The 72,089-nt window shown below is 25.5% G+C and overlaps 2 protein-coding genes across 2 annotated transcripts; both read left to right on the top strand.

Moving 5' to 3' along the window:
• The first annotated feature begins 11,306 nt into the window (after positions 1–11,306).
• Positions 11,307–12,499, top strand: LOC112592924. Its single transcript, XM_025337085.1, has 3 exons — positions 11,307–11,422; positions 11,854–12,221; positions 12,333–12,499. The coding sequence occupies exons 1-3, from the start codon at positions 11,307–11,309 to the stop codon at positions 12,497–12,499; spliced, it is 651 nt and encodes a 216-aa protein (XP_025192870.1).
• Positions 12,500–27,303: 14,804 nt separating this feature from the next.
• On the top strand, positions 27,304–62,622 carry LOC112593019 (neuroglobin-like). The gene is made up of 3 exons (XM_025337233.1): positions 27,304–28,195; positions 51,558–51,789; positions 62,229–62,622. The coding sequence occupies exons 1-3, from the start codon at positions 27,987–27,989 to the stop codon at positions 62,370–62,372; spliced, it is 585 nt and encodes a 194-aa protein (XP_025193018.1). The 5' UTR covers positions 27,304–27,986; the 3' UTR covers positions 62,373–62,622.
• The last annotated feature ends 9,467 nt before the right edge of the window (positions 62,623–72,089 follow it).

Below are 72,089 nucleotides of genomic sequence, written 5' to 3'. Positions count from 1 at the left end.
TTCATTTATTTATTTTTTTTCAATAAAATAATAATCAAAAATAAATTTGATCTTTTTTCCCGACACCACTAAACAGTACTAATCGCATAGTGTACAAATGATAAGTTACGTGTAATCTATGGGGGGAAAAAACGCTTAATCATCGTATCCGAACGACTAATAGCTATAAAATAATAGCTAAAAGTTTGATAGAGATTTCCATTGTCAATAACGAGTATGGAGGAATCTAAACATTACCGTGTTACTGCTGTGACATTTCTATTGGAACAATTTATAAGTTACAAAGAACATTGTATAATCAAAAAAAAAAAAAAAAAACAAACAAACCAAACAAACAAATTTTCAAATTTCAAATTTCTATTATAAATAGCTTAAAATTAAATTAAATATTTTGAAAGTTTAACTATACAATGAAATTAATATATATATTGGTCGAATATTTTATGTTTTTATAATAAATACATTTTTAACATTTTTAATTTATTTTCATAAAAATAAATTTTACTTTAGGTCAAACATTTTTTGTATTCCAAAGCGAACAATCAGAGAAATCATGTTTTTTTTTTTGTTTTTAAGCCTCAAGTTTTAAATTAAAAAAATTATTTCAAAATCTTCATAATTTCAACAAAAAAATTAAAAAGTTGAAAATGTTTAATGCCTAAAAATAATACAAAAGAGGCAAAGTATTTTTAAAATAAAAACCATGCCTAAATAAAAAATCAATATTAATTTCAAAAATTGATGTGTAAATATTTCTATTTTTTCATATTTTATTTTATTTTTCTGATTATTTGGAAAATAATAAACTAGAAAGTTTTTACTTAAACCTTCCCTTAGCCTACTTTTAAAAAGTGTTTTCAGACTTAAAAAAAAAAAATACCAACACATCATTAAATAACCAATACCAAATACTTTTATCGTTACATACAGAATCTATAAATATGTAATATGTATATAATTTTAGAAACTATATTATACTAAGAATAAAATAATTATAAATTAGATTTAACTTTTGCCATTTTTCAATAAATCCACAAAGTATTTAATTGGTATATAGTTTAAGAAATTAAAAACTGTAAAAGATAATTAATATAGAAATTTATTTTTAAAACTTTTTATACATAGGTTTATGTAATATTTTATTCATTCAACAAGTGCACAACTTTTTCTATTAAATATTTTCTTACAATAATAGAATTTAATTACTTTAAGGTAACTGCTAAAAAGTTCTTTTAGTATACTTATTATTAAATAATTGCTTTATAATACATTTGAACATTTTACATTAATGGTATACTTTATAGTTGTTCACATTAGTATAATTGCAATTTTATTTCTGTAAAAAAATTATCATATGATTAACTTATATATTACAATATTTGATATCATTATAATTTATATAGACACGTAATTGTAATTCATTTTGTAGGAACGTCTTGGTTAAAAATATACTCGAACAGTTATTATAGTAATCTTATATTTAATGTTACTTTGTAAATAATTATGTACTAAATATTAAGATAAATTGTTAATTCTACATTCGAATGCTTAACTGTACATTTAAAAATTAAACTGTGTTGAATATTGATGTATTCTCTGCCAATTAATTTTTAAATATATTAATTATTAAAACATATAATGACAAAATATATATTATAAAATATATTATTATATAAATATTATAGATTTAAACATAATATAAATTAACAAAATCTGTCAGATTTAATATAAAACACACAAGTTTAATTGTTTGTTAACAAAAAAAAAAAGAAAAATAATTATAATAGTAATACAATTGTATATCATTGCTTTCAAAATGTCGACAGCTAACAGAAAATTGTTAAACGCATTGCCAGTTAATTTAAATTGGACTACACTTTACTTGATACGCCAAATGACTTATTGTAATTTAAGAACAACCATGAGTAATACACTTACTATTCGGTAGGAAATTGGTAATACTTTGCACGCAGGCTTATTACACTTGTTATTTGATTCATCACTTTATGAAAAATATTTTCTAAACATCGTAAAAATAATTTAAAATTTTCATTTATAATTTTAAGTGGTCTCAGACCACCAAAATTTAAGGTAAGTAATCATATTTTGTGATATAATTTCCATGTATCCTTTTATAGTTGTTATATTATAATCGTATTACGTTTATAAATACATAACATAATAACATATACATAATTTTTAGTATTATATTTTTTGAATGTTATAAGCAGTGTATATTAATACATATTTTCTAACTTCAGAACTACAACTTTTTGTTTTAGTGGTCAAGAGTCACATGAGACAATAGTTCTATTGTTCGTAAAACTCAAAAATCCATACAAAAAGTATAAGATATTTACTTAAGTAACTTACTTTAAAGCGTGTATATAAAAAGTATGATGACTGGGCATTTCAAGGTACTTTACTCAATGAATATCTAAAAATGTATAAAATTCCATGTTTAAGTATTTTTTTTTTTTTTTTGTTCCACACGATTCTGGATTATTGTCTGTAGGGCTTTATATTAAATTATTTATACGTAAGCAATTCAGAGAGAAAAATATGTATATAAATATTGTATACCTAGGTAACTATGTTAGTGAGTTTAACTTAAAATTTTACAATTTTTTACTATAAACACCATGCTTTAATAATGTTTTTTAATTAGTTACCTACGTGTATTTCAAAAGTAGAGCAAAAACTGCAAACTGAGATATTAGCTTTTAGCTGACAATATTTAATACGATGATTGACTTTAACAGCAATAGGAATTTTAAAACTAAAATGTGTTACTGATTTTCAACTTAAAATGCAATATGTATTGTACAAAAAGTAAAGTGAGTATAAGATTTGCTGGAAATATATTTTTAACTCTGGATTAATATTATAAAAAAACGTACTCTTCTTAACTATTAAATTCTACTTAAATATTTTTTGTGGTGGATAATATCATAATATTATACTTGTATACTATATTTGTATTAGTATGTATCATGATAAGTTTTACTGTAGAAATTATTAAGCAAAACATAATTTGTGTAACAATTATAGGAGTGCTATTTCAGTTTTAAAATAAAACTACCAAGTATTAACAAGTATTAAGATATATCAAACTTTTTAATACACGGTCACTAAAATCACAATGCAATTCACATTATCATTCCGATTTTTTAAATGGAAACAAAAAACATTTATTGAAACTATTTGCTTTGATCGAAACGCTAATTTTTTGTGTACGTCCATAGGTATTATGCCCACTAACTACAAAAAAAAAAAAAATTGCGATTGTAAAATTGCTCAATAATTTATAAAACATATTTTACTATTAATCAACTAATTCTATTGTATTAATATTACTTGCTTTTATCTTAGCTATGTCTGGAGCCAATATAAAATGAAGTAAAGCCAATATGTGATTTGGGTAATACATTAATGTAAGGTTATCAAAGTACCATATTCTGCGACACCCCAAATGGGGCCTCTGAATAACATTATTGTATATACAATATTCTGTTTAATGTTTGAATTAGGCTCGTTAACAAAATTTAATGCATGTAAACAGAGTGTAAAAAAATAACTTTTAATGCTATTATAATGGCATAATAACATAGACTTATCAATTGTGTATACAGCAAGTGTGTACATGAACTTTGTATCGCCATTTTTACATAAAAAAAACCAATTCTGGCATGCATTAATTCATTATGAAAATAGATGTGTATTACGCTTTAGTTTAATTTTGTTAATTTGTGTATGTTTAATAACAGTTGTTTGTGCAATAATTCAGCGAGTTCTAATGGCCGCTATTACCTATTGCAACTGTATTGTATATTGTCGCGACTTATTTTTGGCAAGAACTGAGAACTGAATGTTGATTTTATAAATTATTTAAATTCAATTTGATTAATATATTTCATTCATTTAAACATGTATGTTATATATTTTTAAAACATTAAATTAGTTCAAATATTTTCACGGCGCACTTAGTTATTACAAAAAGTAACGACAAGCAAAAACTGGTATGCTTTAAAATTACATTCGACCTAATTACTCAAGTCTAGATTTGTGTGTCTATAAATGTCCAATGTTTATGTATATACTCTATTTTGTTTAAACCTTACCACTTCCCCGTTTCCACTACTGAGACCATGTTTTTAATTTAATTTTATGTTACATTCATTTGTTTTAAGTGTTTAATCAATCTTTATATACTTAATATTATATCTCATAACTTATAACATTGTGGTTTATAATACGCGATAAAAAGCTTAAAGTTTAATGGGAACATTTTAAAGGTATTAATTATTTAATAAACGAATAATGGTACTAAATTGTTTAATTAAATAAATCATTTAACCGGTCCTAATCTAAAATTGTTTTTGTTGTCATAAACTGTTATGTTTTGATCTAGTCTAGTACGTTCGATTTGTAAATATGGCTCAGTAATTTGGTAACACGTCTGTTCATAAATATAAAATTGAGAAAATCCAACAAAAATTCTTACGCTTTCTCTCTTTTAAATGTTCCATATACAGAAAACCTCATTCCGTATATATTCCACTTTTAACGTTTCTATCCCTCGAAACTCTCGAACAACATTGTTCACGTTTAGCTATATATTTTGCGTATAAGCTCTTCGCAGGTAATTTTAATTTTCCTGTTTTCTTGAGCCGTTTCTCTTTCCACACTACTACTGGTAACACACGATCTAAAAAAACATTTTATTTAAACACAGAAGTAACTAATTATGCGAACAACAACCCCCTCCCCCCACAAAAAAGGAATTATGAAAACCATAAATGAATTAAAAATAGATCTGTTCATATTACCAAACTTTAACTTGTTTAAAATATATTGTGATTCCATACTTTGTAATACATAGCTATTAGTATTATAATTGTTATATTTGTTTTTTCATTAATTTTTCCTTTTATTTGTAAATTAATATTATATTAACGAACGATTGTTATATTTCTAATGTAATTAAGTCTGGCCATTTAAAATTTAAATAAATAATATCCTAATAATTAATAATTTATTTCTATTTCATTTATTTGATTTTATATAACTTTAAAGTTAAAAAATCCTTTTTAGTGTTAATGATAAATAATATAATATAATAACAACTTTTATTAAAAATAACAAATTATTGAACAAAATATATAAATTAAATTCACTTGAAAATTTGAAATGCAAGATTATATTATGTCTACATGCAGATGTATTAAAAAGTTTAATTTGTTTATTGTTAGGTATTATTTGCCAATATTGTATATGTATACCAGTAAGATACTTGAGATATTTGTTTTTAAACCATTATAGTTTAAAACAATTTCTATATAATATAGTTATGAAATATGACGTATTAAATTAGTTAATAAAAAATAATTAAAAATTGATATAGGTACCTAAACATTTTTTTAAATATTATTAGATACTTTGGTATTAGGTACTAGATGTTCTCATTTGACAAAAATTTCACTAATAATAATTTTACAATCCATTAAATAGATTTAATTCCATTTATATTTTTCATGCGTGTAACAAACTAAATCCCTAAGGTACAATTTATATTTTATTGTATCTGGGACATTTAGTCAATTTTCCGTCCCTCGTGTAGTTTACTGTGATTTTAATTGGTTGACATAAAATCAGAGTTATTAATGATACAAGGCCGATTGAACTTCAGAATTATTGTTGGATTTTGAATGTTGGACAAATAAATAGGTAGATTACAGTAAAATCAAACCCAACCTATGAATTGTTACACACAATTATATTATTATTATATAAATAATGTACAACCAAATACAAATAATAAATAGAAAAAAAATCATATTTAATTTAAATGGATACTATTTTAATTTTTAATACCTATGTATTATAATAATATACTATGGATACAATTAAAAATTAACTTACTGACTATGACTAATATATTTCTATTTTTATAAATAATATAAGAACATTATATGTATGATTCTAATAATATTGTTTTAATTTATTAGATAAAAAAGCAAATTAAATTATAATAAACAGAGAGAATAACAATTTCTTTAATTAATAAATGTTTAATTAAACTTATCTAGGTAATTCTTAAACTTTAAGCTCAAATGGTTCTTGATATAGCAAAAATTAATAGTACTTAGAGGCTAAAATACGATCGTCATCAATTTCATTAAAAATTCAGTATTTTCAGTACTAATTAATCGTATTAAATTTTTAAACGTTGAAATTATGATTAGAACAACACTTATCCAAATTGTAATAACACTAATAACTAATGCTAATTAATTACTAATAAATTTATTTTTCTCAGAAATATAAGTTTTAAATTAAAGAAAGTGGATCTTGATCTGTTGTACATTAGGTGTCTAGTGGATCATTTTAATGGATGTGTTCAATTTAAATTCAACAATATTATTGTATATTATTTATATAATTTTATATTTGTATACAAAAAACTAATCCGAGCAGAGTAGGCCGGTCTATCAGCATATATTACTTTGCACATTTCATGATATAGTTTTTGGTATTTTCATAAAGTAATTCATTTTATTGTTAGTATTACGGTTCATTGATTAAAATTTTTCCGAAAATATTTCATATATTTCATATATTATTTAAATTATTATTTTATTATTATTATTACAACATAAAATTATATGATTATACCATATTATACTGTTATTATTAACTTTTGAGTTAATACTCAATACCACCATACCATAAAACAATGTAAATAAGTACATGGTACAAAACTATAAATATGTAATAGGTTTGGATAGTAAATTAACCTAAATACTTTGAAAATATTATTATGTAAATAGAAAAATTATAGTATACATAAGAATTTCAAGTTCCCGCAAAAATATTTTTAAATGAAAACAAAATAATTAACATCGCTAATCATTGTTAAATAATATAATTTCGTTACTATTAGAGTTTTAAATTTCTGTGAAAATTGTGTTTATAAATTGCAATATTTTTTTTTTATTTAATTTAAACTACTTGTGATAAACTCAATATCAAAAGTAAAAAATTAAAAATGTTTAACTTTAAGGATGTTCGTCGATGAATCAACTAGACCAAATTTACTATTAGAAACCTCTCCGAAGTTGAAAACTGAAGCATTTTAAATGCTCGAAACGATGAAGACAAATAAAAAAACACACACGCACGCACACATCATTGTAAAATCAATACATTCATCGCTCCGCTCAAAATCTGAAACAATTCTTTTAAAGAAGATATTCATACATTTTAATAAAATATCCACTGTGGACATTCCAAATCTACGAGATTAACATTTTCTGATTTATAACAAAATAACAACATACTTCAAAACAATAATAAATTGTTGGTAGTTTTTCCTTAAACTTAAAATGACACTGCAGCCAGAGCTTATTATGCAAATCTAAGACTGTCGTCACCAATACAATTTATTTTATTTATTCGTATGGCCATTAAAATAACCATACTGTAAAGAACGTTATTATATTTAAACTAACTAATACTATATAAAATGTATACATTATCATTATTAAAATTTATTTTGCAAGTGACAAAAAAAATTTATCCAAATTATTGAATAATCACAAATATTTTAACATAAATACATCAATAAATGATAAATGTTTTTATTGAAGGACAGGAAATTTACAAATCTTGAATTTATTAATTTTACATTACGAGCTAGTTGATTTTTTGTCACTACATATTAATATCTTTTGTAAAATTTAATTTAATAATATATCTTTATCGTATATTGTGAATACGCTATTTCTAATTTTCTAGAGAGTTGTTATGAAAAACTCTTGGAGCAATCTATTTACTTTTTAAACCCAAATGTATGACCAAATATCAATAGCTAATAAACTAAAAATAAAAGCACGTTTCTGTTCTATTAAAAATCTAAAATATATAATAACACGTACGTCGTACTTACTAAAATTTAATTGATTAATACTTATATTAATTTATAGTTGGTACAGTTTAATAAAAACTTGTGTAAGTATTAATGTATAGTTACAAATATTTTTTCTATGTATACATCTTTAATTTAAATGAATCATTTTTAAAGACAAACAAATGCGATCCTTAGTTAGTAAAATCAACCAAGTTATGTATTTATTTAAATTTATACAAAACAATTCAGTATCAACATTTTTATGATTCTATTTTTGATAGTGGTGTTTAAACTTTTTTTTCTCAACTGTTTTTATTTAATATCATGAATTATATTCTAGTATTTCGGTAAAATTCCTTTTTACTTTTTATTTTTTTTTTAATTCAAGATGATAATAAATAAATGAGTTATTTTTTTTTTTTTTTTTTAATGTACACCCATCATTCATTATTGCTTAACGTTTTGAAGTTAGTAGTTGATTAATTTTCAGTGAAAAGAAAAACAGCACTAAAATTTATATTTTAATCTACCAAATACTAATCAAACAATAATACAGTTAATACGGGCCATGAAACGTCGCACTCAACTGTAAACTAATGCTTATTCCAACATTGTGATTTATTGTATGTCATATATTTTGTCACAATCCGAGTTTCCTAAAAGCTATTACATATACTATTTATGTATTGTTTTAAAATATTGAACATGAAATTTAGTTGGTATGCATTATATGATTTACCAAAATTATCACGGAGAACAAAATTATGTAAGATTCATTTCATATTATCAGTCACGCAAGCACTGTTTAGAATAATATAAAAGACTTTCAATCGTTTAGTTGCTGTACAACTTAAGTTTTAAAATTTTTCTTTAGTTTATAAATTATAAAATTTACATATACATTGGTGGATGGTGAGTAGGGGCATTAAAAAGATGATTAGGTTAAAATTAATATTAGTAAATCCTAAATTTTAATATACGTCTATTAAAAAATTATAAAGGAATTAAATTACCTTGGTGGAAAATCGAAATACTTATTTTTCCTTAAAGAATTTTGTCCATTTTCTATAGATTTTTGCATGAAGCAATTTGATGAAAAAAATCGTTTTGATTTATTTTCCATTATAGTGTTGGTCGTGTAATGCGTGGCTAGAAGAAAGAATAATTATTTGATATATATATATAATATATATATATATATATATATATTCTTGATGTTATTTAAAGTTTGATAATAATATAACAACACAATTTTTACTGTTTACTGTTAATTGTTTATATATAATTATTATTATTATTGATGTATTTACGGTTATTCCATCTAATTCCGCTGATTAAAGCTTGCGTAGTGCCGCTATCTAATCTAACATTCAAAACTCATATAATCAATAATAATATGCTACCTGATGCAGACAAATCGATAATATAAATAACATTTACTATTAATGTATAATATTACTGGAAGAGGTTTTGATGAGATCTAGTGCTTACTTATTATGAGAGCTAAGGAACATAATTTTTTATGAGCATAAAATACGTTTTATTCTTATGTTAATCTAAATTTTAGTGTAAAAAACGGTTACGTTGTTAAAAGGTTGAAATTAATTATGGTTTATGAAATAATACTGAAAATAGTTAACAAACAACGTGTGAATTGTTTAAATATTGCCGTGGTACCTTATGAGTAACTTCAAACTAAAAATATGAATAAATAACCCGTTCACATTATAATAACTAGTAAATTTATTTCTAATATCAGAATACTATTAATGAAAACGTGGTGATTTATCATTGCATTTAAATTATTACAATAATTAATATTATTAATATTTACACATGAACAATTAGTAGAGTTGAAACAAAAATTTCAATAATTTCAACTTAAATATAAAAAAGCCCATGTCTGTTGTTTTTAACATAATATGTGTACACACTGTATATAAATCATCATTATTTGTTCACATATTATTATCTACTAAATATTTATACGAAAATCGTTTTATGTCTTTTGTACGACGTTTAATATCCAAATTAAACGACATGTATAATAAATGGAGAATAATTTTTTTTACCGTAGTCTTGCTATTTTACAAAAGTGAAATGTTGTGTATTTTAACGTAATAACCTAAGGCATGTTAGTAACGCAATATTTTGTACTCTACCCTTGTTACAAACTACAATGTGTACATAATATTTTTCAAACGCAAAGCACAAATCTTTTTTTTTCATTTGGTTAGGTTCACAGTTATAGTTGTAAGCGCTGGACTTTATGCCTTGCTACAATATTTGACTTGATAACTTATTTATATTAGTATTGTAATAAAAAATTACCGGAAGTCGTAACTATAGATGTATGTACTATAAAATATCTACACTATTATATTAATATAAAAAAAAAAAAAATAAATAAAACGTGAATGTATAATAACAATAAAAATATAATTATCTAAGTATTATCGGTGCACATTTTTGCATTCATGTCCTTCAATTATTTATCAAAATAATTTATTTAATATTTTTTTAGGCGTTAATAACATTTTTAAACTGTTTTAATTTACGAGAAAATTGTTATTGTTATTTATTATTAGTAATAAAATTAATATGTTTATCAGTTGCATTTAATGACACTTCGGGTGAATGAGATAATCACATTATTTTAATATGTTCTAAATCATTCACAGAACACATTTAATTTATTTAAAACTATTTATATTTTATAAATGGATAGTGACAGTGTCGTTAACCGTTTTTTGGAAAATATAATATAGAAGACGGATGAGAGTCAAAGTTTGTAAATGAATGTTATTTGTATAATTTTATTCTAGGGAATTATTTTTAACGGGGGTGTTTACATACAAATACGCTATATGTTTACATTTGGTTTTTAGTGATTTTAAAAATAGCCAATAAATTTGTAATATCTATTATTCCTGATTGCATTTCCCAAGTAAACAATCATCACTTTAAGCCTGATTCACACTGTTACGGCATGGCACGGACCGTCACAGCACGTAACGGCCCGACAAATCGTCCAACTATTCACACTTGTCCGTCATCCACCGTCAAAATATGCGATCACTCATCAAAAACCACTAGCGTATCCGTGTAGGTACTTAAATATTGATTGTTATACGCAGCTAGGTAGTCGTTCTGTGCAGTTCAGTATTTAAAATATTGTAAAATGTTTCGAAATTTCTCAAAGTCAGATTTGGCTATTGTAGCAATTTTATTAGATGAAGAAAAAGAAAGCTATACGAAGAATGTTCGACAAAAGTTTGAACGAAAAAGAAAAATTTGGGTCCATGATATTTTGAAAAAAAGAAAAACTGAAGGTGAATTTGCAACCCTATGTCACCAACTCGAGGATCACGAAGATAAGTTTTTTAAGTACTTCCGAATGTCCAGATTTCAGTTTAATACTCTTTACCTAAAAATAAAAAATGAAATTTCCAAACAAAATACACAGTTTAGAGAGTCAATACCAACTAAAGAAAAACTAGGTGTATGTTTGAAGTAAGTGGTTTTATTATATTAAATAGAAATCGTTATTTAATTTTTATGTGAGTTCATGAGTAACATTTATAATAATTGTACCGTATGGGATTGTACCATATATTTGAATTAAGCTGTAGCTTTATGTTCGTCTTGTTATACCAATTTAAAAAAAACTATTCCTACTTTGAAGTATTTGATAACATTTTCAATAACTTTAGTTCTTTAAATTATCTTATTTCATGTAGGTATTATTAACTTTTTTAAGTTTAGAGAACATTAAATCATATATTATATAATTTAAATGTAAATCGGTTAGGATTTAAATTAGTTTTTAATAAATTAATTTAAAAAAAAAAAGAAATTATTATAATAATAAAATTAATATGGATACTATTAAATTAAATACTAAAAAAATATATATAAATTATAATATTCCATATTATTTTTAGGTTCTTGGCAACTGGAGATTCGTACCAGACGATAGCCTTCAGTTTTCGATTAGGTCATTCGATTGTGCAAGGAATCGTCATCGAAGTATGCAATGCAATCATTTTAAAACTAAAAAAAGAATGTATCAAAACTCCTCAAAAAGAAGATTGGGAGCGAATAGCAAATGAGTTCTGGGAAATTTGGAATTTTCCCAATTGCATTGGTGCTTTGGACGGAAAGCACGTTATGATTGAAGCCCCTCCAAACACTGGCTCGTTATATTTTAATTATAAAAAAGACTTTTCAATTGTTCTTCTAGTATTAGTTGACGCCCAATATAAATTTACTGTTGTCAATGTTGGTGCATTTGGAAAGAATAGTGATGGAGGTATTTTATCACATTCAAATTTTGGAAAAGCTCTTGAAAAAAATTAACTTAATATTCCAAATAATCGAGCATTACCGGGTACAAATGAAAAATTACCATACGTTATTATAGGTGACGAAACTTTTCCATTAAAGAACTATTTACTAAGACCATATCCAGGATCTCAAATGTACAATGATGTAAAAAAAAAAATATTTAATGAACGGCTATCAAGAGCTAGAAAAGTAGTTGAAGTTGCCTTTGGTCAATTGACAGCCAAATTTATTAAAGTTAAATAAAATTATCAAAGATAAACCACTGTAGTAGTATATTTATATTTGTTTTTAAATACAGATAGTTGCTAGGCATTGAACGATAAATTTAACTGGGACTAGTTTCGTAATATTGCTTAAAATACTGCTAATTTAAGTTGGTATGAAAAAAAAAATACGCCGGAAATAGCACTTGTCAGAAATTGCATACCATTCGTGTAGAGTTGAAAAATAAAAAAAGTTTTGGTATAAAATACAAAAGGAAATTAGAACTAATAAATTAAAATTCACCTAAACGCCAAGGACAATCGATTTAAGTTTCTAATATATTTTATGAAAAATGAAATTTTCTGCAGAATCTACGGTTACTTATCATAATTAATTTCAAAATTAAATATTTAATCAAACATTTTTAATTTTTAATTTACACTAACTCATACTAAAAATTTCGAAATTGTTTGATCATCTCCAAAAAGTAATTAAAATATATTCAAGGTTAAGTTTAGGTTAGATTATAATATAATATAAGATGGTTATAATTAGAATTTTAAAGAAATTAGATAATTTTCATAATTTTGATTATGACGTTTTTCCTTTAATGTTATAAATTATAAGTCCAAATTATTAGATTAGATTATAATTATTAATTATAATCTTTTGTGAAAAATAATTTGAATAATAATTATTAATTAAAAATTTTATTGAAAACCGTATAATTTACTAATACATATTTTATTTATTTACATATATAATATATATATATATAATTATTAAAAGGAATAAAATATCAAAAAAAAAAAGAAAAAAAAATTACCTTTAAGCAATATCTAAATATTACCTTTAAAAATATTTTTACAGAATATTTTCATCATTTCATCGTGTAATATACATTTTTAAAGAATATATACTACTCCCAGTTATAAATTATTACCTTATCATGAATAGTTTTGTCATTTTTTTATTATTTTACATTTTATTTATTGTTGACTTCCTACTAAAGGAGCATTTTCTTAAATGTTATTATTTGCACTTTATAAAACCATATATTTGAATAAAATACGGTTATAGAATATAATAATGAAAAATTTAACAACAATACAAAGGTACGTATATTATGTTTAAAATTTAAAAATAAGCACCATTCTGTTATTTGGAAACTAATATAATTATTATTTGATAACTACTGATAAATTAATTATATAATGATATACAATAAATCTATTTATATTTAATTTAAAAGAATACTATTACTTAAATAAAATAATACATATTATATATCATATTATGCAGATTAAAAAAATAATTAATTGGGAAAACGATTTACTATTGGAGAGCGCAACAAAAATTAGGTATTAATTTAAGTATTTTTATAACGCGAAGAACTCATGATAATCAATCAAATAGAAACCTTTTTAGATTTAAAATATTAAAAAATGCATTTGAATATATGATGTAGGTGTACTGAATAATCAAGCATCAGATTTCATCTGATAAGCACTAGCTGTTTATAACATAATGGAACCGTTAACTATTGCTGAAATTATAAGAAAATAACTCATAAATGGGTCATTTAAATACTACACAATTTATTTTGCCAATATTACAATAATTGGTCAATCAACTAAATATTGATAGTTGTTATAAAAAGTATACGAAATGTTTTAAAAACTAATATAGTCAATAACGTAACGGCAGGATTAAAAAAAAAAAAAATTATAAAAAACAAGCATTTATGACGAGTAATAATATAGACAACATAAAAAAATGGTTTGAATGGACAACAAAACATTTATAATAATATTAAAAATATTCCTAATGATATGCTCTAATACATTAAGTATTCGTTGTGTTTGAACAAGTGAATATTCATTACAATAAAAAAATAATAATTATCATCAATTTTTTATAGTATTTAAATCTTAAAAACATCACGTCGTACATAGATTACATAATATATTTGATTCATACTAGTTAAAGTAATTTGCGTGTTTATATTATCATAGTAATTATTCTTTGAAAACTGATACAATTGCAATGTCACTGTAATGTTGTAGGGCAATTATAACATTAAGATTTCTTAAAGCCTTGTATAAATGAGAGTTTAAAGAATATGTTGTTGTATAACATCAAATTTAATCAATAAGTAATATACAGTTTGTGTTTTTAGTTATGATGATGTGATGACAAGTGCATTAACAATTAACATTATGACAAATTTTATCGGAAAGTTAACAACTATTTATGTCTATATTATTATCAATTTACCAGCAAGACATAGATAGGATGGGTCACAATACAATCAATGAATTGTCAGGTTTTGTTTTTTAAGACATATGAACCATCGTAGGGGGAAGGTTGAAATACTTAATTCATTATATAAATTAGAAGTATAATACCTAGAGGGGATATCAAAAACTAATTTAACTAAAGAATTAAAAATAACTTCAAGATTCTTAAAATAAGTATGGTATAAGTTCCTTCCCAAAATGAAATTCCGTAAAAAATGTTTAGTCGTAAAAGAGTTTGGTACATCATTTTTTTTAAGTTTAAAATTTCAAATGTGTTCAAGTGATCTGTACGTATAACAAAAAATCAAGAGTAAATAATTTGTATTAAATTTTCATTAAAATTTGTTATTAAAATAAATCCTAGGTATTTTAATAAACGGACTCTATTTAAAATTTTACAATAGCGTATTTATCATTAACTCAGTAATAAGAATGAAAAAAATGTTGTGGTTTTCTAAAAGTAAATAGTTTCTTTTTCCAAATGAATATATTTATTTTTATCCGTGTTTATTTCTAATGAATTATTGTCCTATCAAGTTGTAACAATCAAAAAACTGTTTTTAGCTAGTTTATGCAATTAATTTAAGTAATGATTTCTCAATAAAATTACAATATATCAGCAAAACAAATTATTTTACCCAGAATATATTGGTTGAGAAATCCATTAATATATATATATATATATATATAATAAATAAAATCGGCCGTAGAACAGTCCCTTTTAATGTAACGCTAAGGAATTAATTACGACTTTTTCAATGAATATATACTATTAAGTTTTAATCTATGTACCTACTCTACCTTTTAAATACAAACTAATTAATTTGTGAGCAGTTCTCCTAATACTACGGAAATTAAATTTATTTAAAAGAATATCATTATCAACAGAATAAAATGTATTTTTGACATAATATATTAGAAAATTCCAAAAATATGTTGGTTATTATCAATATTTTCAATATTATACTGAAAATCTACATAGAAAAATGAAAATTAACGATTTGTATTTTAGATAATTTATAATATCTAAAGAAGAAAAAGATTAAATAAATGATATCATTTATGAAAATACTAATATTTGTTAAATATTTCAAAATTATTTTAATTGCAATTCTTTTTTAAAATTTAATTTTCAAAAAAATTTACTTTGCAATAATTATTTTTTTCAAATTATAATTCAAGGTAAATCGAATTATCAAATTCACTTTCACATACAATATAAATTAACTGAAATAGGTTAATTTTTCATTTCATTTACAAAAAACGATCATTTGTATAATTTTTTAAGTATCATTTATGTGTGGATATTTTAAAATGATGTATTCTGTATGATGATTAATTTGATAAATAAAAATTTACAAATTCATTTTATTTTTAAAACATTTTCGACATTTACTAATATTATAATACTTTAAACTTATGTTTCTTCTAAAAATATTATAGTAATAAAAAAAATTTTAGAAGCTCAAAATTTAAACGATTATTTAATATGCCTTTAGTGAAGTAAATATAATAATAAAAATAATATACAACCATAATAATACGACAAATAAAATACAATATGTGGTTCAAGACATCTGATAAATAAACAGTTAACGAGCAGTGGTTCTCATTGTTATATTTTCTTTTTAATGATCATCAGGACGTCACTTTAAATATTTTCTGAAAATAACTAATAAAAATAACCAGACGTATTTATACTTTATATTTGAAATATCTGTATTAAAAATAAGTTTAGTCAATATCAACTATGATATTATTATTAAGTAGTATAATGGTACGGACATTAAAATATAATTTCTACGAGAAGGTCGCAGGCAGTACCGTACCACTAATTTCTAAATAAATAAAATAAGACCTTTAAATTTTTTTTTTTTTTTATTATTTATATAATTTACAATCTGTTACAGAATAGAACAATGAGCAAAAGTGATGAGAGAATAATGGCAGTAAATATTTAATCAAATTATAAGAATTGTTTTAAAATTATTTTGTTGCTTTAAGTTGGTATGAAAATTAATGAAAATAAAACAATAAACATGTGACTTTTTTCTGAAATAGTAGTATAATATAATAAACGAATAAATAAAAGAAACCTTTTTAATCCCATAAAAATATGGTAAATAATAATAACATGATATGAATACACTTTTAAAATAAATTTTATAATTTATTGAACAATATATTACCCCACATAGTTGAAAGAAAAGTACTTACAATATTATTTTTTTAAATAATATAATTAAATAATCTACAATCTCTATACCATACGGAAATTATAACAGTTTCCATTTATATCAAACGAATAAATTATATGTATTGTCTATATTTAACTTCAAAATATCCAAAAAAAAAAAAAAAAAACATTTTTACGGTCGTATTATTTTTGGGTATTTGAACTGTAATTTGTTATGAACAAGGTTTATTGCTATCAATAACGATATTAACATAATATGACCGTCGTTGAAACTAAAACGTTGATGTTTTTATTTTTATTTATTTTTTGTTTATTGACTTATAGTGTTATAAAAACCTTATCATATGGTTTTTCCTCTTGTTTGAAACTATAACCCCCTCGCTTTCCACTGTTTAAACTAAACTAAAAGACTAAAACACACGATCAGCGTTTGCCGTATGGCGTATGAAATGTGTACGTTCAATTTAAGCTGCCATCTACATAAAACGCCCGTGAAGTTTCAAATTTTGAAAATTGCATTGCAAATTATAACAAATGAATTGTAGATGTTTGCAAGAGTCTGGAGTCTGTAACTTGATGTGGGGTAGGGGAAGGTAACTTCACACGCACATTTACAGAGCAAGAGTGGTCAAAAGGTCGATCTCGGATGATTTCAAAGTTGATCCCTTTTCATTAGAACTTATAATTAAAAATTTAGTAAATACAGTTACATGCCTACATCCTACATATTTCGGGTCAACGGTTCAATGTTAATTTATTTTTAATTAACTTAGAGATTTACTATGAAACACTAATTTATACAATACATTACATTTCAATTTTGTTATTTATACTATACGCATGTTTATTACTAATATTAGTAATTAAGAAATATAAAAAATAAATTAGTTTTTAACTTTAGAAATTAACTTTAATACAGTTTATTTTTACGTGAATCGATCTTCGAAGAAAAATTATGTTTCCAATAAATATTTCATATGCATGCGTTGAACTTTAACAATTATTAACACCTCCCAGGTATCTGACGTTATGTTAAGTGGTTGAATGCACTCGTCTACGATATTTGATATAATTCCATTTCTCTATATTGTTGAAACGCAAACATTGTAGCATATACAACATTTCACAAAATTGTTTTCGGATATCATGAAGGTGGTGAATATATTTTTACGACCGCACCTTTTATCACAAAATTTTGCACGAATATTTTACAGCGTCTTATAGTTAACTCGTATATAATAATTATATCTTGACTAAGAATTCCAAATATTAGAGAATAGATTTTTTTTTTTAAAAACAAGTTATATTATTTTAACAACTTAAAATAATAGTAATGTATAATGTTATCTTGTAGTAATTTAAATTATTAAAAATACTAGATTTTTTTTTTAAGTTTTTTCTCCATTAGATTGAAATTAATAAAAAAAAATTTGATTTTTTTTTTTGTTATAACGCCCTAGAGCTGATTTTATTTGTATACTTGTATACTAAAAAAATTATGAAAAGATTAGAAATTAGCTTCTTAAGTGAAAATAAAAATAAAATCTCTTATCAACTTATATGTACTAAGAAACTTTATAAGTAACTGCTTCTACTAGGTACCTACTTATATTAGAGTGAAAAAATATATAAAAGAAAATTTTATTAGAAAAAACTAACCAGAAAAACACACACAGCGCGTATCCCCGTGTGACTAATACTTTTCAACAACTAGTTTAGTCTAAAACTATTTGTTTAAAATTATTATTATTTTTGTAACTAATCTAATTCTAGTCCTAATATAATTTTATATGAGTTTTAAGGTTTTATTTCAAAGAATAACACCTACGAAATTATTATTTTATAATTTAAATAAGTAAATATCTTAACAGAATAAATTTGATTTGTATAATATAGATCGAAAATTTTTATGATTTCCAAAAATGATACAGAATTTAAGTATGATTGATTATGTGGTAATTGAGTAATTGGTATCTGTCGATTAAAACCAATACAATTAATGTTATTTTATAAAAATTAATCGAATAAGTATTTTGTATTTTGCTTGAGATTTAATTAACTAATAATATTATTTTATTTTATTTTTTATCTTTTTATCTCAAAAGTATATTAAGTCGTTTCATACGTGCGAAATTTATTTCTTCATATTACATAACAAATATCTCACGTAATTATTGCAGTTTTAGTTACACCATAGTGTATTAATTTAACCCTACACGTGGCACAGAAAATATGAAATGTGGAAAAATAAATTAATAGTTCTAATTAACCGCTTTTCGCCAATTATATTAATGTAATTTTATCGGTATGTTTATTGTGTATAATAATAACGATATTGCAATAAAGAGTTACTGTAGTAAAGGCACTGCGCCGTGAAACAGCAATCACTCGTTTTGAAATGTATATTTGATAGCGTACCCAAACACCTTCTAGGAAACTCACAGGAATATTTATGAATTGGATAAATATTTTATCGTCGACCATAATAATATTATTATCTTCTTATAACGCATTACCATGAATACAATGAAGTGTCAGCTAGCCGATCAATTCTCCATGGACCACGGACCGCATAACGTCATCATTTTATTGAAATATATCGGAATATAATATTATATCTGCGGAAGACCATATCTCGAATTTGACTTTTCCCAGATTACGATATGGTTTTTCCGACCAAGTGCGCACATTATTTTTTCGCATATTTATATCTATTTATACATTGTGCGCTGAAAATAGACGGTGTTTTATTTATAAGTGCAGGTTCTAGAACATCTGCTGTGTGGTAAACGTGTTTAAAAAATAATATGATAACTTATTTGTACAAAGAAAAAAAATGCGTTTAGCACAATATAAAAAGTGAACAATGATCGTGACCAATACAAAGCTTAGGTCTATATGTTATACTTGGTTATTATAAATTTGAAAGCAATTATTATTATAAATTACAGCGTTCAGAGACGGTTTTGGGCCTGGGGTGGTTTACCAAACTTCTATAAAACAGTAAAAAATTAATATCTTATATACGTTCTACCCAGTTTTTTGAAAATAAAGTTAAATAGTTGAGAAATTTGGTAAATTAATAATTATTGTCTAATGTCTAGATATTGGACTTTCAAAGTCACAAATTTTTTAAGACACAGCAAGCGATAGACATTTAAAAAAATTATACATACTGTATCCATATACTTCTAAAAAAAGTCAATTTATAATAAATACTAAAATAATTAATAAATATGTATTGATCTCTGTGGTTATTAGAAAATTAGATAGTAATGCAAAAATTTTTCCTTAAATAAAAGTTTGTCACGTTTTAAAGTCAAAGCAGTTATCCGGTAGTTTTCTTCAATTTTAAGGAAACTAATGAAAATCCCAAAAATTCCAAGAGAACGATATTCTAGTTAATAATTTTATTTAGAAACCGACAAATTGATAAATAATTATTTGATAGACAATTGTATACTGAATGATTGAGATGTCGTGTATGTTATACAGACGAGATGATTATGATCAACACCTAAAATTTACAGATTTATCCATTGTTCCTTATTATATAATATATATGAATATACTATTTTCTTTTTGAACTTATTATTATTAAATTGTTATTAACCTGTTAAAGTATAATGGGTAATAAATGAGTGTGTTATCTGTATAAAAAAACTAAAAGTCAATAAAAAGTCATTATGATTATTCTATTTATAGCTTAGCTTATAAATTAATACTACATAATGATCATTAATCAATATTACGCAATAATTAATAATTTTAATTTAGAAATATGAATATTAAATACATACAATATTACGTACAATCAAATTTTAGGGGAGGGAAGGAGGAGGTTAAATTAAAATTAACTTATTTTATTTTTCATTGGCAAATATTTGATTGAACAAAATATTGTTTATACTACTTGTGCCGATCAGTGAATGTGGTTATGATTATTATTTTTTTTAGTTGGTATGTCACTAAAAAAATATATGAGAATATAAAATTTATATATTTTCATATCAAAATACATTAATGTAGCTCAATATCGACGGAATTATTAATCTACATATGATTACTATATTCTGGGAGTATTGCACAAAAAATTGAATTTATTGTAGGCACGTCTTTTTGGAAACGGTAACCCGTATATTTTTATTTTTATTTATAACTATCGCAATAAAGCATAATATGTTAGTGTGTCCACCGTTATTGTCACAATACTTAGGTACTCAATAGTCAATAGTGTATTACCTATAATAATGATTAAAAATCAAACAACTCATTGAAATTATTTTTCTTTTTTTATTCAATTACTAAATGTTTTCACAGATTATCATTCATGTTTTAACGAATTTGAATGAAAGCAGCAAGAGCCAAAATGACGAGCTGGAACGGAAGCAAATAATAACACGATGAACCGGAACGCTGTTTCGGTGCGTTCCAGTCCATTCCGAACACTGGCTTTAACAAAATGTTTCGTAATCCAGAAGAATCTATTTACATTAATACATAATATTGTTTTGTGAAACAAAAATATAAATAATAATAACAATTATTCTTTATTTTTAATAGAAAATAAATTATTCAATCGCACTAAATTTTTTAAACTTATTTAATTTCAATAATATTATGCATTCTGAAAAGGTACACGGTTTTTTTTGTTCAATCTGATAGGATTATTTAAAAGTACCTAAGAAAGCAGTATTCCTCTATCACCCAATAAAGGTAAACAAAGCCTCATAAAAACAAACAACTTTTCTTTCTAATTAAAGTAAAATACAAATGTTTAATCATTTTAAGTTGTAGCGTTTTCATTATTACATAAACCTAACACTAATTCCATGCAAAGAATTTAGTATACGTTTCGCCATTATCCAGATTTTACTTAATTTAAGATTCAAAAACCAAGGAAGTAACTCTGCTATATAGTAAATTTTGAGTGCAACACATCGTTGAGTAAATAAATAAATTGGATGTGTTAAATTCAATTTTAATCTAGTGATAAATAATTGCATACGGTAATACGGTAGACGGTTCTGAGCGAAAATTATATACTCTACTACGGATATTTTATAAATCATTTGAAATAATAATTTCTATTTTTATTGGTCATACCGTATAAAAAACTAATTTTACCAATAAATGTTCAGTGTCAATACTGTATACCATGTAGAGCAATATGATCAGCTTAAAATTAGACCTTAAGATATTGTATAATTATTTTTTCTTAGTTTTACCTACCGGCTACCAATTATTTTACGTCCTAGCATTATTTTCTTTTAACACGAAAATCTCCTTTAAAGTTTATGATTAATGCATTCTCACTGTTACAAACGTTGAACACAATTTATAAGCATAAACTATTTATGTATTAGCATATACAAGTTATTTTTAATTTGGTTCCAGTTTTGGCTGCAACCGAAAAAAACGACAAATCAGACGATTATCTTCAGTGAAAAAAATCATGTTTTTAGTTTAGGTTCGTACAATTGGTAAATTTAGTTGATCTGTTAATATAACGTATTTATACATGTATATTATTGATGTACATCAATTTGAAATTTTATTTCCCTTATATTATTGTGATTTGCAGCAAATGATTGTGCATTACGCCACAGTTATTTCACGAACACGCAGCCGTCGAAAACAATATTAACGAAGACGAGGTCGTTTCGAAAAGTGATCAAAACAAAATAACTATTAATAATAATGTACCCTTCGTTAGTTCTGTGGTATTTTCTAATAATTGCGTAAAAAGAAAATCATTTGTATACAAAAACTATTATTTTACTATACTAGAGTGTCCATACATTTTTTTTTAAAATAAAAACAGGACGTTATTTTTATGATTTCCGATTAAGATTACTACGTTTGGTGCGCTTGCAGGCAATTGGCGCGTCTATTCAATTATATTATATTACATTTTTGTCGATGTCATTTCCTGTGCTTATCACTGCTTCGCCAGTCGAAAAAATATTAAACAATAATAGACATTACAGTCTATATTATGACATCGTTTATATAACGATATTTTTATCGGTACAAATAAAAATTTGAAAACATAACATTTTCACTAATTGAAAAAAATAATAACTATATACCTACCTAATATATTATTATTAATAAACAGTTATTTAATTACAGTGGAACTAAATTTTATTTTTGAATGGGCAAAAAATTTTCATAGTAACGAAGAAAAAATTTAAAAAAATTGAAATTGAAATCTGCAATACTATAAGAAAAAATGTGATCAGCGGGTCACTTCTCCCACATCTCATTTTTTCTTATTATTGTAATAGTTTAGTATCATTCGATAAATTAGACCTCCACACGTTATGAGTATAAATTTTATATATTTTCTGTTTTTTTCTTATAAAAATAAAACAAATCGGCACGTATTAATCAAGTGAGGACAATGTCATTAGGTTTCGACATACGATCACACAAGTCTATTTTGATCGTATTTGTCGTCGTCGGTGTCAGTGAACGAAACAATCCAATGGAAATTAAATAACTACCACAATAAAGGACTTAAACGAACCGTATACGATAAAAGAATTTAATGTAATAATATACACACATAATACACTTAAATAGACGTACACGTGTGTGAGTATGTACTTACAATATAGCCATAAAGGTGTGTGTAGATACGACGCTATGAGTAGCTCCTTTAATGTAATGTATCTCCGTCGTAAAGACCTGACAAAGATAAACCAACGGACATAATAATATATTACATTATTGTATAATATATTGTCATAAAGTAGTCTGCTAGCTTTTGGAATCCATGCGAGATAATTATTATAGTAATGCAGCCGAAAGAAATAAAAAAAAAGCCACATACAACAGCCCTCATGCTGTATATGATGTGAATAATAATTAGCTTTCCCAATCGGTTTTTACCGTAACTTTTTAATGTCACGAGCGAGGTTGTGAATTTCACACATTTTCTCTTGTTTTTAAATTTTTTTTTTTTTTTTTTACTACCGAGTTGAACAAATTATAATACATTGATAAAAATGTAGTTTACATCGCCACTGTATGGGCATAATATGCACATGATATTTGAAATTCTGATTAGAATATTTTGTCGTATTAAAATATTCTCATTTTACCACATTTTTCGCACTTCAATATAGGTTATTATATCTGAATCAAATCATTTAGTATTATTAACTTATGCAATTTGAAGTAATTTTTAGAAAACATATTTTTAACACTGAGATTCTTCTGCAGTCAACGTGAATTCAAAACTCGAGAGTTGCAAGTTATCAATTTAATTTTGTGACCCATAAAATGTATTTAAATAAATAAAATATTACATTTCGTCATTGAATAGTAACAAACATTTTAGCAGTTAATTTATTGTATTAATAACAAATTAAATATAAATAACACAAAACAATAGACTATTGTTAATGAAAATCAATGATATATTAATCATTAAAGATTAAAATCAAAATACACCGTTATTCAAAAGTTAACCAAGTAAATTTATGATAGAAATTTATTCAGTCCAAATCGTAAAAAAAAAAACACTTAGTGTGAAGGAATTTGATACCACAAATCTCTTCAACCCTTATAACTGGTAGTATTGTATGAACTGATTGAAGGCAGCGTCGTCTATGTACACAGGCTATTCGAGTGGCCAAACGACAGTGTATGAAACATTATAGTATGATATTAAAAGTTTATGATTATTGCGGTTACCAAATACCAGTAATGGTTCCATGTTAAAAGATTTTTTTGTGAATTTTTCTTTCATAATATGGTTTGAAATCGAATTCGATTACACAATATTATATGACATTAAACTAACTACGATCAATTTATTATATTCCTACGTTTAGTTTAAATCCCGTTTTGTAAGCACTTCTCTCCATTATGGTTTACAAACATCAAAGTAATTTTGGATTCCCTAATAGTCCTATAATAATTGTTATTAAATTCTTGGATCCGTAACACATTATGTAACATATAGCTGTTGCAATGGCCACAGACTTTCAATATTTCTTTACGGTTTTTACAAAGTATTTGTTATTTATTCGAAAAGGTGTTTTTGAAATTTATGTATAGTAATATTTTTTTAATTATACCAATTACACATTTTTTAAACAATTTTTATTATTATTATTATTATTATTATTATTTTATTAGCTCTGATATTAAAGTTCTGACTGTATGTAAACTAATATACAATTCGAAAAGAAAAATAAACTGTTATACGTATAAAATTTCGATATTTTCAATAATTTTTAAAATAAAATAATATAAGTAAAAAAGATAATTAAGTACTTACAAGAAAAATTAATTTTCAAACTATTTTCTAAAATATATTAAAATATCTTTTATTCATACGATAACAGATTAAGAGATTTTCCTTTTAATTTCAAAGTTTACGACTTTGCACACATTTCAAACTAATGACTAAAATTATAGTGAGTCTTAGATACGGATAATATACGGAGCAAGATACTTTTTTTATCTTATATTTTGCTTTTTATTTTTTTTAATAGTTAATAACTAGGTTCAAAATAAAGATAATGAAAAATATATATATATTTTTTTTTTACAACTACTACACAATCTGCTATCTAACCTATTTACATCTTGCATTAGATAAACGAACGAACATTACTAACATTTACTATTCAATGGACAAAAGAAGACATATTTTATAGGATGCGAAAAGATATTTTTTTGACAGTGACATATTTTATTTCTTATTTCCACCATCTATTTTCGCCACTCGTTCATAGCAACTGTGTGCAAGTTCTTGTTCAATTTACAGTGAAATTCAACCTTACTCCCTTAACACCATCCTTTTCTAAAAGTGACAATAGTACAACCAGTACCTACTGAGAAAGTTATTTAATTAATTGTAACTATGGTTATACAGTTGTCAGTTACAAATTACAATTGCTATACATCAACCATGGGCCATGAACTCGAAGATTTCAGCTCATTTAGGTAGTGACCAGTCACAACACTGTTATATCAAGAATTACATTTTAATTCATTACTTAAATAGAAATTTGAATGCAACGCTTGCATCAACTTAGTCGAAAAAATCATCCAAATATTATTTAAAGATTTATGGTAAAAAATTGCCATTGTCGTGGAAAAAAAGAGTTTGCATCGCCACAGGACACTCTTTTTTAACGGTAAAGAAATTCTGAGTATTTAAATTTTTGAATATAATAAAGACATCAAGTATACACTTAAAAATCCCAAATGTCAGAATTTGAATTAATGTTTAATTAATCATTGTTGTCTGTTAGTGAATCACTCCGGTGCATATTGTGTAGGTGAACGAATAGATGATGTATGAGCTTTGTATTATTACATATGATTTCCGACGTGGTACAGGTGCGTAAAGATAGTCACAATGAAAATAATAATAATAATAATAATAACAACAACAACGAGCATCGTTAAACGAGTAGGAAGTGCGCGTATACATATTATTATTATTATTATTTACGCGAAAGGCCGCGGCATAAGAGAAAGACGATACGATGGGAAAAAAAATAGTAATAATAATAATACGCTAACAATAACGGCGACGACGACGACAACAATAATAATAGTAATAATAATAATAATAATAATAACAATAAAGTCGTGGTGGATATCACACGTACTTATATATGTATATATAATACACCTTAAAAACCTATACACATACATAAATATATATATATATATACATGCTTGGCTCAGGTGTAATACGAGAGTATTTACACACACACTAACATATATATATATATATATAAAAAGCGACTGATCGAGAAACGTGTTGTATATTTTGTATACAATATACATATATATAATATATGTATATAAATAGTGTCGTAAGCGCCACACGGCTTGTCCGAGCGTTCTGTGCCACACAGAATAAATGGCTTTTCAGTATAAACGAATATATATGTTATTATTTATATATACATAAGGTTTTCCCTCTATATTTTTACTCTCACTCTATCTCTCTCTCTCTCTCTCTCTCTCTCTCTATTTTTTCACCGCCGCCGCGCGTCCTACCCACTAGTCTTAGCCTCTTCCCCGCAAAAACCGGCAGGGGTCGTAGCGATCCTTCCCGCGCGCCGGGGGCCGGGGAGGATTGTCTGCGTGGCGGCGGAGGGGAGGGTCGACTGCGGCGGGAGAGGCGGCCGGGAGTTTCGTACGTAGTGCGTGTGCGCGTAGGCGCATAAACGCGCGCGCGCGCGCTTGTGTGTGTGTGTAAGTGTGCGCTAGTGTGTGCGTGCGTGGTGTGCGTGTGTGCGTGTGTGCGTGTGTGTGTTCTGCGGCGGCGGCGGGCAACGGTCTCTATATCCTTTTGGTCGGGGAAAGCGGCGGCGGCGGCAGCGACAGTGCTGTGCGAGTGTTACGGCCGGATGAACGTGCAGGCGCTGCTGTAGCGGCTGTGTGTGTGAAAACTGCGCGCGGCACGGTCTGTGTGTGTCTCTACCCCGAGAGCTGAGTGCGCCAGGACGTTTTGACGAGCGCAGTCCGCGGTCGGATGTGCCCCCCGCTGCACGAATACAACCGAAACGGACTACATAGGTAATATCATATTATCGTATCCGTGTTTGCATACGTCGTCGTGTATATACCTACCGATAACTGTGACCACGGTTACTACGGTGGTTTTATGCATGTGCGCGACTTCGGGTCTTGCAGCCGGTCGTCGACGGGAAAAAGCGCACGGTAAACGGCCGCCGGGCGGCAGCGGATACGCGCGTGAAGCCCCGGAAGTGCGCCGATAACCCCGCGCGCGATATAATACACGGCAAAAAAGTCCCCCCTCCCAGTTGCAACGGCGGCTCACGGATAGTGTAAGAGCAGCAGCTGCAGTAGCGGCGCAGTAGGCTGTCAGGTGCAGGTACCGGTGTAGGCGACGGCGGCGGTGGCGACCACGGCAGCGACGGTGGTGGCGATAAAACCGTCGCAGTTGCAGTAGACGTCGTCGTCGCGGAAGAGCGGCTAGCGTTCGCGTGACGAGAGACGTCCCGGAGTGGGCTGTTATTGCGCGCGGATGGGCTGCGATCTGGGAAAACTGGCCAGCTCGGCCAAGTCCGGCGACGACCGCGGCGGCAGGCACAAGGACGCGTTGGAGGAACCGCCGAGCCCGGGCCCCCCGGACCCCCGGCTCCCGCTGACGGCCAAGCAGAAATACAGCATGATCGCATCGTGGAAGGGCATATCCAGGGCAATGGAGCCCACGGGGGTGTACATGTTCATCAAGTACGTACCGCAAGTATAATAATACACGCAATACTTACCTGCACATTACCGCACGCCGTCAGTTTTCGGGGGGCTATTCAAAACGATTCGTCCGATTTAAAATGCGTATCGTGTATTTTTGGTTTCCAGATTTAGCGTACGCTGTACCTACGCCGGGCTGTACGAAATAAAAGAATAACATTTCGACTTTATTTGAAGAGTACATGAAAATTATCTAAGTAGTGGCTTCCCTCGGTCGTAAAAATAACGTAAAGTCGGGTCTTAAATTCTTTCCTTACACGTTCGTACACGGTGTCTTAAGCTTATCCACAAAATAAATAGTCACATGGCGTAAGATCAGATGACCTATAGGAATTAGGAATCCAGTTGTAAAGCATCGTAGACATTTGTTTTAAATAATCTCGTATTACGTCGTTGAGCAAATTCACATTCCCCTGCGCCATTTATTCTTACTGTTTTTATTCGTAGATACTCGTAATTTATATATTTTTTCCCAAAAGACAAACAGTTCGCGCGTGGATGGATACGTCGTAATGTGGGTATATCTAAATAATGTCAATTAATTCACCCCTATACACTTTAAAAATACCATTTAGGGACGCTATTATTATTGTTACATTGTTATTATCGTAACGAAATTATTCGCGTCATATTTTATAATACATGTATAAAACGTGATCTTAGGTTTATGTTTATGTAAGTAAGATATATAATATTCCTACACGCGTAAATTAACATTGAAGATCAGCATCATTATTGTTGCAGGTGGAATATTATTAAGTCGGTGTGTGGATGATGAGACTGTAAGAATATTTTTTTAATATAAAATATTTTAATGAAAAAATAATTACCTACCGTTCAATATCTTACAACAACAGATCAAAGTTTCCAAATACAATTTTAGTACTTAATATGTTCCACTACATTGAACAAAAGTCTCACGTTTCATTGTCTCTGATAACCTGATATAACTACCTACCTAAAATCGTTAGATTAGTAATAACATTTATTTATTGGAGCTATAATCGCCTAATTGCTTAATTATTATTTAAATTGCATTATTTGTTTGTTTTATTTTTATTCTTGAAGAAGATGAATGGGCAACGTTTCACTCGAAACTTGTATCTGGGACTTAATAGCAGTGTGCAAATTTCCGGACTTGTATTGCCCAATAAAGTAAATTTCACTAGCGTCTTGGACCGGTTTCTAATATACAAATAAGTTATTAGTTGTTATAATAATATTGTAATTTGTAATAATACCAAAAAAATAGTTATATTTTTCGGCCGTTTTGGCAACTTAAAAGAATGTGCTGACTAGAACTTGCAACAATGAGCCACCCGCCACTAAGTGAGGTTTTTGAGACTGACCTCGACCGATTATAATAAAATGCACCACGTTAAGTTAGAATGATGTAGTGTAAAAGCTATTTGCACACGCCGCCGACGCCGAAGGGATATGATATATTATAAAGAATTCTCGGGCACTTTATATAACTACGACCGTGGTATATACATACATATATATGTGTATGGTGTCGATGGCGACGACGACGATGACGGGCAAATAACACTTGACTCTTCAAACGTGGTATTTGCGTCTAGTGAATTATAGTTTAGTTTTTTTTCTCAAGCACGCCCAAACAATGACAGCGTTTCCGGAAAAACAAAATTAGGTCGAAATGGAAAATATATACATCATAGTTTTTCCTAAAATAAAAAAAAAAAGATCTCTTATTACGTATACAATTATAATATTATACAAAAAAAAGTAATATTATTATTATTATTAACAATTTTTTATGCGTAGATAGTCTCTGCTTGATAATAGATAATATTATAATACACATAAATCTATTATCCGCGTGTGTTTGAATTTTTTACTCACACTGCTGATTATGCGAAAGGGCATAAATATATATATATATATGTATTATGTATATTATTTATAACTTGACTCACCCGACTTTAGGGTCTAACGTTTAAATCCAGCTGTATTACCCACTCAAAAATCTCGGTATAATAATGCGAAAACGGGATGCGATGACATAACTACATAATTCAACGGGTGCATCGATACAATATATGATACAATAATATGACACCGTGCCAACAAAATGCTTTCCGAATTCTATAGCCAGGCTTTTTTTTTGTATATTACACTGGGTAATTCTTTTATTGAACAACACTTATTATATCAACATCTATTAACGTGTTTGAAAATATTTTTGTACTTTATTTTCAGTTAAAATGATACAATATTTTCTAAAAAAAATCGTTTGAATTTTTTGATTTTCTATTTTTTTGAATGACAACTTACATTTTAAACTTTATTTTCGAAGTAAAATATTTTTCGGATTATTTTGATACATACAGATCGAAATTCAGACGAATAGTTTATGAGTTATTAATATTCAAAGTTTAGGTGAGCAGAGACGCGGAGTAGTAGACCAACATTTTACAAGTATAGTATCTCATACCAATCTACTCCGCTAACCCGACTTTAAATAATTGTAACTCAACTCATAAACTTCTTGTCTGAATTTAGATTCTTGTGTATTGTAATCCACTAAAAAATATTCTACTTCGGAATGTAAAATTAAAAATATATTTTTTCATTCAAAAAACATTCAAAGAAGTAAAAAGCTTTAAAAATATAAGTATTTAAAAAAAAAAAAAAAATTATTTCATTTTTGCTGAAAATTATATGAAAATGATATTTTCAAATATTTCAATAGATTTTGAAATAACGAGTGTTGAGCGTGATTCAATAAACAAATCATCCTATATATTTATGGATATGCAAGAAATGAAAATAATTTCCTGATACCGAAAATAAAACGGTAAAAATAATACTATACACGTTTATATATAATAATAATATTATTATTATGATTATTATGATTATTATTATAATACATCGAATCGAATCAATTCCTGGGCAAAGGGTCGAAAACGGAAATCGCAGCGATCGGCGGAGAACTCGCCTACATAAATATATAATATATATATATATATATATATATATATATATATATATATATATATACGTAAATAGAATGAATAATCGATGCACGGTACCTGTCGCAAAGATATATCACAATGATAATACTACTTTATGATTAATAATATTTAATAAGCAAATCGTAGCCGATGTGGCGAATGTGTTTTGTTTTGTTGATGATTTAAATTTTAATTAGACGTGTCAAACTACCTACGTGTTTCAAGTATGACGACCTAAAATAATAATAACAATAATGAATAAACGGATGTTCGTCAGTTATTATAGTACCTATATTGAATGAACGTGTGGAGGAGAATTGTAATTTTTTAAATTGTATTCCAATACCATTATATTGGATTAGCCACGCTGAAAAATGCAGTACGTGTTATTTCTATAGCATCATTAAGTTTAAGTTTCTCTTAGAACTTATACGCAAGTGCATACGATTCTTTGCACGTTTCAATTACTATTATAATAAATTCTTGAAACTTAAAAGTATAAATATAAGTATTACAAAATTTACAATTATTTCAATGTGCACGAGTTGTGTAATAAAACAGAAGAATAAAATATTTTTGTAAACAAATAAGAAAAAAAAAATTCATTAAATCGATTGGTTTTTTTAATTAATTTTTATCGCTTTTAGTTGTAATCAAAATATAGAAAAACTGAGTCATTCTTCGGCTTGCGCTATTATTGAATTGATACTTCATAAAAGTTACATACTTTTATGTTTTCATATATTCACTTCGTGTTTGGTAGATATCAAATGAATTTGAATTTTAGAATTTGTTTTTAAACTTTATAAAGTCGTTTCGAAATTGATTTCAAAGTATGAAACGTTCAATATATATATGGTAGAAATCTATATATATAACTTAGTACTATAATAATACTGTTCTTACAATAGTACATTGTATTCATTTTTTGTTATACACGATTATTTCATCTTGTTTCGGCCACTAGAATCAATGACATAATCATAACTTAATAACTCATACTTTTATATTAAATGTCAAATGTAAAAAAAAAAAAATCATAACCTCTTTTCAAGAGGATGAGCCATAATAAATAAAGTTTTCGTCAAGAGTTGTTGATAGAGTTTTTTTTTTTTTAATATAACTGCATTTGAAAATTCGGGTTGACTTAGTTTGCAATATAGATATGGTAAAAGTTTTATTTATTTTAAATAATGCAATAATACAATTTTATGAATAAAGAACTTATGAAAATATGCAACTTATACAAAATACCTATTATCAATACGAAATATTGTTTGCAAATGTTTTTAATTATTTATTATGTATAAGTGTTGACCTACTTTTTTCCTGGGTTTTATTGGATAGTATTTTATTTTTTTATTACTATTAATTTTGTCTGATAATACTCGTATAACTTTCAAGTTTATTATAACATTGTTATTATTTTTTTAAACACATTATAATTTAGAGCTTTTACAAAATACAAAATGTAGTTTAAATAATATAAAAAAAATAACAGTATAAACAATGTTAAAAGGAAAATCATTTTGGATATGAACAAATTGTAGTTGGGCGAATTTTGAAATGGAATTCAAGAGTGGTTAATTGTTAATGGCTATATGTCAATTTTAAATACAATTCAAAACGAATCGAATCGATCTTGTGGAAATTTAATAGTCATTCGTCGACGTTGGCAATGACTGCGTCATAAGTGTGCGTGGTCGTAGTGTGTTTCAATGACGAAATAATAGTTATTATCGTTGATTGAACTCACGGAAAATAGGTTTTTGTAGTGAATACAACAATAATTTGTGATTGGCTGGACGGGCACTATGACTATACGCGGGACGCAATTTGCTGGTGATTCACGTGGTTTAGTACAACCCTCGGTCGGGTGAACTTTAACGCATTTCAGTATTGTGAGGGGTGTGCGCACAACCTCTGTACAAATATAACCACTGCAATACCGGCACGACTTACAATGAGAAAGCTACAGGGAAAGGGGTGTAGGTTTGTTTTCAACAACAATAGTTGAGAGCAAGTAAGTTGCTTTGATTATATTACTATGATAACTATGATGGAAATCCGTGAAACTATATTTTGTGTATAGGTACTCAAAAAACGTGTTACCAAGCCATTCAACTCCTAACTTATAACCGTACTTTGCCAAGAGACATTTAAAAAGCATTCATGTTACAAATCAGTTTGTTCACAACAATTTAACAAAATTAATTAATTTTTTTTATATTCTTATTTTATCTAAGACTGTTATATGATTTACAGCTTAGTAATTGTAATTATTCGTATACGTAGATAATATATAATATCACCTTTGTTTTTGACAATATAATTTCATAAATAACACTAAATATTATTTTATTTACATTTTTATTTTTTAAATTGGCTGCAGATGTTATACAATAATATTCAACTTTAAAAACAAAACTGGCGCAAAGCCATTTTTATGAATACATTTTTATGTTATAATTTACTATCACATATGAATGTTTCTTCGTGACCAAAAAAATTATTATTTTTTATCATTCAATAGAACCTTTGATTTGATTTACGATTGAAATAAGCTTAATAAAAATATTAAAAATAATAAATTTTGTATTACTTGGTGATCACAGCAAATTTTAAATTTAATAACTAAAATATTATTTACAAAAAAAAAAAAAAATATATATATATATATATGTAAATCAATAATTTTAAATCCATAGTTGCTACAGGATAAATTTTATATCTACCTAGCAATAATATACGTTATTTAAATACGTATTTATGTTTTAATTACTTTCATTAGTGGATTCTGGCGGATGTTTAATGGTGTTGTTTTAAGTATAGACACTGAATATTGATTTAACTAAATGCTGAGAACTGGATGTAGTAACCTTTATTCATTGTTTTCTCTAGCAAAAACATGAACAAAATTAACGATGATCAAGCGTAAACATTAATGTTAGTAATAATAATAAAATAATACCACTAGTATACATATTTGTGTGAAGGGAGAAAACATTGAATTTGAAACTTTCCTCCGTATTTTTATAAACCCTTGTTTTGTTTAAACCAGAGTTCAGTAGAAAACAACACAATATAAACAGTTTTGGTCTCTCGCCATAACGATACCTGTTAAAAATAGGCCGGAGTTTAAATTTAGGTGTTATATATTATGTGTAATTCTGTTAATGGATGCACCCTGTTCGGCGAAGGGTAGTTTTGACTAGTAGACCTCCTAAGTCGGGGGGCTTAGACCTCTATTAGTTAGTATTAGAAGTATGTAATTTTTTTTTAAACTATTATTAGCACGACCCCCTCCGAAAACATTACATCGATGGACTTTGGGGTTTATAATGTTTTAAAATGGGTAAGAATAACAATGGCATTAATTATTTATATTACAATAACACTGAAATCGAAGGAGCTACTTATTTAGTTAATAAATTTACTTGGGCGTATTTCGGCGAGTGACGACTACATCAATATCATTGATATAGGTACATCTACAATGTCATCAAAATCGTGCGTGAAATAATTAAAAAAATTACGGTGGAATCGGCAATCTTATATCGGAGCGGCGTTAGGTAATATTACGCACCTTTCAGACACACCATGTATAATATTAATTTTAAATACTTTACGCGCCCTACACGGTAAAGTCGCTCGAACATCACTATTTACAATCACTTACGGCGAACGTTTATTGATTCCGAGGAAATTCCACAACAAATACATGTTTTCGTGGCCAGAAATGTATCTCCTATTGTGTATAATGTCATTTTATGACGTAGATTATACATCATTCAGAACACGTAATATGATAATCATATAACATTGTCGATATCTTGCCGCATCAGGGACGAACATGTTTAAACGGTCGTAATTTAGTGTACCTACGTATTTACCGCCGTGGTACAATCATATCATAATTCACAACGGCCTCGTCTTTAAGAATCATGAATAATTCCCCGATTTGGGGTTGACGCGCGAGGTGCACACGAAATATACACGCCGGATTTACACGTCCATTGCGGAGGTCTTATGTTCTTATGTAATGGATTTTGATGGACCCTAACCGTTTGTTTACGGTAATGTTTAAATAATTCATTTTGTCACCTTTTTTTTTTTTTTTTTTTTTATTTCATATGAATATTTCATTATTATAATTATTGTTACTATTTTGAACGATTATATAAAAATTAACATTTTTCAGTAGATGATATTACGGTCACGAATTCCATTAAATTAATTTTACGAAAAACGCTCGTTCTTACCAATGGTCATATAAAATAGTCGTACATTATTGTATGAGTATTATCAAACTTATGATTATCTTTTAATATTATAAAAATTCGTTTTGCACAACATAAACTAACGAGATTTAATTATTTTATTTCACATTTGTTCTATTTTGATGGCTATTGAAATTCCTGATGTCGTATACATATTGCGTTATTTTCCATTACGTAAAATGGACAAAATTCGCATCCATTTCGTAAATTCAAACTTTATTTCTCAAACACAGTTTCTCCACTTTGTGTAACTACACAACATGGATAACATTTCTCGAGATGGATACTTGAGCTATACTTAATGTCAAACGTCTTATCATTAGGATGTCTAAAATAAAGTTAACCAATAAACTTTACTTTTTTCGTTTTTTATTCTTTTTTGATGGTATTTTATTGATGATTTGATAAATGTATTATTATTACTAAACTACGAAAATATTTTGAAAGATTTCCAAATAAATTATATTGCAAAATGAAATTTGACTTGAGAAATTGTTTTTTTTTTTTTTATTGGTAGTAAAAAATGTGTGGTAAACAATTATACCATTAGCATTATACATATACATACATATATATAATATATTATTCAAAATCTTCTTAAACCATTGGTAGTATTAAAATTATTTTATGCTCAAGCAATTAAAAGTACAACAAACAGAATAAATTTATAATATGAGAGAATATATTCACATATTAACAATACACGATTGGAAATTTGTACATTATATAATAATAATTATATATCATTAGATATTTCTAATTTTTTTTTTTTTTTTACTGAATTGTGTAATTTAAATTTTCCATATTTAGGCCTAAATTCTCTGCAATAATAATATGGCTTGTATTGAATAATTTTCCCCTTTGTATTTTTCAAATTGGACTCATTAATTAAATGTGTGTTCAGACGTTATATCATCATTTATAAATTTAAAGCATATCGTTTAACAAATTTTGACATCCAAGATAAATTACAGTCAGCTTCTTCGTGTACCTATAGTTTTTCGGAACCAATTTAAGCATTTAGTAAAATATTAAACATATTGTATAATAATTACACAATGTGAAATAATAATGGCTTGACTTCGACAAAAAAAATAATATCACAATATGAATGCAACATATATTTATGTAAAAAATATATAAATATTAAAAATCACGAGATTTTATTTTGTCCATACAGTGTAGTAAGCCATTCAAAACGGTTTGCATTTTTTTGTGGAGAATTCTTATCAATAAATTAATTTTAACAATAACAAATTGTATTTCTATATTTACTGCGCTCGTCTATTTACAAGACCACCTTTAACTAAAAATGAATTACAACCAATAATGATTGACACCTGTTAAGTTCCAACATTAAAACAAGTAAAATGTACTTTCGATAAATTAATTTTCATTTTCACGATTTGCAAACTTTTTCTTGAACTTTTATAATACATATTATTTTTATTAGTCTATTGTCGGTTACACCTATTGTTTAGTAAAATATATCGAATCGACAAAGACTGTTTTCATAATCATTATTATGATTTATAATAATGATTCGATTTCGCAAATTTATACTTGACAACATTTAGATTAAAATGCGTAATTACATTTCGTCCTTCGATACCTATGGACGTAATTCATATTCGAAATTTTGAAATTTAATTAATAATCCATTGCGAATAAAAAGCGTTCTCGTGTTTATCATGCATAAAATAAATAAACGAGCGTTACATATATAGACAGTCACAGCTGAGCGTAATATCTCTTTCTCAGCAGTCGGCTTTATATAGGCTCGTTGTTTTAAAATTACAGTTTTCGAGTGTTTCGAACCCTTAAAATAAACCAGGATTTTCACACGTACCATTATTTGTACCGACTCGGAAATGTGGTTATAGCGAACGCATTTTTTGTAGTTGCGCAAGTACTGTATGTATATAAACCACTTGTGCATGAGCGTTACATGATATAGGTATACAACATATTATATGTGTATGATCGAACATCGCACAAATAAACCCATTATTTTTTTTGTGTACAGTAAGCAAATAATGGGCATAAAACCAGATGCTTTGCCAAACGCAGCAGTTTTTCATGAAATTTATTAAAATAAATTACATTTTTTAATAAATAAAAAAAATTGAAAAGTTAATAATTAAGTTTTGTATATAGTCATATAGTCATTAGTCACGTATGCGATTATCATTTATTAAATTACAAAAACATAAATAATAAATACAATTTACTTTTTTGTAGGTAAGCAAATGTATGATTGTTTAAGATTCTAAAACTTAAAATATTTATTTTTTTTATTTTTTTTTATTTATCGACTGTGAATGAATAATCTTAGTTAATAAAAATTAACTATTGATATTATTACTTTGAATATGAAAAAGCTAATAACAAATGATTACATAAAATTATTTTTGTACACAATACATTGAAAATAAACAGAATTTATGGGAGGTACAGTTTTTTTACGTAAATCAAGTAAACATACAATATTAACATTGATTAAGTGCATACATAAGCACTTCATCAAACTGCACTTTTTTAATATACATACACATAAGATTTTTTATCAACTTTTAAAACATAATATACTTCGTTTTATTTATTTTCAAGTAAAATCAACAATAAAATAATTAAACAAATTAAAATGTATTTCCAACAAATTATATACATAATATGATTATTTGATTCTAACGTTAATATTAAATAAATAGATTATTACTTGTACACACGTAGCTCTTAGATGTTTTGATTAGATTTGATAAGTTCTAATACGTGGATGAACTAATAAAGGTAAAGAACCTTTATAAGAGTTCTTACCGTTTTACTCAACTTGCCAAAACTCTAAATGTTATTAGAAGCAAAACAAGTGGTATTCCACGTAGACAACATTAATTAAATAATAAAATAATAATGAATTTACCAATTAATATATTTTAGTGAATTAAATATTAAGTTTGGTCATAATACTAAAACTATTTTATATAGTTTACATAATATACAATATAGCATATATGTATAACGTATATATTATATATTATATACTTTATAAATATTGTGTGTACAATGTACATATTATATAGTAATACAAAGTTTATACTTGATTTTCGTTATATTGTATTTGTTGCGTAGGGTTAAAAAATAAATAATATTATTTGAATTATCACGGAAACATAAATGTAAATTGCATAAAAAGATAAAATAAAACATCGTTAATATTAATTATAGAGATTTGTATTACTCTTCAATCAAATCGAATTTAAACATTAAAACATAAAAGCTGAATTATTAAAATATAAAATAAAATTCGAAATTCGTGAAAAATAATAATGTAGATCATAAAACATAAAAAAGAAATTAATTTTTGATTATTGTATTATCGTACTAATTTAATTTTACAGCAATTTTATTTTTTATATTTATATATTATTTTTTTGTCACTTAAAACATCTTTTATTAAAAGAAATGTTTCGATAATCAACTTAAAAGAAAGTTTCTGGTAAAGATTGTTCCTAGTTTGTACTTTTGAGAATTCAAAACTGAAAAATCTCAGTGTTTTTTTTTTTAATATTTTAAAAACAAATACAAACATCTGTAAGATCATATTATTATTTGTTTTTTTTTTTAACTTAAGATTAAATTTGCATTTATAAGATGTCAATTTTTTATATTATAATATTTTTACTAATGAAAATAAATACTTAAGTACTTAGTAATAAATCATTAAATAAAAAATAAAAAAGAATAGATCTACGCAAAACTTAGTGAAAAGTCAAAAAAATGATAGGTGAAATATCTTAAAAAAATATTATAATATATATTATCAATAGTACATATTTTTGTTATTCTGAAATAATTAATTGAACAGTTCAAGGAATCGCACATTCAAAAAAAAACATCTAAATAATAATTAATTTATAAAAAAATTATCTATAATTATACTTTTTGGTCATTATATTTAAAAAATAATTCGCAGTAACTTAATCACCATTTAAGAAATTTATAAAAATAAAACATTACATAATTATTAAACAAAAAAATAATACATTCCAGACTAGAAAAAATGTAAAAATGTAAAATAACATTATTCAATTTATTCTTTAGGTATTCATATTAATAATTGTGATTTGTGTTATTTTAAATTTAGAATGAAGTGAGAAATTTATAAAAGTTATCTATTGATGTTTTATTAATATTATTATTCATCTTTGTTAATCCACATATATAAACAAATATAAATATCTAAGCAAGTTAAAAACATAGGATATCCAACGCTACAAAATAAAAACTATTAAAACACTTTTTATTTTGTTTTTGTTATTCCTATATTTATATTTTTTTTAATGAGATGATAAAACGCGAAATTTATCACCAACTTATACTCTTTACGTTAGTGTCTATTTTTCTGAAGATTGTAATTTGTTTCTGCGATCGTTTCTGTTAACAACTTTTTTTTTTTAAGTTGATGCAATTGATAGTATATTTTTTCGAAACCTTAACAATTTTATATAATTTTATAAGACCAAAAATTAATTACTACTTGATTGTATTTATTTAAAAGGTATATGAGGTCTCGTACCAGAAATGGAATATTCTAAAGAAGATTATATTGCAGCTAGCGGTCTTAGTATACACTGTAAATTTAATTTATTTAACCAATCGATGTTTATAAGACCCATCGACATTTTACATGGCTTAATTCATTCTCTTACTATTATGAAATTTTTGGATAAATTTATTTCTTACATATTGTATGTATTCGATAAATATATTTATTTTTTAAATTAATTTAAAAACCTTTAATATTTGTTGAAATAGATCCTTATAACACATTTGTTTTTAACTTTATACGTATAAATAAATAAGTTATTTATACTATAAAGTTTTTTGCACTCTAAAAATATACAACATATTTTAATTTTATCATATTATATAAAAATATAAATTAAATATGCTTACAAACTATAACATTTTGAATTATATTTAATTAACTTATAATGAATAAAATGTCCTTACTTTTATTACTATTACACGTTGGCAATTATTATTAATATAAATTTACACTTATAAATAAGCAAATGCATCTCACAAATAATAATTTCTTAAAAAATAAATCTAATTACTTTTTTTTATGTGTATCATGTTACGGAAGCTTTTTTGAATTAATTCTACTTTTTATCGTTGTATATCGTTAAAATTTGCTCGAGATGTATTCAAGGTTATCGAACCATGTAATATGTATACATAAATGTATACATATATAAAACCTTTAACATCTTAATTAATAGTCGAATACATACAATTTACCTTATAATTAATTATCATTCAACTTTTTATGTAGTTTTCAATTAAAATGTAAAAATTAATACAAAAAGGTGAAGAAATGTAAAAATATTGTTTTTTAAAATTAAATGTTGATAATTTATGGGTTAACGGAGATACACTAAGAATTGTATTTGGAATGTAATGATTTATTACTGATTTAAAATGTCAGAACATGCTCGTAGCAGCTCATAAAACTTCTTTAGAGTTTTTTTTTCAATATTGTATAAGTTTGAAGAATAAGTAATTTAAATGATTGATTACTTATGATAAATTATCAAGTTTTTTTTTTTTTTTATATTTTATTATTAAATATTAAATTATTAAGTAATAATTATTGTGTTCATTTATTTTTAAATATGAGTAATTTTATGTCGTGCTAATATATATCTATCTTTAAGAAAATTTAAATCAAATAATTATCTATAATTATTTTCTATGACGTTTTATGAATTAGAAGATGATTTTTTTTTTTTAAATATTTGTAAGGCTCAATATTCATGAAAGAAAACATATTTCACATCGATACTGTTTGATGATTACATAGGTATCCATTCAATATTCTTATTTCACTCTTGGGAATACACAAAGATCTACTGATGGCATATATATACCGGTTGCACATTCGGCACGCCATTTGAACACGCAGCTTATATGATAGATCCCTAGGGCTGCTTCGAATAAGACCATCGCAATTTAATAATAATAATAATAATAACAGTGATAAAAAAAAAATACAATAATAAGTTCTACTGAGATTTATTTTAATGTTAGATAACATATACTTACTAAATAATCGTTTGGGAAAATAAAAAAAAATAATGACTATTATAATCACAAATAGTATTATTATTATTTAACTAATTATTATAAAATATATTAAGTAATAACTTTAAAACATAGTCAATAAAATAAATTAAAAATTATATTATTAAATAAATACTTAAACGATTTCCAAAAAAATAAATAAAATCGTTTTTACAATTTAAATTATACCATTAAGATGATTTGAAAAACAATAAATTTCTATTATAGATATGAGTTGTGCGACTCAAACAAAGGTTAACGAATATAGATATTAGTAACCTAAGATAATATTAAGTACAAAAATTATTAAAAATAAAAATGTTGAAATAATTTAGGAAATGTTTTTTTTACTTAAAATTGAGCATTAATATTCACATGTTTACAAATTTTCTCATCTGAATACTTCAGTTGTGATTAAAGTATAGAAACAACCTAATATACAAATTATATTATATTAATGGATCAATAATTCGAAATTAATACAAAGTAGAAGTACAAATTCAAAAATCACTTCCAATATAAAAAGAAAAATATAGTATAACGTTTTGAAATCCAAATAATAAAATACATATTTGAATTTTCGTACATTTTGATAAGTTTAAATTAAATCACTAACAATAAAGTGAACTTAATGTAAAATTATTCACTCGTGTTAACGATTTATACTCGGTTATTTAAAATACTAAATATTATTTTAAATAATCCTTTATTGATTTTATTCTGTTATAATATTATAATTGTATTAATTTTTTCGATTTGGTAAATAGTATAAAAAAATATGATAATAATATTCTAAGACGTTCAAACAAAAATTGTTCTAGTGATATACAAAAATATAAATATTATAAAATAATTCTGATGAAATGTTCTCTTTCAAATAACTCAGCCAAACCATTTACATTTATTAATTAGTAACAATTAATGTTTATTTTTAAAAGTTAAAGATATTGAAATAAACTTTAAATTAACGTTTATAACTCATTAACATTAAAAATTAATGAAATAAAAATTTATATTCTGAGAGTTATTTTTAACAACTATTTAATCGTGCTCTCGGGGATCTAAAAGGTACATATTTTTATATACTGTATAACGAATTAACGAAATACATCTATTCCTTATATTATACTGAATATTAATACACCTAATTAATTATTTTTAGTTTAGATTCGTTTTTTTTTTTCGCATAGCTAAATATACCCGTGCGCTGTAATACCATTTCGTCTAAATCCTGTTATATCGAAAAATGACGTGAATAGCAAAAGGTCTAAATTATACCTATCACGCACACACCGCATACAAAATGTTATATAAAATATTTTAATATTTATTTGAAAATTCATACTCCGATGCCTGTTTTTTTTTTTTTTTTTTTAACATCGTATTATGTATATCATTGTACATCGAATTCAATAAATCAAATACTACATTTCCATGTCACCATTTTTAAAATATAAATCGATAAAAATAAAAACGATGGAGAAAATATAAACGCTCAACTAATGTTGATTTTCTACAGGATACTAAGAATGACAATTATATTATAGCTATTAAAAAAAAAATCCATTATAGTGGAAACATAAATCATACATTAAGTGTCCAATTATTAGTATATGAATATTATTGATTTTTTACTACTTGCATGTATTACGACTATATTAAAAAGAAGATGCTCAAGTGATTTTACGCGATTTTAAATTTTTAAATATGCTCGTGAATAAATTGTGTTCTTGTTTATAGAAAAATTAATACTACGCGAGTGTTCTAAAAAATTAAATTATTATAAATTTATAAAAATTAGTTATTAATGTTCTAAATGAAATAATCCGTGATTAAAATTAACACTATAAACACAATATCCAAAATGACCAAACAACAAACCGTTAAAACGAAATTTATTAATAGGTAGATATTGTTTTGTAAAAATATCATCACAGAATAATTATATTTATCAAAAATAACTTTTAACATATTTGATATTGTTATAATTTATTAAACTATATTTTTAACTACAACTTAGATTGTTTTGAAATAATTATTTTCTTTCTGAACTTTAGTATTAAATATAATTATGTATTTTATACGCACTAATGTTTTATAAATACGAAATAATAATAGATAAGATATGCCAAATTTATTCATTTGTTAAATTAATTACGCATAACTGTTCAGAAAGTTAATAATTAAATATTAAATAACTTAAATGTTATCTAACTATACAAACATTTAAGTAAATAGGATGTTAGTATCTAACATACTCGTATAAATTAACTAGCTGACCCGGCCACGCGTTGCTGTGACTGTTATAATCCGTCGAATTAATACTATACTAAACTATTTACAAAGTTCTTAATTGATTACATGAAAATTTAATTTTATAAATGAGGTAGATAACGTTAGTTTTTAATAATTATTTTATTATTTTTTAAAATTATAAAAATGTATAATGTTATCTATGTTACCTTCTGCCTATCACCCGTTATCAATTGTTGCTGCAAAATCAAAATTATTAATTAATATCGTAAAGTCACTTTTAGAGTTATAATTAAAATAATTTATAATATAAATTAAAATTAATCACAATCAAAATTAGTTGTGTAGTTTTGAAGTGCATTGCACGCACCCGTTGCGCGCTTAATCTTTGTATCTAAAGATATAAGTGGAAAAATACAAAAGTTATACATGTAAACAAATATTTTATATTTACATTGGTTAAATGTTGAACATTTTGTTATCCACGTGAGAAGTTTATGATAATTTTACATTTTACATTTTTTTAGCATACAAATCCTTAAGTTAATACATTAAACGAAATATTATAAAAAATATTAAATTATAATTACCTATAAACATTTAAAAATAATTAAATTATGGTTTTTATCCAATGAACTTATAATTTAAATATAGTAATATGTTGATTTTCTGATTTATAATAGATTATAATTATTCATTTAATTCCTTAATTAAATATTTCACAGAATGCCAAAACTGTAGGCATTGCTTAAAAAAAAACTAGAAGCATGTTTTTGAAAATTTTTAATTTACAAATATAACAATACATACTAATAAAACGTACTTTTTTATCCTTCAACTTCAAGTGTTTTAATTAAAACGTAAAATATAACTCTTAAAATATAATGCTATTTGAAAATTTGAAAATCAATAAGAAATTAATAAAATTATTGTAGTATTTTTTTGTGAATTACAGTAAATTTATAAAATTATAATATTTTAATCCCACCAAAGACGTCATATTAAGCCATAAAACTCTATGAACTGTTGTGTATTAATAAGCACCTGGAGTGGCTAACACAGATTTTTTAAAGATAAAATGTCGTTTGAAAACAAAAAAACCAGTTTAGCTTGCTAAAGCGAATTTATATTCACGTTTCATAATAATCGTACAATAAATATTACTTAAAATATTTTACGCCTCATAAAAATATTACTCTTAAATCTTAATACTGAAATGATTGATAGGTGATAGGCAAAATAAATTCAAGTTAAATGAGGCGTAAATATATTTGAAACATAAAATAATGATGTTTATTTAAAAATGATAGAGAATCAAAATCAAAATAAAAATGCATACATTGGATTTACTGAATTGTATATTGTTTATATAAATTTCATAATACAATATGAAATGTGCTTATCGTGAAATGATACGAGTATGCAAAGTATTTACGTAATATTACTTAGCACTATGTGTTTAGTTAAATATACTTTGAAGTTTTATAATAGGTTCAGCGCGATGTCATTTACCAACCTTTAATAGTAATTTATTAAATAAATAAAATATATAACACTTTTATAATTGGATACTTCCTTGTAAAATCAATCATCATAAATTGAGATGAAGAAATAATATCATATCGGTTGTTAGTACAGAATCAGTGATGTTGATTGAAGATATTTTATTTTTAAAATGCAAAGGACACCAAATAACAAATAGTTGACAAAACTCAGGGAATGTGAACGTGTATTCTTTGACATCAGTTTATCAAAATCGAGTCGACACTGACACATTTTCGGCGAAAATTTCATCACTTCTAGGGATTTCGTATTTGACGCACCAACGCCTAATCAAATATTGCTGTTGGTATAAATAATGTATTTTTTAAATTGAAAATCGAATATTTTAAACATATAAGCATATCCAACAAATCATCAGTACACCATGAGAAATATAGCAAGCTTACATTTTTAAACGAAAGGCATCAAATTGATTTTTGTGGAATTTATGTAACTACATAAATTATCATTCCAACACACGATTACAGTTCAATTATTTTTAAATATGTAATACAATTTAGATACATATAGAGTTATCATTTGCCACTTTATTATAATTTACTTATAAGATAAGTCATCCATATCCATATGAATATCTATATTATAATTTAAGTAAAAATAAAATAACCTGTCTTGTTATATTATAACATCGAATATTTTCTAAGATAATTTGTCGAAAAGCTGAAAAGTGAAAACCACGTTTTGTGTTCACTCTACGCATATTTAATTTTATGAAAATATTTTACTTGAATTCTTATTATAAGAACGATATCGCGGATTGGAGATGTATAAATGCTATTTTGTTATACACTATAAATAATAAAAAAAACAAAACAAAAAAAAAGCATTACAATTATTAAATATATACAATAATAATAATAAGTCGAGTCACTTGTACACATACAAAAAAGAAGAGATAAGTTACGATTTATCTAATAATTCTACAATAAAATAATTTGTACTTACCTAACAATACACTGTAAATATTTGTTATAACTTTAAGCATATTTTGTTTTCGGATAATTCGATAACTAAACCTACATTTGAATTATTAAGGTCAGTTTTTTAAATTTTTTTATTTTTATTGTTTAAAACGTATTAATCGTGTTTTTACGTGTACTATATACATCGAGCATTTTGTTTTTCACCCTAATCGTTTTTTACGAACGCCACAACTACAATACGCGTGTTCTCAATACAGCCCCATGCTGTAGATCACCCTAGATTATAACATCAAAAATATTAACAATAATATTATTATGTATTATTGTATGATAATATTATACGTCGACAATAACATAAATCGTTGTTGAGGCTCGGAAGGAAAACACGTTGATATACGTCAAAAACGTATTATTGTGTTCCTACAATGTCACTCTATGAAATTCATAACAGTTGAGTGACGACACATACGGAATTCATTCTCCTCATTCATCCGCCTCAGATACTTTATCGCGAAATACATTGCTAAAGAATACAGTTGCGCGGGACTGTTATACCCACGTATCTTTTTGATCCAAATAAATCGAACGCATGAGGTTTTTATTTTTTTGGAGTTTTTAAACGTTTCTCCACGCCGTTTCTGTTAGGTCGCCCTTTTTCTAGTTACTCTCAAGTCGCGACGTCCCGTTCGAATAATCGTTCATCGTTCGAATTCAAGACTCGTCCAGACGTTTTGTCGAAAATCATTCGTTATTTATAGAAAAAAAATAAACGATGTTTGGCGTTGTACCTGGAGAAACAACTTCAATACTTCACCGACCCGCCATGGCTCGACGACGTTGTCACACCTTCCATTAATAATTTACCTACATCATAGAATAAATAATCAATATACCTAACGGACTGTATTTATATGAAACTTATGACTAGTATCGATTCATAAGCACGTGCACACACGTCACGAAATTCACAAACAGAAATAGAGATAATAACACGGTTTAAAATATCTAATAACAATAATATTGATGTTTTTTTCGTCAATTTCAGTACAATATGTGTTACGACGAATCGTATTGCATTTGATGATTCAGCACGTATTACTTCTCCTTCTTGTAACATCGTCTGACAACAAAATTTAATATTACAAATATATTTAACTAAATAAAAGAATTTGTGTGTGCGTGTGTGTGTGTGTGTGTGTGTATGTGATAACGTCGTATCATTATAACACATTTCCAAGTCGGTACATCTTGCATACCTACCTTCTGCATAGTCATAGAAGCTTGATTAAAACATAAATTTTCTTATAAATGTTCAACAACAATAATAGCTACCGTACAATGCAAATGTTTAAAGTACCATTCTCGTGTATAAAAATTATAACGTAAGTACGTATCAAAACAATTATATTTGAAAAAATAAACAAAATTTGTTTAGTTTTTTTTATTTTGTTTATGTCGATCAATAACAATAATATGAATCAAATTTAAAACAAATAAAAACCATTATTAAAACAAGAAATACTCTTTAAAAAAATATTTTTTTATTATTTTGACTTATTTAAATCAACATTTTAACATAAAATATTTGCTTGGGTAAATAATTATTTCTTTATTACAACCGTATTATATAAATATATAGTATAATTAAATTTTAATTACCCACTTTGAAGAATCTTAATAACCTGCAATGCTTATTATTTTTTGTAAGCTTAGCTGTTGCTATTAACTTGTTAATATTACTTCTTTACTTTATGGATTACGCAATATCTTATAGTAGGAATCTAAAAAATTTAAGTGTTAAATTATTTTACTTCTTGTTTCCATCATAACTGTGACCATACATGCTGTTCATTTTAAATTATTTGTATAGTATACACTATATAATATACAATACTGTTATGTTTTTCAATGTACATGTTGCACAAGACAAACAAAAATTATATATGGTTATGACTATTATATTTTTCAATTTAAACTTTACACTACACTACGAATTAGGGACTTGTCGACTAACTTTATTTCATGATTTGCATACAAGAATAACACTAATATTTATGTAAATCTATAAACTATAACATATTTACATATTTTTTTTTTATCGAGCTTATAAAGAATATTAAACCTTTAAGGTTTAAATGATTGTGGTCACGTCTGTATTGCGTTACAATCTTTAACACGTTCAATGCCATTGTCGACGGGTAGTCGACATCGGCAACATTGCCCGGGTCGCCTTTGTCGACTACCCGTCGACAAATATAGTGTTCACTTTGATAGTTTATAATTTTTACTGGCTACGGGATAACGGTCTGAAATTTATTGTAGGCGATCAGGTTCCTTGTTATGAATCAAACGATACCATTGGTTTTTAATTTTGTTTATTTTTAGTTTGTATATTTATTTTTCCCCGAAATCACAACGTCGTTTATCGCCGATAATAATATTATACACCGTATTATTATAATTCTATCGCAATTTGACATAATAAATGGTATAAATAACATTCCCAACAGTAACATATTCATACAAATTATTTTACGCTGTATACACCGTGTTCCTCAGAATACAGGGTGATTCGAAAAATATAAAACTATTTTTTATTACGCAATGAAAATTATTATTATTTGTTTATTTTTTCTGTGGCTATTCTAGTCGTAAACGAACCATTCGTGCATACACGTCACTCTATAATTATTTATTTAATAATATATGAAATAAATTATTATTTTCAATTAGTTACATACTAGGATAAGTACGTATTATAGCGTCGCGCCGTCGCGTATCGCCCCTGTCGACGCATAGTCGACCGTACGTAGTTTCGGCGCGGCGACAAGGGCACTGCGCCGTAAACACTAGCGGAGCTCAACGTGTTAAAAACAACGCTTGATGCAAATTTAAATAACAATAGACTCGTTAACTGCACTGCCTGGTCTTGTTAGACTTACGTTTCAAATATTTAAATTATGTATGTACTTACGAATTTAATCTTTAAATATTTCTTATTGATTTTTATTATTCAGCAGATTTTGAATGAAAATTAATACCGTTAATTTATTATATTACAAACATTTACGCGCTACTACCAGAATAGTTCACTATGGATATTTTTTATTTTTATCTATTCCCATTCAATTAAATAAAGAGTTATATTTTAGTCAAAATATGAGAAATGACAGATCTGATACAGAATACTACTCTCTCTTCAATCACTTCTTCGAAGACAAAGAACAATGTAAATAAAATCATAAAACTCTTTAAAAATCAATTTCGAACGCAGAACTTATAAAACACAAGTTTGGTCGTTTAATTTTTTTAATTTCTAGTAAATTTTACAGTTCAGAGCAAAATTTTTTGACTTAGGTAACTCAAATTGCTAAATTAATCTAAAAACGACTTTTTTCAATAAAAAAATTTAATTTCCAGGCAACGATTAGGACTCAAAAATATTAGAAAGTGTTGAGTTCGGAAATAAAGATAAAACATTGAAATTTTGCTTGTTTAACTCAAAATCATAAATTCAATAACTTTTATTAGTTCCCATACGTTTTCAATACTAATTAAAATGTAGCTACTAATTAAAAAAAAAAAATTATAAAATGCACACTAAGTAATACCTGATAATTGTACTTGATGACTTGGTGTTAACTGTTAGTAAAATTTAATGTTTCTTTGAATCAAAAATACAATACAAAAGTAGTATATTTGATGAAAAAAAAAAAAAAAAACAGTTTCATAATTAAATTATAATACCGTATATTATTCTCATTATACATACAAGGATAAAATATTGAAATAGTTCATTGTTTAAAAGATTAAAAAAATTAATTTAACCTTGGGAATTATTAATAATTTACATTTTATTTATAGTTTGATCAACAGATTACAATAATTGATAATATTCCATATTTTTCAAACCTATTTATAATTTTATTTTTATCCTGCTAAGCACATTTGTGAAAACTGTAATCAACTTCAAATTTTCAAACGTTAGTCTATAATTTTATTTTCCGTATTTTTAGAATTACGATATTGTGCATAAATCAGATTTAATCGGACCTGTATAGATAATTATTTATAGATTATAATTATTTAAAGGTTTAATAGGTAAACTAGATTAGAATAGTCTAAAAATAGATAATACATTTATACCTCTCTCCGTTAGTCTAAACTTAAATTAATTATATTTAATAAACCGTTATCTAAATCTATATTAGATACATGCAAATCAAAATGTGTAGAAAATCATTCCTTTTGAGAATTTCGAATAAAAGAACATGCAATCTTATTTTTTGTTTGACTACAATCTTATTAATTACAAAAATGTCAAAAGTACAGGTAACTCTATTAAAACCTTAAAAATAAAACAATCATTGCATGTCATTTTATTACAATATATTATTATGCACAGTGTATAATATCAACTTTTATTAGATACGAACAATATTAGTCAAATACTCTTATTAAATCAAGCAAATAAATGAAAACTAGCAAATGTGTATATGGGTTAATGTAACGCATAATACTAGAATAATGGTCATAACTAATATAAAATATCTAAAAAAAATTATTTGACCACTGCCCACTGATCCTATGTCAATATGTTAATACCCAATGAATTTGAACCATCGACTATTGATCGTGTATTGTGAAGCAATAAAAAACACAACCACGACTGTACTATACTTTCCATAAATAATAATGTGGTAATAATGTAAACTTTTTTTTTTTTTTTAAAGAAAAGAAAACGTTAATTGTCAATAAATGAATAAATTAGTGTAGACGATGTACTGAATTCAAACAAGTCCCTAGTCAACTAGGGCTTTATAAATTTATTGTTTGATGCGAATGCTCACTGTGACAACAGACTAAATTAACAACAGGTGCGCATTTATAACACTCAACAGATAGTACAACGGGCAACGATTTATACAATTTGCTAGGAAAACGATCGCTAAAAGCATTATCCGGTCGTGTTTAGCATACAACATCGACTGAATACATATAATACTTAATATCCGATCGTCAATAAATTATTTATATCACGTAAAACATTGGAACGGCCAGAGTAGCAAAAAGTTTTCTCCTTCTTTCCGGTGCTGTAGTCGTTCGTAAAAAATAACCATTCCCACATAAATACTAGTTCCCGGTAAATTTGCAACCACCGTGACTCGAATCGCGTGACCTAGCCCAATTAATTTTTTTCTTTTTATCTGCGCAGGCTTTTTGAAGAACACCAAGAACTTCTCCAACTGTTTACCAAATTTGGCGAACTGAAAACCAGGGACGCACAGGCCAACAGTATGGAGCTAGCCGAACACGCTAACAAAGTAATGACCACACTGGACGAAGGCATTAAAGAACTGGACGACCTCGACAACTTCTTCCAGTATCTGACCCAAGTGGGCGCTTCACACAAGAACATAACAGGCTTCAATCCAGATTATTTTTGGGTAAAAACAGTATTGCACGTTAAGCACTAGAATATTAGATAATATAATATACAAATTTAGATTAAATATATTTACAAGTGACAACACACAATAATTATTCATATTTAATACCTATACCTGATAATGTTTTGATATAATATTATTCTAGTATGATCTCATATTATAGATTTTGTTAATTTGGATAACCTAATCTAATGGCTATATTCTACTATTATTAATAGTTTATTAATTAACTCTGCAAATTCAAGATATTTTATCAATATGAAATTATTATTTTCTATACATTTGTACATCTAATTTTATTTTTATAAAAAAAAGTAATCAAATAAATAAAACTAATGTTACCAATAATAAAAATCGTCATTAGAAAAAAAAACAACAATTTTTTTTTTATTATTATTAATTTATTTCATCACTAATAATGATGGGTCGAAATGTCGAATCCTTATTTTTAAAATCAAACTAAACTTCAATTGAATCAAACTTAAAATATTTTTTCGAACTCGAATCGAGCTAAACTTTAATTTTTTTTACCAAACCTAACCGAATTAAATCTAGAAAATTTTAAGTCAAACTCAAATTCGAACTTAACACTTTTTATTATGTACAAAATAGATCAACTATAATTACAATTTTAAATTATATTTTGAATTTTTGTATTACCTATTCTACGTTTTAGGTATTTTGAAGTTAACATAACTGTATTTACAATAAATGTTGGTTATTTCTTATTTTGTTATTTTACATATTCAATAAATAATAATTGATAGGTAAAAATTTGTTTATTAAAATATGCTTTTATTAAAAATGCACCCATGGTAGCTGAATATTACTACAAGCTTACCAAAAAAAGATTTTTGCAATTACACTAAACACGATAAAAACAAAAACAGTAATAATTATTATTAGGCGTCCTCTATTAATCAATTATTTCTAAATACGTAGTTATTATAATTTTTTTTAAATAACTTTTGAAGAATTGTACAAATCTGCGAACTATCGTAACCAAAAAGTCTGATTCGACAATTATTTTCAAATTCGACTTTCGAACAATACTAATGTAAAATAGTTTGATAGGTCAGTTAGAATTATTTTCATACAGAATTCGAAATTCAAACCAAATCGAACATCAAGGGTTCGGTTACCTATATATTTTATCATGGTAATGAGTAATTGCACTAAAAATATTATGAAACACATAAAATATTTTTAGTAAAATTATTCAACATATTAAAACTTGGAGTATTTTCGATTTTGAATGGAGTGATGGAAGTGCTGATTTAGAAATAATATATGTTTCTTACCATATTTTACCTATAAGGTAAAATCCAATAGTAATCACACACCGTGTGATGTATTAATTTATGATTCAAGTGTTTTTCTAATCGATAATTTGACACGTTTTTCATTTTAAAAATATAAATATATTAATAAATACATTATTATAATAGTTATTATTCATATCATTACTTACATATTATTTTTTTGTTCTTAAAAAAAACTTCATAATAATAACAAATTAAATATTTATTTATTATAATTTTAATATTATAATAAATGTGACTGAATGATATCGGTTTGAAAATCCATATATTTTTTTTATTATTGATATTGTAGTTTCAAATATTAATCTAATAATTTTCAACTAAAAACCAACAAGCTCTATTTAGTTATTAAAAACCCATAATAATCTAGCGTAAATACTATAATTAGCCTAATGAACGTTCCTTTATATTTGTAATTCTTCTATTAATGGGTTTAATATTAAAAACATTTTATTATTTTACTGTTTTACATATTATTCATCAAAATTCATATTTAAAAAACTTAGCAAAAAGGGGCTTATTTTTTTATTTTAAAATTAAATTCACTCTTCAACAACCTCTTACGTAAACCTTTTTATTTAACTTTGAAATTTTGGAAGTTTATTATGCATATTATAATGTGATAATAACAAATAACTTTTGATCGTTTTGTACAAACTATGTTGATGAAATGCTAAATGCTTTCGTGTATTACTTATTTTAATAATTCAAGCGAGAACAAGTAAACAACAAAAATTAACGTTTGTCTAAAAACAAATAAAAATATACACAGTCAAAGTGGTTAATTTCCGTTTACATAAAACTTCAATAACATAAAATCACAAAATAACAGAGTGGTGTGTCAAAAAAAATTTTCACTCAGAAATAAAAATATGTTATGATAATACATTGGCATAGTAATTTTTTCCAAATATCTAAGTGTATCTCACAAACATGTTGATCAAATACACAAAAAAATTATATTGTAAGTAACAATAAAAAAAATTACCTAATTTTATTTTTTTTAATTAAAAAAATATTACTTTATTAAAATATATTATGAATTATTTATAATAAATAATTTTGATTGTATTTAAATATATAATGAGAATAAAAAAATCGGAGGGTACTTAATAGAGCCACCTGACAGATCAAATTAGTAATTCTCTATGGGAAATGCCAGTTTTGGACATCTTTGCAAGGGTTACTAGGGATTATGCTAGGGGATATTCGGTTAATTATAGTGGGTTTTGATGATGCGTTAACTTTAATGAAATGAAAGGTAGTAAAATTTGGTGAATTGAATTAGTGTTGAAATTTTTAAGCCATTGTGGAGATTATTATTCTTGACAAATTAAGGAATATACTAAACGATACGATGAAGTATGATTCCGCAAATTTACGAAATCGTGTAGATTTTAATAGCCCTTGATACACAATTCCGGAAATTTCATTATTTATGATAATTCTGCATATTAATTTTAAATGAAACGTTACCATTCCGAAAACGTGTATAAACAAAATATATGTTGTTATTGTAACATAATATATTACAAATCGTTTTGTGCTTTAAACTATTCTACGCTTTTGAAAACAAAACTTTCGAAAAACATAATCTTAGTTTACATTTTACACATTGTTGGATTCGTTGGATTATCGTATTTTATTTTGTAATTTGAATATATGGTTAATTATTTCCTTACAATGAGATATATTTTAGAATTTTGTAATTTTCATAAATGTAGATGACACAACAGTACAAATCACTAAATAATATTATAATATTCTTATTTGGATTCTGGTCGTTACACATAGTTAACTGGTTAATAATAAAACTTGTAAAGGCAGGAATAATTAAGTTACACTTGAATAATTAACAATAAAACGAATTACAAATCTAAGTAGTAGTATAATTAACTTAAAATATTATTACAATATTACGACGAAAGTACCATATCGTGATGATACAAGATGTTAATATTACAAATTTTAACAATTGATTTAAAATGTACTGTTCGAGTGTTTAAGATGTAAACCGTAAAGTAGAAAACGATATGTAATATATTAATTGTATTACAATGATAATAACAATTTTGTTTTTTACACGTTTTCGGAATAGTAACATTGCATTTAGAATTATGGTAAATCGTATTTATTATATTACCTATATGAAATTTACGGAATCGTAAATTTATATTGTATATAAATGGCCATTAAAATCAACACGATTTCAAAAATTTGCTCCACAGTGACTTATTTTTTTTTTCTCAAGTTGAAAAGCTTGACAGAGCTCTCCATATTTAAATAGCATAATATGACCACGTTGGTCTGATAATGGGGACCTAATTTTATACAAAAATAAACTACACCATAATAAATTGTATCATTAAAATGGATACCTTTAATTCAAAAATATTCAGCACTTGTAAAATTGATGAAAAACTTTTGTCTAACGAACGAACGCAGAGGATTGAATCGAAATCGTGCACCAACAAATCACACAATATATGACCGGAATGGATAATAAATCGATCTAAAATAGGCCACATCTGTCACACCTATTTGCATTTAATGAAATGAGAAAAATTTCCACGCGAGCGAAATGTATACGCCACCACTCACCAACCGTGGATTAATAAATAACTCTTACCGTTAAACAACCCCTACTCGTTTATATTAAACAATTTAAACATCTGTGGCTTGCTTACCGGTAGAGATATCCTCAAAAATAAACATTAGCCTCGTTCACCACTAATCAAAAGATCTTTAGAAATTATTAAAATATATGTTTAGATATCATATTTACGTTAGTAAATAATTTACTACAAAACGACTGTTGTTAGTTATTTAAAATAATAAAATACTTTTTTTATTTTTCAAATATATTTTTAAATATATTTAGAAAAAAGTGTTTGGAAAATAGTCAAAATACGTTTTATCAAAGAAAAAATATCAAAAAATTTCGATTATATTTATATGCTAGTTTGTATAGAAATTATTTTCTTGACCTTTGTTTCGAATGAATTAAAATATATATTTAATTATCGTACAATAACTAAAATATACATGCATAATAACTCCAGTTATAAATAGCTTTTAATAGACAAGCACCTATTTGAATAAAATGTTTTCTTATATTATATTAATAAATTTATAATATATAATATATGCGCATTTACATACTTATTGAAAAAATGATTTAAGTTATAAACGCTTCTTTGAAATACATTTCAGATGTATGATAAATAAGTACATACACACATCTAACTACAGTATAGATAGTATAATAATTTGAATAATTAAAAGCAATATTATACCTACTTATAATAGAAACACAAATTGTACAAAAGTTTACGTTTCGATAATTGTAATCTTCGACATGTCTTTGAATAATATAAAAACATAAAATTCAATACTTAATAATAATACATTATTCGTTTATATGAATCGCTAAATCATAAATTATTATTATTCGGATATCGATATACCATAATATATTTTGTATAGAAGTTTTGAAAACTCGTTACAAATTACATTATTCCGTTATTTTATTGTTTTCTTTCTGTTATATATTTTAAATTATCGTCTTTATAACGAGCCATTGAATAATTTGTGACTTCCATTTAAGTACGACAATGTTTTTTAAAATTAAATTTACATTTTGCATTATTTTGTTTCTGAAAAAAATGTGCTAATATTTGTATAGTTAAACGGTAGGTACATTATACAACCCGAATTTCGTAGCCATCCAGTTGTGGTTTGGCGAGGTAAGTATGTAAATTACTTTGGGTCGACAATAATTATCAGACAAGTGACAACACAGTTAAAACATATCTTTATTATACATTTATACTTACATTAATATAAAATAATACTAGGAAAGTTTCTATATCATTATTATTGTTACGTTATTTTTAATGTACATATTTTTAAAGAAATTTGGTAAATTGTACGAATAGAGTTACAATAAATATTTTTATGACAACGAGAATAATCTGTTATAATTTTAAACTCTGGGTGAAATGATTGCCACTATACTGGCTTTTTTCTATCTTTTTTTTGTGAACACTTTTTAAGTTTGAAGTTTCAATGACTCTCCTTTATACGTAAACGAGAAATCTTATCTAGATGTTCTTTGAAGAGGTAATTTTTCGATTTTCTTAGTCATTGCTCTAAACGCAAAAAAAAAAAAACCATCACTAACAACGAATGAAAGGATTTAACCGGGAGTTGTAACCCTCCTCTAAATGTTTTATTTTTTTTTTTCAATTAAAATAAATTACCAATTTTTTAGGTATGCAATACAATAAATAAAAACTGCTGATATCCGATGTGTGAAAGGATAGGTATTATATATTTTTAACAATGTATTATTTATTTCTTTATGTACTATGGTTATAGAAGTATTGAATCAAGTATTGATATTATTTTATTATGAAAATCCACGGATATGACTAGTCGATAAGAGTAAAGGATTAATAGCTTAGTTTATTGGCTGATAGATGACAATTAATAGAAAAAAAACATGGATGTCACAGCCGTTTATTAATTAATTAATTTTTTTTTTTTTGTCTCTATGTTAATTTGGAGATATTATATCTTACATAGATTTATACGAATAATATTATTTTAATCAAAACTCCAATCACCTAAAGTTATATTTTAACTGGGCAATTAATCAATAATTTTTATTTTTTACTTTTATAGTTAAATTAAAATGTATAGTTTAAAAATAACCTTTAAAAAAAAAAATTAATAAATTTAAAATCAGTATTTTACATTCAAACATAATACTTAATTCAAATTTTAAATTTGACATTTTCCATTCAATAATGAAAATTGTTTTATAGCTCGATTATATATTTTAAACTCTTATAGTAGTGATTTTTTGATTAAAATATTTGGAATATCTTTCCAAATAAATACAGTTTTAAAATACTTAACAACGTTTCAATATTTTTATATGAAATTAAAATGTCAGGTACCAATTATTTCATTAAAAGAAACTTTTTTTAAATAACAAAAATAAAAAAATTGTTCAGTAATAAAACTAAATAATGTACGTAATAAATTTCACTGTAAATATTTTTTATTATTATTATAATTATTATTTACTTGAGATAAAAACTTATAAGAAAATAAATAAATTACTTATTGAAATACTAACTATAGTGTTTCCAATACGCAACACAGCGAGATAAGTGATTGCAAAACTCCTAGTGCATTAATTCATCTAATTTAATATTGGTTTAGGGAAACATCGATACTTATTAAGCACATAACTCAAAACAAAAATAACTAAATGCGTCAATAGTCAAGCTAATGCATTTCTCACTGTGCTTAGAATTTAAATCGATGATTTTAATAATATTAGTGACAGTAATATTTACAATCAAACTATATCTGCTCCTCACCGAGTGCAACAAGTATACCTACTTCCTGCTATTAAGTAGACGATTTTTCATCCAAAATATATTGTGTTATTATTGAAAAAACAGTTGGGTTTGATGAATTTGTTCGGATAACAAGAATAATAGCAATAATATAATGGCAATCGTTTTTTGGGGCACACATCAGTGGTTCCATTGTTTTTAGTTGTTCTTCGACATCGCCAAACAATTAACTGCACCCTGTGATTTGTTGATGCAATTACGTACAATATGTTCGATAAAATTATGGGTGAAACCATTAGTTTTAACAATTCCATACGCCATACAAATTGATTCGTCGTCTGGTTAATTATTCAAAATTCATTATAAATAAATCAGCTACCTACCGCAGAACATTAAATTTCAAAAATTTACAAAAATTTAAACGATTGTAACTTTTTTTTTAATGCCTAGGTTAGATTTATCATTTTCTAACACGAAAAATAGTCAATATCTTTATTTTAAAATTATTTTGAGCGTCTATTCATGCAAAAATATGCAAGAATAATGCTTATTACGTGTAGTTTAAACTTAAAATTTAAAATGATACACAAGGAATCATTTAACAATAACCGCTCATTTTCAGATAAAATTATTTACTGTTAGAATTCATAAGTTAGAACTTTTGAAATTTTAATATTTTACGTATTTATAATTCGCTTTAAAATTAAGTGTCAAAAAAGCATATCCGGTAAATTGAGTTATTTATAAATTTTATAATACGTAAATATATTATTCTAATATTAAAACTAAGGAAGGTTAACGCGAACTTGTGTTTTGAGAATTACGACGCACTTAGTAAGACGAAGAAAACAAGATAAGGATTTGGCGTTCCCTCGTTAATTTATTTTTATTTTCTTGACAAATTCCGGGGATTAAATTTTTACTAATAAATTGCTCTCGATTACTTCCGATTTTCCCGACTACAATATTAATACAATCTAACTCATGCAGAGAATCAAACAGACGTCTCATGAATATGTTCAATGCTTATAATAAATTTTATATACGGAATTTTCCCGATAAAGCATGTTTATAATAAACTGAGGATAATCTGTTTCATAACTCTGACACAGAAAATATATTGACACGCAATCACTGATGATGGGCTGGAGTTGATAACGTCTGACAAGTGATTAATGTCCAAAAATAACAGACCGAAGAAAAACTAGATAATAATAACGTTTAGGAAACTTTGAACCGTCAAAACGAAATATATATACATTTGTTGGAAAAAAATCATTCACTGACAAAGCACTTTAATCATTGTATGGTTACCAACATTTTTTATTTGTTTTCAATACATTTAGCTAGGGACCTAATTAGTGTAGGTAATCATTAAAACGGATGTGGATTAATTTTGTAGTAAAAGCGGTTACAAAATGCTAATTGAAAATTTATGATGACAGTGCATTTACAATCAATAAATTATATAATATTATGCAATTGTTGGAATTGTATAAAATGTTTATAATATAAATTCCATACAAATTAGATATTAAAACAAAAAAAATATTGAGAAAGTTACATAGCTGTATAGCAGAACTTAAATATATGAGTGTATCTACTACCTTGTCAGTGAGTGGATCACCGAATTTGGTTATGTTAAATAATTAAATATAAATTCAGTGGCTAATAAATATCTACTTTTGGTAAACAATTTTAAGCAATAACGATGTGTGTAGCTTTTATAAATAATTTTTAATGATATTTTAAAATTTATTTAAGTTACTGGTTTTAATTTATTTTTCTTTTGTTATATAAAAGTATGTAGAACCAAGTTGGATAAAAACATCATATAAATTATATTATAATAATAGTTATAATATTATTATATAATAAACTGATAGGCTTAACCAACATACTACCCTCGTCATTTATTTACTAGTAATATTTAATTTATTAAAATATTGAATTTTTAAACATACTTAAAGACCATATTTTCAAATTCTGGAACATTTTTAATCTACGTAAGGAGTGTCTAGTGGTGACAAAAACTTCTGTTTTACAAATGATAACTACCCTTTTCACTGTAAATTATTTAATGAATAACATTTTTTTTTTTCAATTTTGATGTATCTGTCTAAATCTTGAACAAGTAATTTTTCAGTTATTAAAATTTTCATGTTATAAATAATTGTCTTTAAAAATGTTTTACAAAAATATAAAATAGATAATACTAAGATCATTTTTATAAATTAAAAAAAATTTAAAATTACTATAATATCCTTAATACACAAAGTTAAATAATTCAAAAACTCTCGTTCGATTTTAATTTTAACATCTCAGCATTTTCAGAAAAAAATATTAGTTAAATAATTTACTATAAAAAATGGAAGGCTGTAATTTGAAAATCAGAAGTTTTCCACTGAGCACTCCTTAAGTATTATAACATTTTCAAGAATTTAAATGTATGATCTTTAATTATAGTTAAAAATTCAAATTTTGAATAACTGCATTATTAAAAACAATAAGTGTATGAGCATGCTCGTTGAATCATTCTGTGTTATTAACTTATTACTACGCGTAGGTATCGTATAACGGTGTCTTGATGTAAATAGGTTCGTGATATAAATAAAAACTTAAAATTTGTTTTAATACTTTGGAAATATAATTATGTATATAAAATAATAATAAACGCAAATAGTGAAAAAATTGAAGATTTATTTATTTTTAAATTACAACAGAGTAAATAAAAGCATCAATTTGTATTTAAGCGTCCAATTTTATAATTAAACAACAAATTATGGCAACATAATTTCAATATTTTCAAATTTTTGTGTGTAAAGTATGTATCTTATGAAGAGCCTCGTATTATATTCTCAAATTTTTTTGGTAAAAAAATAACATTTATTGAGATTTATAAGGAAAAATCTAAACAAATTCTAAAAAATTCAATTACCTATAAATAGCGTGGACCGCTTAAAATAACCCAAAATATTTTGGAAATTATGTCATGATGACTATAAACTAAATCAAATTTCTATTGTTATTCACATTTAAACTAAAACAAATTTATAAAATCGATTTTTTTCAAAAACCAATATTACATAAATATTCCTGTTTTTTCATATTTTTTTTTTCCTTTTATATTGTTAAGTAGTAATGAAAATTGTCTACTTGGTTCAAACGCACTAACTGGCAACTAGATACAACCCGCTACCAGAAACTTTGAAAGATGAAACTCTCAAAGCATTTATACTGCTCCAAAAAGTTATGACAGATATAAAAATAAAATAATAAAATACTCATCACTATAAAACCAATATAATATTATGTTTCCGCTCAGAATTTAAAATAACTAAATAATAATCACAATATGTACATAGTTTTAGAATTCATTAGCATTTATAAACCGTTATAAAATTAGTTAATAATTATTATTTGATAGGGTTCTTATTGGTTGATATTCTTAATCATAAAATATGTAATAAAACGAATATGATATTTAAAGGCAAAGCATTGTTTTGTTTCTGGTAACTAGATATTAACCATTCCACAGTGATACTATCTTATATACAGCATATTATACAATAGTTGGTATACAAAAATAAATACACATCAGCTCGAATATTTTACTTAACTAAACCTTGAGTTGAACGACTATTTAATAACAATAGCAATTTATTTTTAATAATTTTTAATTCTAATATGTTTCATAATAATGTATGTGATTGAGTTTAATTTAATTATTAATTTTTTTTAGAAAATTGAAGTGCCATTTTTGGAAGCAGTAAAAACTACATTAGGCGATCGATTCACAGAAAACATTGAAACAATATATAAAATCACCATTAAACTCATCATAGAGACATTAATCAAAGGGTATACAGAAGCTGCTGGGCCATGAAAAAATAACCACACAGGAGCTTGATGAAATCGTAAATTTCATATCATAAATGTTCAAGTGACCGAACATAACAATATTATATTCCATTGTCAAACGATAAGTTTAAATATGTCATTTGGAAATTAAATTTAATAAAAAATAAATAAACGATAAGCTCAAATTGAATTTACTGAGCGCAATTTGTATTAATGTCATAATGTCAATTTGATTATCAACGTGTACCTATACATAAAATGAAATCATATTTATATAATTATAAATATATAAATAAAAATGTGTAATTATTGTTATTGATTGTTAATTGGCTATTATTATTTATTAATTATATTAAATCAACGTTGTATACATACTGTATGTTATATAGTGACGAAACTAGATATATATATTATTTGTATGTTTATATACATATTAATATATATATTAGATAAACAATATGATTTCGATTTGAATTGTTCTTGTTTATTTATTTTTTTGATTATTTGCATTTAGAAATAAATTATTGTCTTGTTATGGCTTTACTGCAGCAGTCGTTATGCGAACGTTTGGTTGCATTTGCTTCAAGTGAGTATTATTGCATTGTTGTGTCGTATAATAGTACGATTAGTCCGTGTAGTACAGGTTATTTCTATAGTTAATTTATGATTTATAACTATAAGATATTAGGTTAGGAATAACAATAAAAAACTGATAATTAATACATGCAATGTTAAGCAAACGCACAGCCGTAGAGTACACATATTATGATGAGTACTATATACTTTCATAAAAGGTTTCTCGTTTCTTTCGCGCCTTGTTTTTATTTTCAACAAAATGTAGTTTGTCTGGAAACTTTAGATGGCGACCAAAGTGTGTACAAGCGGATTGTTGACCAGTTGGAAGATCTACAGTGGTTTCACCAAGAGTTGTTACGAACAGCAGAAAGTGGCGTCAGCAAAGACCCTAAAACGTTCGAAAGTAAACAAAAGGGTATTTTAACAATGTCAACAGGAAAAGGTCCTTCGACCACACCCCAGTAGCTGCAGGACCTTATAGCCTCATTAATTTACCCTCGAGATCCCCATGACCGGTGACCGATTTTTCAAACTTTCCTTGTTGGTATGAAATGTATTTTCAAAGACTTGACATAACTACCCTAAAAAAACCTTAAAAAATAAATAAAAACGAAGCCTATAATATTGTTTGTGTGACAATGATAAATCATGAATGCCACATAAAGTTAAAAAAATATCTTGGATAAATAAAAACCTCTTAGACCACATATAGGGTGTTAATTGTTTTTAACATAATGTCTTGTAATATTTCTTTATGTTATCTTATTCCGTCAACAATTAACGCATAATCTTGAATAAACGAATTATATAACAATCATATTTACTTATCATTGTGAATCTTAGATATTGTTATGCCGCAGTATAATTCATTTAAATTTCGGAAACCTCAAAGGACAGATCTATTTGAATATTTGTGCGTATAAATATCAAGTATTAAAAGAATAAATTTATTGTTTATATTTTATAGGCATATTAAAATAGAAATAATGTATTAAATATTTGAAGGGTATTTTTTCCATGCCATTATCCCACTAACATCCAAACAATAAAAACCCTTATAAATAACGAATTATTAGTTTGATATTAAACTTGTATAACTTATTATTTTCAAAAAAATATGCTACCTACTTTATAGTATAAAATTGAAAACAGAGTTTATATTAAAAACAAAAACCCGAAGTGGGCTTTGGTGAAAAAAAAATGTTATTGTTAATCAAAATCGTATTTTCACGTAATTAAATTGTTTAGGATCAAAGTAAAAAATTGAAAAAAATTGATAATAATATGATTTTATTCACAACAAAATTTTATCATGTTATACCTAATGCTATATCAATGCAAGAAATTGCTAAGTTATAGGAAACAAAAAACAAAAATAATACTAACATTTTGGTTCATTTTTCACGTTAGAGTATATCATGTATCCTAAATTGCAGTGGACGAATTAAATTGTTTTCTACTAAATGCCTATTACCTATACTAATATTATGCGTCTATATCCATATCAAGTTACCATAGTTACTTCAGAAAACCATTATTTATGGATGAATAAATATGAAATAATTAGTTGGATACACGAAGTAGAAGGGTATATTGATGTACTTAACATAGTTAATTAAATATAAGTGTATTATAATACAAGCTTTCCGCCGGGAAGTCTTAAATATTTTAAGCTGAAAGCACTACGAATGTCATTATATTCTATACCTATATATTAAAAATACTAACTCAAAAGCGAAATGTTAAGGCTAAAAATCTATTTGAGTTCGTTATTAAATAATGAAAAAAATTAATTGAGCGTTTAAGATATTTTAATATTTTATGTTACGTGATTATAGGATTATAACTACTATTGATTTTATAGAATTTTCAAGAAGATGCAATATTTCTAGTTATTGAAAATTGGGTTTAGATAGGTACAACACCAGACACAATAATCAAAAAAACTATAGTAGCTAGCCAATGTAGTCTTGATTAATTAAAAATAAAACCCTTGTAGTGACTTAAAATGTTTTTAATGTGGAGATTATATAAAATTTAAAAAATTAATAAACTCAAAATAAATTTTAAATTTTAAATTTAAAAAAAAAAAAGAAAAAATTAACAGACATAATATATCACCCTACATTTGGATTAATGAACAAATCGGAGTCTGTGAACCTCGTATTGAGAACTATTTTGACTGAAATTTTCAACCATTAGTTACGGATTGGATATAACACTTTATATATTTTTGAGAATGGTTGAAGCTATTTTCTAAACATTTCTGACATTTAAAAAATATCCTTTTGAGTTTTCGTTAAAATCTATTGATTATTTATTGAGGTATATAAACTAAAAACATATATTAATTTATACAGATTGTAAAAAATTCTTATTTATTTCTGTAACCAATGGTAAACCTATAAATTATATGAACGAAAAATATTCAATTTTTGTGATTCAAACCAAACATCCTTTATGAGCAATTTATATCAACCTATTAATATTGAAGCTATAAACACTCCTCGAGTGTCGAGGAACATATTGTGTGCAATATTTAGTAGTAATATGAGTGATACACTTTTCTTACACACCTACCTAACCTATTTAATTTTTAGTTATTTATTATTCCAACAATCCAATGCGACTATTCTACATTGTTTTAACAGCACTCGTGATTTAATTTTAAAGAACGAAACATTTTCACGTAAAAGTCAAAAACAAAATTATTGAGAGTCAAATAAAATAATATTATTTTTATTTTTATCAAAATATAAAACAATAAAAAGATGAGCACCACAGGATTTTGAAGGCTCTTCAACATACTACCCTTATTTTTTTTTATCACCAAATCGAACGTCTGATTATTCTTCCAAATAACGTACCATCAAATCATATAGATAATCGTGGCTGACATTTTAATTTCCAATTAAACTATCTTATTTTTTTAAAAGACGTAGCGATAGAATCAGTTGCCTCCCTGCGGTCTCCGTCATTTACACACCAGACCGTAGAGAAATCGCGTTTCGCATTCTTTCAATTATACTAGTCTTGGTTTAGCTTTTTAATGTACAATCTGTTATATATATATATAAACTATTGCCGTTTCAATATGATTTTTTTTAATGAGTTTAATTTTAATAGCAAGTTATTTTTAATCTACTGAGTTATATTATTAATGTTAAATTGTAAATATTTCATATCTACTTGAAAATTAAATTATCAAATTAATTTCGAAAACAATAAAATTCGAGAAATCATATTAAAAATGTAAGTAAAGACATAAAAAAAAATTGAACGTGAATACAAAATTGATTATATTATATAATATCGTTCAATTTAAATTTTTCACAATATTTTTAAGTCTTTTATAAATATTTAATGAATAGTCTACATTTTTATTTTTTTATTGTAAATTAATGGATTTAACTGAAAATCATTTCGTCTAAAAATAATACAAATAGTTTTTAATAGTAATGAAAAATACTACATTAATTGTTTCATAGTGTGTCAGTTAAGTTATAGTCTTGTAGTTGAAATGTGGAGAGATAATTTTATAAAAAAAATAAATGAAAAACAATATGATGTAAGGGAGATAAAAAAAGCAATCAAAAATTAAACGGGAAAAAATAGCAAACTGCTCGTTTTATATAAAGAGTGAAGATTCTTAACGAAATAATATTAAATTTTAAAAACAAAATATAATGTACATAATGATTGTGTATTTCTATTATGAATTTATTTCATTTATAATTAATAAAATACAGCAGTACTTAACAATTTATAATAATACCGCTATAAAAATTAGATAATTTAAATTATATTATTTACTCGTATACTTTTCTATACATATTCTAATTACAGCATTACTTTAAAAGATTAGTTTATTTAAAAAAAAAACTAATTTTATCAAAATAACTGCTGTAGCCTGTGGACTCCATTTCACACCTTATTATAACACAGTCACACCATAATTAATTATCAAATTTATTTATTGTATATATAAAGTTGACTATAATAAAAATTTTAAACAAATAATCTAAAATTATTTACTAATTAATTTTCTTAACTTGGGAATTTACGTTAAAAACAATTTAAATTCTGGACATAACGTGTATGAGAATTTCTTTATTAATTGATAACTGAATGTGTTTTAACTTTTAAAACATATTAATATAAATAATAATAATATATTTATTCAATTATTTATACAAACAGGTTTGTATAGTTATAATTACGTGTTAATGTAATTAAAGCCTTGACTAATTTGAAAATGTAGTAATATGCATCTTAATTTACTTTTATTATTTTTTATAAATACTAAATATAATTAAATACTTTCATTGGAACTGTAAATAACTACAGAGTTATTAATTAACTTCTAATTTTTTTTTTAATCGTTTCAATTAATATAAACAGTAATAATTTAAAATATCAATTAAAATGTGCTAGTATTATACTCAGAGATCAACACAAATTTCTGTTTTAAATAGTTGCCTTAAAACAAACAGTTAATAATAATAATACTATCTCGTAATACCAAAAGATATTAATGTACAAATAAAAGGTATAAATGAATATAAATAATATCCGTAGACAATTTGGAAACAATACAAAATGAAACATTTGAATCAATAGAATCTCTCTTGAATATATTTGAGAATATGTGTGCACAGTATCGTCAAAATATTATGTTAACAAAACCTTGTATCTCTAATCATCTAAATGAAATCGAACTTCAAACTAGGTGCGTCAATATACTTTATTGTCATTGCAATATTATTTATGCATTTAAGACGATTATTTCAGAGCCGATTCAAAAGCAGTCGCACATCACGTACAAAATGCGATTCATGAATGCATTAGAACTAAAAGTAACATCACTAGAATCGTCATGAATCACGACCGTGCCAAACACACGAACGAAACAATCCTGATAAAGGTAAAACCTAACTCTTTAGTAAGTGATAAATTAGCTTTCATATTCTATTTAAAGAAAATTATGCTAAACCGTAAAATTGTATTCGACAAGAAACATATTAGACCTCGCAAGAACTTTTTAACATATAAAATTATAAGTGACTATACTAAACTTAATATGCATATAAGTATTTTTTCCAACGTCTAAAATTAAATGTAAAATTAAGTTTTTAACAACATAAATGGTTAAACTAAAACCTATATCTATGTATACGAAATTAAAATAATTCATGATTTGATTTGACTATACAATCATCGTCCAAACTTTAAACAACGATTATAAATTTATAACAAATATAAATGGTTGGAATTTGTGAAATAACTATATTTGAGTAGAATAAAAACAACTGTTTACTACGTGATAATGAGACATAAATATCAACGACAATATCAATTACGTAAATTCAACATTTTAAAACGGTAATTACTTCAAAATTGTATTACTGAAATAACTATTGAGTTTTACATTTTTAAAGTTCAACTATATTTATGGTACACAAGTAATACGATTATATATATAAATATACCGTAGTATCGTATCGTAGCGTTGGTAACGTTTTAAGAATTCATTTTTTTTCTTTGAAACAACTATTATGTAAATAGCTTTTAAAACGAGATTAAATAAGCTATACATTTATTTATAATGTACTATCACACCAAAAAATTAACTTGTTTATAAATTATAAAAATATATTACAGACTACAGTACATAGTTGTTTTAAATTATGGCTGAAACAGTACTGAGACATTAAGGTATATTAATATTGGTATCAATATAAAATTATTACGTTTCAAAACGAAAGTACGAGAGTACTCAGTATTTCGAATTAAAATTTCCTTTAAAAAAATATTTGAAGACAACCACTCATGTGTGTTTTATGTTCTCAATAAAAAGTAATAAAATTTGTACGACAACCCGTTGATTCGAAATAATAAAAAAAACAACGTTCCGAGCCAAATGAAACAGCATATCGAAAAAAGTGCCCAAATTGTTTTATATATTGTCCTTTTTTCGAACGATTTCCTCGTGAAATAAGGTAATAATATTTTTATGAACAATACGACAACTGATCGAAACTGTTAAAAACACAAGTAGGAATATTTGAATTAAGATATCAGTAAATGTTTTGTAATTTGTTCCTATAAAACCACGTGATTATTTTGTTTCAAATTTATTACAATTTATTATTTTATTTTAAGTTTTATATCAAGTATTTATAAGTTTATAATCTGCAGACAAGTTGGAAGTATTTATGATTATTTATGATTATAACTCAAAAACCAATTAAATACTCAAGAGTTCGAGACAGCGTATAACTGAAATGTAATAATACTTAAACGCTTAATTTTCCTTAGCCCTTAGGTATATATTAAAATGACATGAAACATAATCATTATTAAAGAATAGAATATTGTGACATCTGACGTTATATTTCTTTTTTTTACTGTTGTTTTTTTACATTATAAGCTGAATATTTTTCTTGTATATCCGTAAGCCAAAATTTCGATATTAAATAAGTTTGTGTATTTTTTGTATGTAATTGGTATCATTTTAGTACAGAAAGTCTATAGTATGTACTTAATATTCATAATTGATATCTATTATGTCTCAGCTAGCGTATATATTCAGAAATGATGGTGCATGACGTTTTGAATATTTTAACATACCTAAGCCCATAGGTGGAGATACTGAAAAATATTTTACGGTGGTTTAAGTATTAGATTATATATCAAATAGAATCATTTGGGTCTCGCTTCTACTATTTAACAGTACTGAGACAACAGTTCTTGACAATAAATATAAATTACATATACGTATAAAATAGTCATAAATATATTTTATTTTTTTTTTTTGAGGAGAAATAGAAAAGGTTTTGACCTCAACTAAATTGCTCGAGAGTGGCTAAAGCTCCGTATGCCCCCCTTTGCCAATTTCTACCTACGCCTAAGCCCATATTCTTAGCGCATATTTCAACATATTATAACTTCAACAACTGCTTCACGATACTATTAAAAGTCTATTATAATCAGGTGGATTCAAACAATAGGGTTCAACAGAATTTTTGTTAGTTTATAGATTTTAAATTAGGTTCGTGTAATTTAAATACATATACTTCATAAATATTGTACGATCGTCTGTGATTTCTCGATCACTCGTTAATTCAGTACAGGGATGTAACTGTATAGGTAATTCAAATAAACGATTTTTTCGAAGTAATAGTTATTCACGGGTTTAATTAAAAACCGAAATTAAATAAGCAAATATATCATTATTTCACACTACATGCCGATTTCAATATCGCTTTTCTGTCATTGTGTTATAAAATAAAGCAATACATCTACAATATTTTTTTTTGTAATATAAGTTCAGATTTTTTTTTCTTTTCAAATATTTATATATTTTATTTACCGTGATACGTTTATACAGGAATAAATTAGGTTTATAGTCGGAATAATTGACAATAGAATAGAAATAAAAAAAATAAGAAATAAGAATATATTTTTTGTGTATAATTATGTGTAACAATCAAAATTTATAATAGCATGGTACAAAGTTATGCATTGTGTAACACTAAAGATAAAATATGTTAGTTTTTAATTTAAATAATTTAATAAGCAATAATGAAATATAACGACGAAAATAAACGTTTAAGTATACAGTAATATATTATATACCTAATATGTGTGAAAACGGTCGAGTATAAATAGATAAATAATCAATAACTATACTTATTTTTGAGTCAAAACTATAAATAATAAAAATTATCTACTAAAGTGTGAACTTTAAACTGTCTTTAAACACGAAACAACACGAGCTTGTTGATTAAAAACGAGCAACCTACTCTGTACTAAAGTAATGACTTCTTACTTTTTACTACAATAAAGTAGTAATATAGTAGTAAGTAGAAAGTAATTCACTTTATAATAATAACAATACGCATTAAAATATTCAAGACTTCGTTAATTTCAAGTGATGATTTTTTTTTTTAAATATAAATTTGAAAATTATAAGACAAGTTGTCAAAGATAAAAAAAAAAATCCTACTGTTTTTTATAATATTTATCAGTTAAAAAATATGTAGAATTCCAATTATATTGATACGAAGTCATTTCAACAAATTAACGTATACGTTTACATGTCATAAATGTACACATATAACGTACTCGTTGCTATAGTTTATTCATGAACTTTTATTAATTGATAATCCAAACGTAGTTTACAAGCAGATATTTTAATGACTGACACTCTTAGACTTAAATCTACGTTAGAAATCATTACTATTATTTTTCTGCTTAAAAAAATAAATTACGATTTCGTATATAACGATATTCTGGATAAAACGATTCCAAGCAATGTATTTGATTGGTTTAATATCTTCTGTGTAGTTACTTTTTATAATCCGGGTATAACGAAGTTCAGTTATAACGATCAGATTATTTAGGTCCCTTGAAGATCTTTATAAGCGAATTTGACTATATTATTATTTATTAAGCGAATTTTTTAATAAATTAAAAAAGGGCATTATATTATCATTTGTTATATATTTATACCAAGCGTTTTACTAGAGTCTCAAATACTTGTAGTTTTACGCCACTTGTATGTCATATGCGTATTATTGTATTGCCTTTATCGATACAAATAATGTTACACAAAGTATATTATTAATTAATACAACATACCTACTTAAGGTAACATTAATTTAAACTTAATGACATTAATTAACTTATAAAAACAAACTGAATGTTTGAATTTTATATTTGTATACGAATAAAATCGTGTGATTACCACCACCCCACCATTAAATACAATTTTTAACACTTTGCGAGCAGATCATATTAGATTGTGAAAACTATACAGCATAATATTATACCGAACACGTATTTAATCCAATACTAGAGAAAAGTAAATTGATTTTATAATATTATATGAATGTCCTGTTGCTGTACAAACATCTTTTTTTCAGAAAATAATATGCTTCTTTTCTTTTAATGATAATTCTTAAGTAGATTATTTTTTTGTAAATGTTGATGTTTCTGAATCGAAAATAAAACTATAAGTTTCTGAGATATTAAACTTTATATACTAGGACAAAAAAAAAAATGTCAAAGTAGCGTAACCAGCATTTTTTCCAGAGTAACGGGGTCAATATTTCGTTTCAATGTGTCTAAAGATAATATGCTACGATGATAATTGATTTTGAAA

This window comes from Melanaphis sacchari, unplaced genomic scaffold (genome assembly GCF_002803265.2).
Source record: "Melanaphis sacchari strain LSU unplaced genomic scaffold, SCAv2.0 Contig19_pilon_pilon, whole genome shotgun sequence".
NCBI classification, from domain to species: Eukaryota; Metazoa; Arthropoda; class Insecta; order Hemiptera; family Aphididae; genus Melanaphis; species Melanaphis sacchari.
This window is presented reverse-complemented; position numbering and strand designations above follow the sequence as displayed.

Coding starts and splice junctions, on each gene's coding strand:
- LOC112592924 (XM_025337085.1), top strand. CDS start 11,307: ATGTCCAGATTTCAGTTTAATACTCTTTACCTAAAAATAAAAAATGAA. Junction 11,423..11,853: donor AAACTAGGTGTATGTTTGAA/GTAAGTGGTTTT, acceptor TATTATTTTTAG/GTTCTTGGCAACTGGAGATT. Junction 12,222..12,332: donor TGGAAAGAATAGTGATGGAG/GTATTTTATCAC, acceptor ACGTTATTATAG/GTGACGAAACTTTTCCATTA.
- LOC112593019 (XM_025337233.1), top strand. CDS start 27,987: ATGGGCTGCGATCTGGGAAAACTGGCCAGCTCGGCCAAGTCCGGCGAC. Junction 28,196..51,557: donor GGGGTGTACATGTTCATCAA/GTACGTACCGCA, acceptor TTATCTGCGCAG/GCTTTTTGAAGAACACCAAG. Junction 51,790..62,228: donor TCAATCCAGATTATTTTTGG/GTAAAAACAGTA, acceptor AATTTTTTTTAG/AAAATTGAAGTGCCATTTTT.